This window comes from Triturus cristatus, chromosome 3_2 (genome assembly GCF_964204655.1).
Source record: "Triturus cristatus chromosome 3_2, aTriCri1.1, whole genome shotgun sequence".
Taxonomy (NCBI): domain Eukaryota; kingdom Metazoa; phylum Chordata; class Amphibia; order Caudata; family Salamandridae; genus Triturus; species Triturus cristatus.
Genome location: NC_140584.1, coordinates 141,470,027 through 141,542,115, shown reverse-complemented (window position 1 = coordinate 141,542,115; position 72,089 = coordinate 141,470,027).

Sequence of the window (72,089 nt, the reverse complement as noted above, 5' to 3'; positions counted from 1 at the left end):
GAGGGAACTAGAAAATTTGGGCTCAGTGCATGAATGATTGCTCTAAGTTCCCTAAACGATGATTCAGTGGTCACCGAGTGAAAGTTCAGTGCAATATGTTCCACAGCTCGGTGGTTTGAACTTTGAACTTTGAAACCCTACCATCCGATCTTCAGGAATCTAGACTATTCTTGGTTCTAGACTGAAGGGCAGGAATTGTCAAAAGTCATAACCCTTTATACATGTTGTAGCTTAGGAATGTGCCGTATTTATTAAAATATAGTGCATTTCTGTCCTTTCCCCAGCGCTGACGCACAATGGGCTCCGTTGTCCCATGGTGTAAGGGTGCCTGCGTTGCATGCAGGATTGTTTTTGTGCAGGAAGGGGCACCTTCTTTCACAAAAACAATCCTGGAAAGCAAATTTCCTCTTTCTATGTGTCTTGCAGAATGCAGCACACATAGAAAAAAATATATTGCCCCTCACTATGTCTTCCCTGAGAAGGAGTAACATTTTGGTGCATTCCCAGATCTGTCACTAATGGTAAATCTGGGAATGCGTCAACATTTATGTGAGCTGGGTGAGAACACCCAAGCAACGCCCATGAAACTCCCTACCAGGGCAGGCATAAAACAACACAATGATTTGCTCTGCATTTAAATTTAATAGTCAGCGGTATAGTTATAGGTTATACGGTGCCTTAGGAACAATCGCACACATATCAGTTCAAGTTGGTATTGAGTTACGGGGCTGTAAGGTGAGGAGAACCACCAACGTCCCCCAAAGTTGTGGCCAAAGCCAAGATAGAAATTCACAAAATCCTCAGCACTGATCTGAAGAGTAATATTAAATTTCAATGCAAGTATACACAAATTATAAACACAGTTTCAGAAATCTTCTCTTTCTTTTATTCTTTTCTTTCTGATCAGCGATCACGTGTTTTGTCGCACAAACTGGGAAATCGTCCAGCGAGTTTCTCAAGGCTTCAATGTCATTGGTAGCAACTTTCCATGTGGTGATAATTCCATCCAACACGCTTTAGACTGGGGGTGAGTCTAGTATCCTTGCTTCGAAGTGAGTAAATCCATAATTATCATTAAAAGCACCCCGCTACGCGCCGTAGTGCAGCCGCAACTAGATCAGTCTGTCTGGTCCTCGAGTACAAGCTGGGTGAGAAAACACACGCAACGCCCATGGGGCGCCCTTCCAGGGCAAGCATAAAACAACGCAATGATTTGCGCTGCGTTGCCTTACTCCTGATTTATAAAGCCATACAAGGTAATGCAAAGCGTGCTTGTCTGGCTTGATAAATGAAATTTTAGGTTTTGCATCACACATGCACCATGTTCCGTGGTGCAAACGCGATGCAAACCTTTGATACACAGAGCCCTAAAGACCTCTTTAAAGTGGCCTTCTCTCGCCTTAGGGAACGTGTGGGTTGAGTTCAGGAGCTAATCTGAGCAAAGGGATTGAATGCAAGGATGACAAAACATAAAGTCAAACACCAGTTGTTGAAGATAGGAACTGATTAACTCTGAAAGTTCAATAAAAGTCCAAAATGGCAGAAAGGAAAATTATAACTTTAAAGTGTAAGGTCACACGACTGACTTTTTTACACTGGCCGTAAACCTAGACTTTGATTAAGTACCTCTCTACTAAAATTTACAAAACCCTGCCCCTAAAGGCACTATCAAGTATGTATTGCAAAATATTCTAATGCTGGAAGTGAGAATGACTAGTCTTGGGAATTAAATTCAAAACATGCTTTGTAACAAGTTTTGAATATTGGTGTCGACTAAAAGTGAGGGGGTCGATTAGAAGACTGGATTATGCCCTTTTGCTATTTTTGCACCATTGGCTCTTCATGCACTCTATGTACTCTAATTGGTCTAGTTTTATTTGAAGCTATTTTCTGGCCTCGATTTTAATCTTATGCGGAGTTTTAGGTATTTCTATCTTTTTAACTGATCCTGGATGTACTTTGTTAAGAAATGTGCACTTATTAATGTAGGTATTGTTGGTGCTTGAATAATGTTTTCTTTTTTAGAATTGATGTATCTATATTGCATATTTTTGGATCTCAATCATTTTTCTTTAAAGTTCTTGATATTGCCATTGTATATTGTGGAGGCCATGTTTTCACAAAACATGTCTTGCAGTCTGCGTTTTCACATGAAATTAATGACGTGCCAAGGGCGTTCCATTTAAAGTTCAAATATATCTCAGGCTTTTAAATGTGCCCTATAGGTCAATAGGAAGGAGGCATTTTACAAGGGCGATGCCAGCTCAGAGTATACGATGTTTGACCGTATCGGGGCGCACTACATTTACTTTCTTTCCAGCTGCAGGCAGGGTTTGAAAGTCTAATACAGAGCGACAACGCCGAAAGAGTGGCGATTACACTACTTGCCAACTGACAAAAGATAAATGACTCTTTCCACACCCTGGGGGTCAAAATAATTGTTTTTCCTGCAGGGGCACGCAGCAGAGAATGTTATTTGTCACTGCACTTTTATCCCAGGGCATATGTACTGACATGTCGAGTTAGCAGCAGCACAATTGTACTCTATGACTCTACGCAAAATGCATGTGATCATCATAATGTATTATTTTAGACAAGACAGGAGGCTCTTATTTTTGTTGAGCAGTCCCTTTGCCTGTTATTTATACATGTAGCACGTTCAAAGTACACTACATTTCCCATAATCCTGCTACCCTAGAAAGCATCAAGAAAGAGAGAGGGGAGAGGGTGTGTTCTCACGGCTAGACTGCCTACTTTGGAGCTGGGAAACCAAGGTTCGACCCTCAGGGTCCCGTCCACATCCTGTAATTCTGGGCAAATCACTTAATCTCCTGTGTCTACCAAAACAATGAATGTGTCCTTGTGTAAAGTAACTGGTGCTCATGTAAAGGCCTCCAATACCTTCGGGTCTTGTTCGCGCTATATAAATCAGGGACAACAAATAAAAAGAAGAAATCTTCCCAATGTTTTCAAACGTGCAGCCCATAGCCAACATCCTTGCATAAGTCAAGAACCTGTGGAACGCTGCACCAAATAGTTAAGGCTTAAAGTACAAGGGAAGCATTTTAATTATATTTAATATTTATGTGCAAGCAGGAGAGCCACAAGTTAATGTATAACATCTAGCGCTAGGGTGCCTTTTTAGATAGCAATTTTGCGCTTTACAAGTATTGTTAATATTAATTGGAAGGGGCATTTTAGGGGCATCCCATTCAAATATATCTCCTTTATGGTATGTATTAATGTTTTAGGGTTAAAATCTGGTTGCAAAACATTAATATTCTACTGAGATCCAAAAGGCGTTGGTAATCCATTCCCAAATATTTTTAGGAGCATTCAGTGGTCCATTAGACCACTGAATACTCTAAAAAAAAGTCTGTAAAACTTAATTTGTTTAAAAATGCAACCTATTTTGTTTTGAAGAACCATGACTGCATTTTAAACAAAAAATATTGCTTTATTTAAAAGTAATTACAGACATGGTGGTCTGCTGACCCCAGAAGGCCACATCCCTGTGACAGCAAGAAATCGTATTGGGTCTCAATTTGTGACTTACTTCAATATTCATGAGATAGGTTACATTGTAACCCACTTAGATTGATTATTGGGTGAACCAACCTATTAGTACATAGATTGGTTCACAAAATACCAATGCATTTGGTAAGGCTCAGAGTGCAACTTGCAACCACTTTTACGGAATGGATTTTTAAATGTGAGGCTTTGTCATGTTATCAGCTCTCTTCTATTTAAAGAGTTTGTGTTTCTTTAGCTCTGGCTGCCTCCAAGCAGGTCACCTGTATAATCTTCTTGTAGACTGGGGTCCTGAAGATTAAGTGTTAGTCCTGGCACGTGTCTACTTTAAGATTGTTTACAGAGTATTTCCATGTGCAACAAATATATCTGTCATCTTTTTCATTTGCTTCAAAAGCATGCGCTGGGAAACCCTCTTATTTCAATACTTCTCTAAATTATGAGTGTGGCAAGAAAACTGAAGCCATTGCTTATGGCCTAGGTTTTATTGTATGTCAAACTTTACCATGCAAGTTTAATTGAATATTGTGATTGCCATATAAAGGAAACCATTGATTAACATTTAAAATGTGGTTGCGTAAATTAAATACCCTATTTTGCAAAATATTGGGAGAATATTAAGGAAGACAGTGGTATTAATAGTAAGGAACATAGGATCGTTAGCTACTTAAAAAAGAACATCTGTGATTGTGGACACTTCTATGGTCAACTCTATCCATAAAGCAGTCTAATCATCTCCTAAAACGTGGTTTCCAATAGGAGTAACTCTGTGGCGACTGCAAGCCTCGGTACCTACTCTAACCAGGAACACACTAGGCAACTCTGGGCATTAAGCTTGCCTCATCTCTACAACGGCCCCCCACAGACGCTGGGGATGCCTGGTTTCACCTTGGAGATACCCAGAAAGGGACCATCTCACAGGGATAGCCAGGACGGGTTCCCCAGTGGTCTATAGCGCCAGGACACCTCCTCGTGAGGTAGCTGTTCGCGCTTTACAAATATCAGTATTATTATTAATATTATTATAATGTGCACTTTGTTTATCCTACATAAAGAATTCTCATGGGACTAAGCATTATGTGAATGGTAGTAGTTCATTTCTGCGATTCTGAAAAGGACTTTAAGTGGCTGTGCAGAATCCAAATATGAATGCAGTTGGTGCTCCAAATAAAAGGTCATTTGATGATCCGAATAATCAATACTCTGATGACTTATGTGGTAATGATGCATGTTTGTGGGTTGCTACAAGTGGAAGAATGCACTTCATCTCCCTCCGCACAGCTGTGCACATTGCTTTTTACATTTCTAAATTAAATTCAACATTTACAAATATACTTTTCAACCAAAATATGCCAATACAAAAGCATACAATTCTGTTTATTTTATTGCAAACAATGTGTGCGCCGTATTTTCCACTACTGTTGCATCTTTTGAATTTCAATAACAATTTACAAAATAGTCATGACATGTGTCCATGCGATGCTCAAACATATGAAAATTCTCACAAAAACGGTTCCTAATGCATTTCGGGATTACATTTCCCTTCTTTAGGAGAGCTGTCAAAATGAGAAAAGTTCAAACTGTTTAAACATCAAACAGGCAGGAAATCCAATTTGTTTTACTACATGCCTGCAGTGCCCACCACTTATCCTTTTACTTGTCCTGTAGAAAAGGCACCATAGAACTGTGATTTTAGGGCTCTTCATGCATGCCATTACTTCGTGCAATCAGTATTGATGTGAGACCTCCTCGTGTGTGTCTATTCCATTCATGTCTTTGTTCACACGCACCTTACGATGAGAATGAAATGTTAACTCCACACTATACTTGAACACCCAGTGTAACAGGAACTAGGCACAATAATTTACTGAGAGCAAACTCCAATATTCACGAATGCTTAACGTGTGTCTCAAACTGGCTTAGTTCTTCCCACGTAAAATCTGAGCAAACAAAGATCCCAGGTTTGCACATGAGCGTTTAAAACCCCGAATCGCCTTCATCTCTAATGCTGTCACGATGCACCTACCTGAATGGTTCCCACATGTTTAACCAGTTTATTCCGCGTTTTAAGAATCAAAGCCTTCAGAGTCAAAATTACTGTTAAACAAAGGGAAGAAAACTCCATCAAGACCCTGTAATACAATGTTTTATTGCCCCTATGTCCAATTCACTGAGCCTCACCTGTTCAAATAAACGTGATCCATGAAATGTTCCGCATTCGATGAAGCCAGAATGTACTATCACTAGTGTAACACCTATGCTCAAGTACTATCAAGAATTAAACACAAATAAAGGACTCAGGGACATATTCACTATGAACACCGATGCAGCCATCTTGAAATGTACTTTGATTCTTAGATGCATGTAACAAACTATTGGTATGCCCGAAACTCACATAAAATGTAAACATATCATACCACAAAGTTATATATTTTTAACAAATTGCGATGTATTTACCAACTTTGGCGTACTACCAACGCTATTTATATTTTATGAAAAGTCGGGCATTTGTCAAAACCCTGTAAACCTTCAACAAACCTCACCTTACACTACTACCATAAATATTCAACTTGCCCTATCGTTTGTATTCCTCAAGTGACCAGTATCAAACAAGTCTCTGCTTAAACGGCGATCTGTGACATTAACGGCGATGAAAATTGCTGTGTGTTCCCGAACTTGTGCCATCCTCTAACCACACGATAGGTGAAAAGAGTTTACGACGTGCATTATTCAGTTCATAGGTTAGTTAGGTGCTATTAGTTGAAGCATGATGACTACCTGTCGCACAGCTTTTGCTGTTCCTTGCATTCTTAAACAAATTCATGGTATTCAGTGCTAATCTGTATCGATTGACTCTGTCATCTTAAAATGTGCAATCTGTGTAGTATAATAGGAGAAGAATCTAAGGTGGTAAGGCTTTAACATGTGTGATGTGACGCTGGCAATGTGTGCCATATATTGCTGAATAATTCAAGATATTATGTTATAGATAGCAACTCAGGCCCAATTTATAATTCAATCCTAGTCAAGCCGCGGCCCGTGGAGGGAGTTCCGTGGGGCGGTAAGGCGGGGCGGGGGAGGGGCAGGGTGGGGGGTTTCTAAAAACCGGAATATGGATAATTACAGGTTAGCAAAGAAATAAATAAATAAAACGAATTTCGTAGCGCGCGCTGCATCGCCGGTTAAATGTCTTGATCCACCATATCTTTCTTTGAGATAAGATTTTGAATTGTAAAGCTAAATTGGAATTGGGATTTTTATTGCGAATTAAACTCTTGTGTTATGTAATTCTTACTTTTATTTTTCTCTCTGTCTTCCCAATGTGCATCAAGTCACAAGTGCATTTGATGACGTAAATAACAAAGGATGAGTTACAGTCCGAGATGTGTCTTAATTTAAAAGATTCTCCTGTTTGAGGGTGTGTGATGGTGTCACCTGTAATGATATTGTTGCTATGAACGCAATAGAACATTTTCTCATACCAGTCACTGCGTGGCTAGCTTTTTGATAATAGTTATTTCAGATTACGACTGCGAGTGTAAGCAAATAAAGGCTTTTGTGCAAACAAATCTTTGAAATCTGGCTCCTGCTGTAGAAGCTCTCAACGTTGTAAGGTCACTTTTTCAAAAGTCATAGATCTGGTAGAATATTTAGATTTTTTGTGTCTTTCTTCCTGGTTTTGAGTAAACCTCGTCTTGGAATGGCTTTCGCTCTGGTGATGGGGTTGTTGATGATGTGTTCTGGATATCCTCTTTGTTGAAATTTATTCACTTGTTCTTGTAATGCTGTTGTGAATTCGTTTGGTGCTGATAATATTCATTTGAGCCTCAAGATTTGTGAAAAAGGTAAATTTCGTATTAAATTCGGAGAATGAAAGCTGTCGTATAATAAATTATTTCGATCTGTTGTTTTGTGATAAACAGATGTGTTCAAAGTGTCAAGGAGGAGACCAGTGTTCCTACCAGGAATTTGCACAGGAACAGAAGTTGCTTTTTCCCAACACCCCCTCAGAGATATCTCGGACCCCAATATTAATCAAGCCTCCTACAGACCACCAAGGGGGAGGGGAAATTGGATAAAATAACAAATAAGAAGAGACTGTCCTGGAATCCCGGCTTCTGTTCTTTCTCCCTCTATGTTCCCAACTCGTTCTTAGTGGAATTGTGTAGAAGGAAACCTAGGAAACTAAAAACACTAGCGTTATTGTCACTCCTATTTTACTCTACTTAACTTTCCTAACAACACTATTTTTCTTTTCCAAATCTTACCTACCCAAACTTCCTGTTTTCTGAGCCTCTCTTCTATTCTTTTCTTTGTTGCACTGTTGCACAATATTCTTTTCTCTGTGTGGCTTATGAGTGAGATCTCTAAAAGAGACTAATACACAATAGTTATCTTTTCCTCTTCCCTTCTCTATCTGGTTTACTTCTGACTTTATTTTTTGCTGTTTAATAACCTATTTATTTTATTTCATTTATTTATTTATTTATTGAGTTTTATATAGCGCTGGCTAGACCCAGAGGTATCAGAGTGCTTTACATGAGGAAGAAACATTGTTTCACAACATGGTTACAGAGTTACATCAGTTACTGGAGCGTAGTAACAGGAATTACATGATTACAAAAGCATAGCATAAACATGAGTGTCCGACATCCGGCTGGGTAGGTGACGGCGAGGGTTGAACCAGAGCCAAACTCTTCTATAGCTGCATGGGACAGATCCACCGGTCATTGGCCAAAGTTTGCTCGGGCACTGCAGTAAATACAGAAAGGTTATAGTTTCTGCCAAGGGGGGGCATAGTCCAAAAGTTCCATCAAGCGTCACGGTGTATGGTGCTGTGCTCCCAGCGGTAATGGGATAAAAACCCAGGCCTCCTCTGTGTGAGACTCCCTTGTCACTGTGGACTCTCTCAGAGGGGTCTCCGAGACTACAGGGCTTAAATGCTGGATCCTTCCCCAACAAGGGGAGAAGGAGTGCTTTGGAAAGGGGACCACTCATGATGGCCATTTTAGGCGGTAAGGCGGGGCGGGGGAGGGGCAGGGTGGGGGGTTCTAAAAACCGGAATATGGATAATTACAGGTTAGTAAACAAGTAAATAAATAAAACGAATTTCGTACCGCGCGCTGCATCGCCGGTTAAATGTCTTGATCCACCATATCTTTCTTTGAGATAAGATTTTGAATTGTAAAGCTAAATTGGAATTGAGATTTTTATTGCGAATTAAACTCTTGTGTTATGTAATTCTTACTTTTATTTTTCTCTCTGTCTTCCCAATGTGCATCAAGTCACAAGTGCATTTGATGACGTAAATAACAAAGGATGAGTTACAGTCCGAGATGTGTCTTAATTTGAAAGATTCTCCTGTTTGAGGGTGTGTGATGGTGTCACCTGTAATTATATTGTTGCTATGAACGCAATAGAACATTTTCTCATACCAGTCACTGCGTGGCTAGCTTTTTGATAATAGTTATTTCAGATTACGACTGCGAGTGTAAGCAAATAAAGGCTTTTGTGCAAACAAATCTTTGAAATCTGGCTCCTGCTGTAGAAGCTCTCAACGTTGTAAGGTCACTTTTTCAAAAGTCATAGATCTGGTAGAATATTTAGATTTTTTGTGTCTTTCTTCCTGGTTTTGAGTAAACCTCGTCTTGGAATGGCTTTCGCTCTGGTGATGGGGTTGTTGATGATGTGTTCTGGATATCCTCTTTGTTGAAATTTATTCACTTGTTCTTGTAATGCTGTTGTGAATTCGTTTGGTGCTGATAATATTCTTTTGAGCCTCAAATTTGTGAAAAAGGTAAATTTCGTATTAAATTCGGAGAATGAAAGCTGTCGTATAATAAATTATTTCGATCTGTTGTTTTGTGATAAACAGATGTGTTCAAAGTGTCAAGGAGGAGACCAGTGTTCCTACCAGGAATTTGCAAAGGAACAGAAGTTGCTTTTTCCCAACACCCCCTCAGAGATATCTCGGACACCAATATTAATCAAGCCTCCTACAGACCACCAAGGGGGAGGGGAAATTGGATAAAATAACAAATAAGAAGAGACTGTCCTGGAATCCCGGCTTCTGTTCTTTCTCCCTCTATGTTCCCAACTCGTTCTTAGTGGAATTGCGTAGAAGGAAACCTAGGAAACTAAAAACACTAGCGTTATTGTCACTCCTATTTTACTCTACTTAACTTTCCTAACAACACTATTTTTCTTTTCCAAATCTTACCTACCCAAACTTCCTGTTTTCTGAGCCTCTCTTCTATTCGTTTCTTTGTTGCACTGTTGCACAATATTCTTTTCTCTGTGTGGCTTATGAGTGAGATCTCTAAAAGAGACTAATACACAATAGTTATCTTTTCCTCTTCCCTTCTCTATCTGGTTTACTTCTGACTTTATTTTTTGCTGTTTAATAACCTATTTATTTTATTTCATTTATTTATTTATTTATTGAGTTTTATATAGCGCTGGCTAGACCCAGAGGTATCAGAGTGCTTTACATGAGGAAGAAACATTGTTTCACAACATGGTTACAGAGTTACATCAGTTACTGGAGCGTAGTAACAGGAATTACATGATTACAAAAGCATAGCATAAACATGAGTGTCCGACATCCGGCTGGGTAGGTGACGGCGAGGGTTGAACCAGAGCCAAACTCTTCTATAGCTGCATGGGACAGCTCCACCGGTTATTGGCCAAAGGTTGCTCGGGCACTGCAGTAAATACAGAAAGGTTATAGTTTCTGCCAAGGGGGGGCATAGTCCAAAAGTTCCATCAAGCGTCACGGTGTATGGTGCTGTGCTCCCAGCGGTAATGGGATAAAAACCCAGGCCTCCTCTGTGTGAGACTCCCTTGTCACTGTGGACTCTCTCAGAGGGGTCTCCGAGACTACAGGGCTTAAATGCTGGATCCTTCTCCAACAAGGGGAGAAGGAGTGCTTTGGAAAGGGGACCACTCATGATGGCCATTATTAGAAAATTGTAGTCCGGGTAAAATGCACCTAGGTCGATAACGCCTCAATTTCAAAGCTCTCCTGTCCTCATGCGCGCAGTTATGCCAGAGTAGTGTTATCTGTTTTGTTTCCTTGATCAATCAGGCTCTCCCTCAGCCATATGTGGGTTATTACTTGTGGCCTACCCAGTGGGTCTCGGCCCCGATGCGGAGGCCGCCTCCTCTTTGCTGATTTACACTCATGCCTAAATGTCCTCAGCAATCAGGGCCTCAACGCACCATGGGTTATGGGCTCTATTCGTGGTGTTCACTCCCCTTAATCCTTGTGAATTCTGCTCAGTCAGGGAGGATAAGAGCCCCTCGGGCTGGCTGCTGCACCCCCAGCATGCAGCCCAGTCTCTTCACTCACTCTTACCAGTGCTCACAGGCCGCAGCGGCGCATGGTCTAGGTGCTCACGGTAGCCACTCCGTCTCTCTGCTTTTGTGCTGCGTTTCTTTTTAGGCCTTTGCAGCGGTGATTTCGATTCTCTGTCCGGCGTCCCCTCCGACTCTGCCGCAGCTATAATCGCGGCCTCACTCGTATCGCGGCTGCCATTTCTGTTACGTGTGTGGCTGGAGGGCCACACACGGGCTTGCAGTTGTGTAAAGAGGTGCCTGGATGGCACCATTTTGAGGTCGGGCATTGCGGGCTGGGGGCTCAGCGTTACACCCTTCAGCCCCGGGGCCCCCCCAAACGTCCAGCAACAGCATTCCGTGAGTGGAGGCCCCACAGCTCTGCTTCTTTGTTCAGCGATCCCCAGCTCCTCACCTGGAGGTCAATGCACCCGCCCTGTGCCACTGCACACGAATCCAAAGGCAGTGGGGCGAACTCAGAAGACGGCGAGCACGGATCTCGGTGCACCTCTTTAGGTGCATCTTCGCACCCCCGTTTGCCAGCAGCTTACCTCTAACTCTTTTTATTGATCTCCTATTTCTTTTCTCCTCTGAGTAAATCTTTCTTTGATTCACTGAAACTGTTATGAACTTATGTTATGTTATGTTATTTTATATTTATAAAGCGCACAGATGCCACAGCCAAGCGGCGTCCCGGCGCTACAAAGGACAAGCAACACAACAACAGATGTATCGTACCAGCCATGACCGCTAAGCTAAAGGAAACAAGAATGTTTTCACCGCTTTCCTGAAAGGAAGCAAGTCCGGGATAGATCGAATACTGACAGGCAATGTGTTCCAAAGGCTGGCTGCCAAAACACTAAATGAGCGTCCGCCCATTCTGGCTTTTTTAAAACGGGGAACTTTAGCCAGGAATTGACCCGTTGAACGAAGTGTTCTAGCAGGAGTGTAGAAAGAAATGGTCTGAGCTAAAATAGGAGGGGAAGCAAACTTCAGAATTTTAAAAACCAGGCACAGTACTTTGAATTTTATCCTCTGCCTAACGGGCAACCAGTGAAGATCAGAAATGGAGCTCCTGACTGAGCAAAATTTAGGCAAACCAATCAGCATACGAGCGGCCGCGTTTTGCACACGCTGAAGGCGTGTGAGCTCTGCTTGATTGGTGCCCAATAAGAGTGCACTGGCATAATCCAATCTGGAAAGAATCATGGCCTGCACTATAAGTTGCCTAGTAGAGGCATCGAAGAATTTAAAAATAGGCCTGAGACTCTGAAGAACGCCAAAACAGGTGCCCGCTACTTTCTTTGTGTGGGGGGTAAATGATAAATTGGAGTCAAGCAGAATCCCAAGATTCTTCACCTGAGTGACTGGTATAGGAGTTTGGCCAAGCTCTAAAGGCCACCAGTCGTCTCCCCAGAGATAAATTTCTTTGCCCAGCACTAAGACTTCGGTTTTTGTGGCATTAAGTTGGAGACGATTGTCGGTCATCCAGCTTGCCACCTCTCTAAGAGCTTTTTGAAAATTAGAGGAATTCAACGTAGTATTCCCATTAAGTGCGACCGCTAATTGAGTGTCGTCAGCGTATGATACCATAGTGAGACCCCATTTATTGGCAACTTCCGTCAGCGGTCTCACATACAAGTTAAACAGGGTCGGACTGAGTGCCGAGCCCTGCGGAACTCCTTGGGAAATAGAGCGGGGAGAAGACTCGTAGGGGGGAGTACATACTTTAAAGGTACGCTCGGCCAGAAATGAGCGAAACCAATCCAAAGCAGTGCCGTCCACTCCGGCTTCTCTCAGTCTCTGGAGCAGAATCGGGTGGGAAACAGTGTCGAAGGCGGCACTGAGATCCAAAAGGATCAGTGCCGCCGTCTGTCCAGAGTCTAACAAACTGCGAAGATGCTCAACCATAGCCACCAAGGCTGTCTCAGTACTATGGCCTGCTCTAAAGCCATTCTGGGAAGAATGAAGGATACCTATATTTAAAAGGTGGCCAGATAGGATGTTATTAACATGAGCCTCAGCAATCTTAGAGATCCATGGAAGCAAAGAAATGGGCCGGTAGTGCTCTGGCTTTGCTGGATCTAATGTAGCCTTTTTCAGTATCGGCATAACCATAGCTTGCTTTCATTTTATAGGTACCATCCCAGTACTGAGAGATAGCTTAATGAGACTGAGAAGAAACGGAAGACAGATCTCTGACAGGTCCCTGAATTGTGCAGGTCTCAGAGGGTCCATCGGAGAACCCGATTTGACCTTCACCACCAGGGAGTCAAATTCTTCCTGAGAAGGCACATGAAGCACCAATAATGGACTAGAGATGTCATTCATAGATTTTACAATGTTAATAGATGTGGCAGGGGGGGGGAAAGATCTGTAAATCGCATCCACATTTTCAACAAAAAATGATGCTAGTTCATCACAATGAGCCTGAGAACCATTCCCCAACACAGCGGTTTTCCTGTTGGTTAAATCTTTAAGAACCTTAAAGATTAGCTTAGTTGGATTTGCACTATTCCTGAATTCTAAGGAATAGAAGGAAGCACGTGCTTTGCAGATGGCTCGATGGTATAACTTAGTACTGGCTTGATAAACCTGTTTAAGAGTAGCGTCATATGTCTTACGCCAGGCTCTTTCTGCCCTTTTACAGGCAACCTTAAGGAGCCTGAGAGATTCATCATACCATGGGCTAGAATGGCCAGGCCTAGTCTTACTCCAACCTGCTGGTATTAAAGTGTCGAGGGCCTGGGTCAACCAATTACAAAAATAGTCATATCCAGAGGTAGCGTCAGTAAGAGGTTCTGGTAGGTGTTGTGACAGCAGCTGCTGAAAAACCTCCAGGTTCAGGTTCCTCCAAGGTCGTTTAAAAATGACAGGTGTAGTATTTCTGAGAGGAGAAACAGTCGAAGTAATCCAAATGTCAATCAGATAATGATCTGTCCAGATAATCGGTTTAGGTGGCAGTGCTTTCGCGTTATCCAAATTCGTCAGGAAGGGGTCCAAAGTATGACCCCCAGCATGAGTAGGACCGCAAATTAACTGATGTAATCTAAGTGCCTCAAGATCTGTGAGAAAACTGCACACCACAGGGGATAGGGGAGCATCCATATGAATATTAAGATCACCAATTACGCTGAAATTAGCTGATCTAAGGGCTAAGGCAGAGACTACCTCTGGAAGAGCTGACCGAAAGGCGTCGTCAGGACCAGGGGGTCTATAAATAACCAAGCCAGAAAAAGTGAACTGGGAGGTCAACGAGATAGCGAAGTGGGCACTTTCACAGCCCACTATACTCACAGCATTCCATAGACAAGGATAGCACGTCCTTACTACAACCGCAATCCCTCCACCTCTCGAATTACAGTGTAAGGTGTGCATAGTGTAATCTATAGGCAAGGCAAGGTTAATCGCCGCCGTGGCATTGTCGTGTAGCCAAGTTTCTGTTAGAAACATTATGTCCGGTTTTTCATCAGTGAGCAAAGTAAATACATCTAGATGATGACACACTAGGGACCTCACATTTAGGTGAAGTATTTTGAATGTAGATGAACAGCGAGAGACCAGAGGACGAGTAGCAATATTAGTAGCGTTTGGTGGGGGCTGTAAAGCCCTAATGGGCATGGGCGTAGGGAGTTCAAACCTGCACCCAATGCATTGCACAGGGCCCGAAAGGGGGTCAAGTGGCCCATGCACACATCCACTCACCCTGTTTCTGTAGCTACGTAGATTATTTGCCGTAAGCATGGTCAGCCCTCTGCGCGGCCTGCCTAGCCCTGCCGAAGCGCGGACGAGCGCAGACCGGCAGGACTCTGGCGCGACTCCGGCGCAGGGAAGGCGCCCACCACTGTGCGTCACCGCTGCGCGTGCGAATGGCTGATTTAAATGCGCCGACCTTGCCTAGATTGCCCGCCTACTCCTCCAATATGGCGCCCAACAATGACCTGGCAGTTCCCCCAGCCAAAATGGCGTCTGCAGGTCACCCACACTTCCCCAATGACGGGACCCGCCAAACAGCGGTGCTGATACACTTTTATGGTGCGAGTAAGAGGATCGTGATGCAAGTAAGATCCGGGAATAAGAAATAATGACCAAATCAAATATGAGAACGGGAGTTTTTAAAAGCGAGATAGCGCTGGCGTTGTAGGCAGGTAGAAGTACAGTCACCTAGTCCAGCTGACGCGAGCGACTGCCCGGTTTAAATGCGCCGACCTTGCCTAGATTGCCCGCCTACTCCTCCAATATGGCGCCCAACAATGACCTGGCAGTTCCCCAAGCCAAAATGGCGTCTGCAGGTCACCCACACTTCCCCAATGACGGGACCCGCCAAACAGCGGTGCTGATACACTTTTATGGTGCGAGTAAGAGGATCGTGATGCAAGTAAGATCAGGACATAAGAAATAATGACCAAATCAAATATGAAAACGGGAGTTTTTAAAAGCGAGATAGCGCTGGCGTTGTGGGAAGGTAGAAGTACAGTCACCTAGTCCAGCTGACGCGAGCGACTGCCCGGTTTAAATGCGCCGACCTTGCCTAGATTGCCCGCCTACTCCTCCAATATGGCGCCCAACAATGACCTGCTTCAAGCTTCCGAATGGTGATACGACTGCTGCATATGCTATCACGACTATGCACACGATTGTTGAGACTGCACGCATACCACATAATTCGGCTCAAGCAGCAGAATTAATTGCCCTTACAAGAGCATGCATGTACCACAAGTTGCCCAGCAAGATGAGGACTTCTCAATGTTATTTTTATAACGTGTCGTCTTTTCATTCTTTTACAGCAAATTCAGCAGGTTGCGCTCAAGGTAAGTCTTAGTTTTATCTTTTTATATTTTTATATGCAAGTATTCACAACAGTCTTAATTGTTTGTATCTAGCAAATTACACGTTGTATTTCTTGCTATCTATAATGTTGCAATCACTTAGCTGCGATAGAATTTCCTTCTCCTCTGAAGATTTTGCCGATGGCAGACTCGCTCTCTCTTCTTTCTTGGAGACTGTTTCTATGGACTCCGAAATGTAGGTAGGAGGAGTCCTGACTAGAAATACACTCCCACCGGTCTCGTTGGAATTGAAATTATTGTGCAGGCTCGAGGTCAAGAGGGATAGGAAATACCTAGACCCGACGGGTACCAGGAAGGGAACCGAATGCGAGCTAAAACTGATGTTTCTTCTTGGAAAATCCAAAGGTTCTCTATGGAGCACTAGGACAGAGAACCGCTGAGGAAAATTGCTTCAGTGAAGTGCGCAGTTCAAAGGAACCGCACACTTCACCTAGATTCCAATTGCTCTTGAGACCTTAACAACTATACTGCGCATCTGTGTAAGATGCAACAGTCACCTTGGAATTTCTCCGTTGCCAACACTCGTTCCGGGTACACTTCCCCAGTTGACTTTTACTTCTCTTAAAGATTCTATGAGCTAGCATTGTGCAAACCATTTCCACTGCTTGATCTGGATCTCTGACAGTACCCCCCAACAAAGGAGGTCCTTCCGGTGGTGGTTTTGTTGGAAAGCGCTGGTGAACATCTGATTCCAACTCCCAGGAACGCTCCTCTGGCCCATAGCTCTTCCAGTCCACTAAATAGTAAAGTTTCTTCTTTACTCTTTTGGAATCTAAAATCCTTTTCACTTCAAATTCCAGACCAGATTGAAGCTGAATGGGTTTTGGAGGTGAATTTTTTCTCAAATCAGGTGATGTCTTTTTTAACAAGGAGACATGAAATCTTGGGTGAATCTTAAGTTTAATAGGTAATTTTAGCCGGTTGGCCTCTGAATTTATTCTTTTTCTATCCGGTATGGACCGATATATTTAGGCTGAAATTTCAGATTTCCTTTCAATCTAAGGTTCTTAGTACTTAACCAGACTCTATCCCCAACTTCTAATAAAGGACCTACTCTTCTCTTTCTGTCTGCATACTTTTTATATTTCTCTTTTGCCTGCTCTAGATTCTTTGACACAGTTTGGTGGACTTGTTTTAGGTGTGAAACTAAATCTTTGACTGCAGGAACAGAGAGTTCAGACTGGCTTACTGTAGAGTCTGGATGTCTGCCATAATTTAGATAAAATAGGGAAAAGCCTGTGGACACATTTTTAGTGTTGTTATGTGCAAACTCTGCTGCCCACAAATAATCCAGCCAGTATCCATCCTGATTCAGAAGAAACAGCCTTAAATACTGCTCTAAGTCTTGATTCACTCTCTCGGTCTGTCCGTATGTCTCGGGATGGTAAATGGGTGAATATCTTATTTCAATCCCTAAACTTTCTACAAAGGCTCTCCAAAAACAAGACAAGAATTGTGAACCTCGATTTGAAACTATTACCTTTGGAATTCTGTGTATTCTCCCTATCTGTATACTGAAATGGGTGGCTAGTTGTTTAGCAGTCCGGACCTCTATTAATGCCATGAAATGTACCATCTTTGTAAATGCATCTATGAATACTAAGATTGTGTTAAACCCTTGGCTGGAAGGTAAATCTACTATCAAATCAAGGGTGATGGTATGCCAGGGAAAGGGAGGGGTTGGCATTGGTTGTAATAGGCCCTTGGGAGCTTGTCATTCAGGTTTCCCCTGAGTGAAAATGTCACAGGTTTTGACATATTTCTCAATATCCTTATTCATTTGTTGCCACCAATAATTCCTTTTCACTAGGTCTTCAGTTTTTTTTATGTCCTGCCAGAAGATGGTCATGACACTCATGCATTGCTTGAGCTTGTAGTTCTTTAGTTGGTAAATACAGGGCTCCCTTGTAGTAAGGTAATTGGTGTACAACTTCTCTTTCCAACTCCTCTTTGGACCATTCCTGTATCTCTTTTGTACTTAGGGCTTGAGTAACTTGCTCCAGCATATCATTGTATGTGGTAGTACATATTATCTTGGATTCTGGGATTATCGTTTGAATTTCCTTCTGCTCTTTCTGATTTTCTGTATCCATCTCGGACAAGGCATCTGCCTTTCCATTTTGAGTTCCAGGCCGATAAGTAATTACAAAATCTTAGTCTGCAAAATAAAGCGACCATCTGAGTTGCCGCGAGGTTAGTGTTTTTGCTGATTTTAAAAAACTGTAAGTTTCGGTGGTCTGTAAAGACTGTGACAGTATGTCTGGCTCCAATGAGGTAGTGCCACCATTCTTTAAAGGCATCCTTAATGGCTAGTAACTACTTTCAAGTTATTTTGTAGTTCGTTTCTGTAGAGGTCAGCTTTCTTGAACGATAGGCTACCAGAGGGAGCTGGCCCATTTCCTTATGTCTTTAGGACAGAACTCCTCCTACAGCCTGATCTGAGGCATCTGTCTCCACACAAAATGGTTCTGAAGGATCCACATGTAACAGGATGTGAGCTGAAGTAAAGATTTTTTTTAATGCCATGAAGGCTTCCTCTGCTTCTTCTGTCCATTGGAATGCAACTCCTTTCTTGAGCAACCGTGTGAGAGGAAATATTTTCCGTGAAAATTCACAAATAAAACTTCGGTACAAGTTCGCAAAGCCTATAAAGCTTTGAACCTCTTTCACAAACAATCTGTTCTCTCTAAGTTTTTGCAACACCTTTCTCACCTGTTGTTGATGTTCATCTTTGTTTACTGAATAAATCAATATTTAATTGATATATACAATTACACTTTGATCAATTAATTAACTGAGGACATCATTGATAAAATATTGCAAGGCGACCGGTGCATTACAAAGCCTGTACGGCATCACCTGGTACCCATACATTCCGAATGTAGTTCTGAAGGCCGTCTTCCATTCGTCACCTTCACTAACTCTAATTAGATGGTAAGCTCCTCGTAAATCAAGTTTTATGCAAATTTGTGCTCCCTTGACCTGGTCCAATAAGACTGAGATGAGGGGCAAAGAGTATTTATTTTATTTTGTTATTCTGTTGATTGCGAGATAATCGATACAGGTTTGTCAAATCTCCTTCTTTTTTTGGCACGAAGAACAAAGGCAAGGATACGGCCGAATAAACCCATTAGCTAAGTATTTGTCCAAGTGCTCTTTCAAATGTAGATGTTCTTTTTCAGTCAGTGCATAAACCCGACTGCAGGGTAGATTGGGATGTGGTTCAAACTCAATCTTGCAATCATAAACACGATGAGGGGGGGTTGTTCCGCTTCTTTTTTGTTGAATACATCTTCAAATTCCTGGTATTTGAGATGTATTTCTTTAGAATTGACTACACACACAGAAACTCCTGTAGTACACAAGGAACTTGCAGGGTTACTTCCCTTTATCCCCCTCAATCCTCCAAAATAATTTCTCTTGCAATAGTCTGATTCCATCACTATGGTCCAGGCACTCCAATTGATGGTGGGATTGTGCTCGGTGAGCCACGGTAATCCCAGAATAAACCGGAACTGGGGTGCATCAATTAAGTAAAATTGCATCACTTCTCTGTGTCCTTCCAGGCAAATCATTTCCACTGGTTCTGTATGGCTTACAATGGGCCCAGATGAAAGACTCGTTCCATCGACTGCTCGTACTGGTTCGCTTTTGAATTCGGGGATAGCTCTCAATCCCACTTTAGCTGCAAATTAAAGATCGAAAGATTTTCCGGTGGCCCCCAAGTCTATCATCACAGAACCTTCAGTTAGGGTTACTTGTCGAAATTTTATTATCATAGACAGAATCATTTGTGGTGAAGATGACTGCAAAGTATTTGCCACTCGATGTTCATTTGGAGTTGTATCTCGATACACATCCACCGGTCCAACTCCTCCTACTGGTGGTGCAGCGAGTTTTCCTTTGGCTTTAACAAAATCTTCGTCCTTTTTGGACAACCTCCCACAAAATGACCATTAGACCCACAGTACAAACATAAGTTGTTGATTCTTATTTTGTCCTTCTCTTCTTTCGTTAATGGGCCTCTTATTGTTCCAATTTGCATGGGTTGCGTGCCTGATGGCCCTTCTGTAGCTTTACTGTTTTCTGTTCTGACTCTATCGAATCTTGGGATGATTGGTTTGAATTCTCTTCTCCGTTCTCCTTTCCTTTCTCCTTGACGAAAATCAATCTCCAAGACCAGGTCGACCAGGGCAGAGATTTCAGTGGGACGATTAGGAATCTGGGTGAAAACATCTTTCAGCTCATCTTTTAGTTCTCTATAAAACACTGCTGCTCTTTTGCTCTCTGGCCAATTTGTCTCCACCACAAGTTTATTAAATTGAGCTGAATAAGCTACAAGGTCTCGGTTTACTTTGCCGTAACTCCAATAGTTCTTTATCTACTGCGTGCAAAATTCTTTGTCGATCAAATATATGAAGAAACTCCTGTTTGAATTATGCAAGTTTGTGTCATCTCCGGCAACTAATGGCATTGACCACGATGCCGCATCACTGCTTAGGTATGATAGGATAAACATCACTCTAGATGTCAACGGTATTACTGGAGACAATGAATGTGCCACTTGCGTAGTTAGCCTATTTGAACTCTCGTGGGAAGACCCTAAAGTTTCTCTTCCAGGACTTGCTTGTTGTCCAACCCTCAGGGCTAACTCAACCGTTTCCTTTCTAGAACTTATTACTTCCTGTCTGAGACTTTGGTTTTCTTCTCTAACAGCAAGTAGCTCTTTTTGAATTGCTTCTAGGACCCATCCTAGTGTTTGTAAACTAATTCCTTCGGCCATTCTGTTTGGGTCCAAGTATAGAACGTGGGCATTTCACTCTGTGAAGGAGGACACCGGTGTTCTTAACCCCTTTACTACCTACTCTCTGCAGTGTCTCTACTCTCTGTGACGAGGCAGTAACCTGTTCCGTTATTTTAAAATATGACTTAAGGGCTGGGGAAGGCTTAGGGGGTAATCGCCCTTCCTTTGGCCCACACCTTTTAATTTTCGCTGCCCCACTAGTCGCTTTATTAACAGGAGATACAGCCTGTTGTTCTCTAGTTGAATCGTCCTTAACCCTTCCCGGTACACTTTTCCTCTCAGGGAGGGTACGCAGATGGTATCTATTTTTTACATGAGAGGTTTTAACCTCTTTTTCAGGGAGAAAGACCGGCGAGAGAATTAACGACTTTCTCTCTGCTGGCCGACTGTGCCAACACACCTTCCAACACTGCTTCCAGAAAGTCAGTCCCCACCTCCTCATCCACCGCACTCATATGGAGAAAAGGTGCCTGTTGGTGGAGGTCGTTTTCCGTCCACCCCCGTTTTACTACAGTCTCCCTCACAGTATCCTGCTGCTGCTTCAGCTGTATTATCCTCTCACAAGCTTCTATAGGGCTCAAGCCGACACCACGTTCCTCTTGGCTATGTGAGTTCGTACTGCAGTGCGTGCTTCCAGGAGTCAGACTTGTTCTGACTCTGCCACTGCCAACTCAGAAGTTTACCAGAGCCGCTGCAGCTCGGGACATCCTTAGCAGAGCCACCGCCCAACCCCATCTTAATGCTTTGAGGTCAGTGGGCTCCGTTTCTGCACCCATTCGGAGCTCCGGTAAGCTTTATTTGCCGCACAACCCTGCGCTGCTGGATTCCCTAATTCTCCGCTTGGGAGCTCCCGCGACCGGCGGTTAGCCTGCCGCCATGTTCCAAGTAGAACTTCCTTTGTCTTCTTGAGGACCATGGAATCTGAAGTCAGGGTCTCGGGGAGCCACCTAAATACTACATTTGGGGACCTTGAGTGGAACCGATATTATCCAATGGGCAATGGTGACCACACCCTCTATATGCTTACCCCAGGTGGGGGGTGAGCATATCCATGGCCCTGATATTTTCCCCATCTTCAAGATGCTAGAAAGTGAAAAGTGGGGTCCACCTAACCTGCCCTGTCTTAGGGGTGGTGATGGTTGAAGTTGGGCACACCTTCTAGTATCACTAGTTTTCCCGCCTTTTCCTCCCTGCAAAAGTGGAGCAGAAAAGAGGGTTTTGGCCTCCTCCACTATCAGGACGTTCCTGGGTTGAATTTCAAAGGTGGCATGTCCAATGAAGCTTCCTGTCCTGGAGGAGGTGTGCAATTCCTCCACCCAGAGCAGGCTTTGTCTCCGTCCTCTCGAGAACGTGGGCTCTTACCCAATGAGGTCATAAACATATGTGGTGGTGGTGGCAGACTGAAGAAAACCAGTCAGGAACTACACCAGGGCTCAGTAGGTTTTCAGAACACCCTCTAAAAGGGTCTCCTGTATGAATTTCTTCATACATTTATCACTGGCATCAGTAAGGATTTATTAAGGCAAGATGTTTGGTACCAAATGCCTTAGAAATCAGTGAAGCCATCATGGAGCTAGGAAACACATGCTGAAGAGTATACAGCCCATGAACTCTTTATGGCTTTCCTATTCATTTAGAGCATCACAAAATAGACTGGATATTGTAGAGGCGTATCTGCTCATGCAGATATGCCCGCACATAGGACATAGTGCACCCTGCCTTAGGGCAGATGCCCTACAGTAGGGGTTGCTTACCTATATCTTACTTAGGGGTATCAAGGTGTGCCAATCTGGAACTGGGAACGTGGTTATCAGGAACCCAGTACACTTACAGTTCAAAATCACATCATGCATCAGGCAAAGGTTGGGGGCTAACCATGCAAAATGAGGCACTTTCCTACAAATTGTATAGAGATTCTTGCTGGCACAATTGAGGGTCAAAGCTTTGTATTAACAGGGGAGAATGAAGTAGAAGCCCCTAGGTAAATTGGCCAGGGCCCTGTGGGATTTCTGTCTCCATCAGAGAATATCTATAGTGGTGGAATAGCTTCTGGGTCCTTGCACCATGGTGATGAACTGATAACCAAGAAGCCTGTGTGAAAGCAGCGGGTGGTTCCTACATTGTCATGTTTTCAGAACTCTGATCAAGGTTTGGGGAGCATTCACTATGCACCTGTATGCTTCCTGGTTGATAGCTCAGTTGCAAAGGTACTACAGTTGGACTACCAAACTCTCTGCAAATCAGCTTGTGCTGAATATGTCACTTCAACTATTTCTAGTGCGCTGAATTGTTCTAAGACCCTTTTGAAAATGGTTAAAGAGCTCTTGGGCTGTGAACTCCAAGCCATGCCTCCTGCTCTAAATAATCGACAATGTGAAGACTTGGCTAAATATTTTCTCCATAAAGTAGAAAAAATATATTCTGAAATGAAGGACAGGAAACTGGATAACCTCCTTCAGCAAACATCCTCATTTCCTCCTATAGCCAGGACCATCTCTTACCAAGACAAAGAGGCATCAGAATCTAGGGTTACACTTGAATCCTGGTCCCTCTAGATATGAACTCCTTCAAAACGGATTTTAGATAGCATTAAATCTGGTTCACCTCGTGATTCTCTTCCTATCTCGGTGCTTCAACAGCTTGAGACGCCTTCACTCCTGATAATCATGGAACTTCTGAATGCTTCCCTAGAGGAAGCAACAGTTCTTCCAGAGTGGAAGCACGGTATGGTGCTTGCTCTCTTAAAGAAGGCCAATGCTGATCCAGACCAGCCTTCCAACTACCGGCCTATTTCATTGCTTCCGTCCTTTTAAAAAAGCCTTGAAAAGCACATAAACTCTCAACTAGCCCAATTTGTCGAATCACAAAAATGCCTACATCCATCACAGTCAGTCTTTAGAGATAGTTTTTCGACGAAAACGACACTCCTTGGAGTCACGGAAAGGCTGCGACACCATCTAGATTCAGGAGCTATGGTAGCCCTCATACTACTGGACTTTAGCACAGTGTTCAACACAGTCTCCAAACCGTGCTATTGGAGCCCTACGATCCTTGGGTATTACTGAAATAGAACTTCATTGGCTTATTTCTTTTCTCACAGATCGTACGTTCCAGGTCTTTTCTCCAGCTGCCTGTTCTAATAAGCATGTTTCCCCCTATGGGGTACCACAGTGCTCCATTTTAAGCCATTTATTGTTCAATGTCTATGTCAGACCTTTAGACAACATTGCAGAAGAGGCTGGGTTGTTCTTATTCTCCTATGCAGATGACACCTAGATAATCTATTCCCTCTCTGCTGAGAAAGCATCTGTGACATCTGCTTTGCAGCTAGGTCTGCGTAATATTGCATCTTGGATGCAGGCTAATTTGCCTAAACTTAATGGGGATAAAACGGAGGTCTTGATCCTGAGGAAGAATAAAGAGCTTTGGGGCCCCCAACATTGGCCCATTGAAATGGGTGCTGTCCCTCAACCTTCTCGCCATATTCACAATCTTGGCTTCATCATAGACGACTCACTATCTATGAAAAACCAAGCAACATAGGTGGCTGCAACTTGTTACCATATCGAAATGTCTCAAAAAGATTATCTGGATGCTGCCCGGCACTACCCAGAGAATCGTGGTTCAAGCTCTTGTCACCTGAAGACTGGACTACGGCAACATCCTCTATTTGGGGGCAAATAAGGAGGTAACGCGCAAGCTACAGGTAGTCCAGAACTCTTCCGCCAGACTGATTTGTAAGGTTCCCAGAATTGCCTAAATCTCAGGCTTTCTGCGTGACCTTCATTGGCTCAGGGTGGAGAGCAAAATTTAGTTCTAAGCTCTGAGCTACATGTTCAAAATCAGATCTGGAGCGTCCCTTTAATACATGCAGGCTCAGGTTTACCCCTACTTGCTCTCATGTGCGCTCCGCTCTGCCACTCAGGCAAAGTTCTCTGTAACTAGAATCAGACGGTCATGCATGGGGCAGATATTATTGTTTTGCATATGTATGCCGCTTGGGGAATAGTATCTTGTAAAACCATTTCAAAAGATGATAGCAGGTAGAGGTATTGGTAAAGCAGGCCTTATCTGATATTTGGAAAAGAAACACTAGAGGGAAAAGACAATCAGTCCATATTCTTTAACAAAACAGTCAGGAAACTGATAATGTACGTTTAAGGACTCAAAGGAAACAATAGAATTATTTTCCACAAATTGATGAAAAAACACGATATCCTTCTCCCTCCAATGCTTAAAAGTAAAAAGAATTATCATGCAATTTAAGAAATGTATTGTACCAAATAGAGGAGTGTATGAAACCCTGTTGGAAGTTTAGGTTAGCAAAGAGTACCTTGAAAAGTTAATATTGTAAAGAATTAAAAATAGGGTTTTTAGATATGAAAGTACAGTTTGACATATGAATAACATTTATAAGAAAAGTTGTTTAATAGAAAATGTTCAAAATTAATCCACACTTATAAAGGTTGGTCTTGAAATGTGTAGATCATAGAATAAAATTGTTGAATCAAAAAATAGGAATAGTAAAGCATAAATTGTGGAAATCAAACACCCTCTTCACACTTTTGATCGTTTGCATATATAACCGTTACTACTGGAACACTTTTTTTTCACTCTCAAAATGTACATAAAAGATAAGAAAATGTAAACAGTTTTAATATCCTAAATAAAGTTAACTTTTTAGAACTGGCTTTTCTGGTCCAAATATAGAAAATATAATGGTGTTTGTCAAATGTGTCTCGTTATGTTAGGATATCTTACTAGTTTGCCATAGCAGTCTACATTTCATAGTAAAAGGTAAGTCTATTGTAATACGTATAAGTAGAAAGCAAACACTTATATATAACAATAGATCTATTGTATGGAATAAACACTTTTTGATTATATTTTTTGTGTATTTAACCATTACTGCTGGAGTACCACATGACCAATCTAGCATTCTACCTGAACATCCCCCTCTAAAGGACATGTGAGAATGGCTAAAAAAAATGCAAAGGGAGGATTTCTCACCTAAAGGGACTTCAGTGACCTTTATTCAGCTTCAGTGTCTCAAGAGACAGGCCTGTCCATAAGGGATTATTATAGAGATCAACTAGCTGCGAAGGGTTCAGTACATGCAAACACTGTACGTAGTCGAGGCTTAGTCTCCTATGGGAACTTGGATGTCTGGAGTGAGAAGGCTCTCAGTAAACAGTTTTGCCTGGGTTGAAGGCAGTGCATAATAGGGGCCTGGCCACCGTAGTGGGCTTGAGTGTAAGGTGAGAATGGAGTCTCCATGAACAGTGTACAAGACTATACATATTAGGTAGTTGGTCACTAAGGGTGCTTTAAATCTTGAGGGAGTGGGCATTCCCGAAAGAGATCTGCACAGGGCAAAAGCTGTGTACAGTAGGGGCTTCAACACCTAAGGTGGTTTTGGTGTCTAGAAGGAGAGCGCTCCCTGTAAAGATTTCTTGTTAGTGATTTTCTGGATGATGTCATTTGAGATGTCATCAGTGATGTCACTGACCATGTCATGAGTGATGTAATATGTGAGGTCATAAGCAGGAGAATTTCCAAGGTTTTTTTAAGTGCTAATTCTTAACTATAATTTCTCTGTAACCTTTGCTTTTTTTTCAGTGAATTTCAATTGTTTTTTAATTAGTAGTCGTGTTTACAGAGTGGTGGAGAAAGAGGGCTGGGCCTCCAACCAGCTCTCCGAGATCCCACTGTGCTGGACTTACAGGAGGTACCAGGAGGGCTTCTTGGCCCCCAAGGTCCCTCAGGAGTGAAGTGGACTTAATCTCCCAACCAGCTGTGCACCTTGAGCTGCAGTTGCAGAGTGGTGGAGAACGGGGCCGTGGCTTCTAAAGACCTCCTAGCAATCCTGCTGTGTGGGACTTATTAGAGCTAACAGGAGGGGTAGTTGGCCCCCAAAGACATCCTTGAGGGCCAACTACACCTCCTGTTACCTCCAGTAAGTCACACACAGCAGGGTAGCTGAGAGGTTATCGGAGGCCATGCCCCCTTTCGCCACCACTCTGAAAATGCACTTCTTTGCACACTACAAGTAAGGGGATGAAGTCACCTTGACTATTGAGGGTCCTTGAGGGCCAACTAGCCCTACTGTTACCTCCAATAAGACTCACACAGCTGGATTGCTGAGAGGTCGTCAGAGGCCATGCCCCCTTTCTCCACCACTGTGCAAACACACTTCCCATTGCCCTATTGATTGGGGAAGAAATCTACTTTAGTCCTGAGGCCCGCAGGAGTAAAGTGGAATTCATTATCCAACCGGTAGTGCACCAGGAGGCGCATTTGCAGAGTGACGAAGAAAAGGGGGTGGCATCCAAGTCCTCTCAGCAATACCGCTGTCTGGGAGCAAGTGGAGGTAACAGAAGGGGTTCCTTGACCCTATGGGCCCTCTAGATTATAGGGGACTTCATCCCCCAGCCACCACCGCACCAGGAGGTGCATTTGCAGAGTGGTGGTGAAGGGGACATTGCCCCTGACAACATTCAATCCTCAGGGCCGGGTCTTTTTTTAATTCACAGTGTCCCCCATCCCGTGCCATTTTTGGCCCTGAGGACCCCAACCCCCAGGGCCTGCCCTATATATGTGTGTGTACATATATATATATATATATATATACATACATATATATATATATATATATATATATATATATATATATATATATATACTTATACATATATACATACATATATATAAATATATATATACATATACATATATATATGCACTTAAAAAACCATAGGTTTCATGCACGTTATAGTTAGAAATTAGCATTTAAAAAACCTTAGAAGTTCTCTGAAAAAAACATAGGTTTCAGGGGCGTTATAGTTAGCTGGACATTTCCCTCGTACAAAACCCTAGAAATTCCCCCGTTATAGTTAGTTCAGCTAACTATAACTCGCGCCCCCGCAATGCACTGCTGACGACGTCACATATTACATCACTCATGACATGGTCAGTGACATTACTGATGACATCACTGATGACATCTCAAATGACATCACTGATGTAATAAATTAGTGCATCTTCTCACACCCTAATATAACCTTTGATACACTGACTCAAAATTTCAGACGGCAATTCTCAAAACCATAGATACTAATGCTAATTCCTATCTATAATTTATCTCTAAAGCTATGAAGTTTAATGATTTTCATTGAATTTCTACATTTTTCTATTTCAGTGTGTCAATTTCTTTAATTATGTTTTTTTAAATACTTTTTTTTCACCATTTTTGTAACTTATTTTTTCAATTAATTCTTTTAAAAATTAAAAAATATATTTTTTTATTGTTTTTTAAAAAACAATTGTAAATTTGTAAAAATATTTTTTTATGTTTTTTAAAATATGTTTTAAACTATATTTTCAAAACTTTAGTTATTTATTTATATATTTTCCGTTTTTTTGGGGATCCGCGCACCCTATGCACACCGTTCTCGATCCCTATGTGAAAGCATCCGCGCACCCAATGCGTTAGGAACCGCGCAACCAATGCGAGAGAAATTGTGCACCCAACGTGTTAGGATGCGCGACTCCTAATTTTACCGTTTGGGAGATGTCATCGTTTTATATATACTTATATATTTTTTCTATGTCCATTGGCCTATGGGTCATGTGTTTAACTGCACTGGCACTTTAAATTCTTTGGCTTCCGCCCTAAGCGTCATGTGATCAAGGCCTCCGTGTTGAGGCCGAAACGCGTCATGGTGGTTCGAGGTGCACGTATGAAATAAAAATAACACCTGCACTTTATTTCTCTGGGTCCGTGGTCGTCTTTCCTCATGGATGGGAGTTCGAAGACGAAGTTCTCTGCATATATATATATATATATATATATATATACATATATATATATAAATATATATATACATATACATATATATATGCACTTAAAAAACCATAGGTTTCATGCACGTTATAGTTAGAAATTAGCATTTAAAAAACCTTAGAATTTCTCTGAAAAAAACATAGGTTTCAGGGGCGTTATAGTTAGCTGGACATTTCCCTCGTACAAAACCCTAGAAATTCCCCCGTTATAGTCAGTTCAGCTAACTATAACTCGCGCCCCCGCAATGCACTGCTGACGACGTCACATATTACATCACTCATGACATGGTCAGTGACATTACTGATGACATCACTGATGACATCTCAAATGACATCACTGATGTAATAAATTAGTGCATCTTCTCACACCCTAATATAACCTTTGATACACTGACTCAAAATTTCAGACGGCCATTCTCAAAACCATAGATACTAATGCTAAATCCTATCTATAATTTATCTCTAAAGCTATGAAGTTTAATGTTTTTCATTGAATTTCTACATTTTTCTATTTCAGTGTGTCAATTTCTTTAATTATGTTTTTTTTAAATACTTTTTTTTCACCATTTTTGTAACTTATTTTTTCAATTAATTCTTTTAAAAATTAAAAAATATATTTTTTTATTGCTTTTTTAAAAAACAATTGTAAATTTGCAAAAATATTTTTTTATGTTTTTTAAAATATGTTTTAAACTATATTTTCAAAACTTTAGTTATTTATTTATTTATTTTCCATTTTTTTGGGGGATCCGCGCACCCTATGCACACCGTTCTCGATCCCTACGTGAAAGCATCCGCGCACCCAACGCGTTAGGAACCGCGCAACCAACGCGAGAGAAATTGTGCACCCAACGTGTTAGGATGCGCGACTCCTAATTTTACCGTAAAAAAAAAATATAGCCCCTATCACAAATTTTTATTATCCCCGGGGACCCCATCCCCTGGGGCTTATAAAAAAACGTTGGAGACTGTGGAGGGAGCCCCAATGCCCCCACGGTCCCAGCCGGCTCTCCGCGTCCTTCGGGAGCCGGCATTGCTTTTCCACATGGGGAGCTGCTGACATGCAGCTCCCCGTGTGGAAAAGTAATATCGTTTGGATTTTGAAAGAGAGAGCAAGTTTCCCTGCTCTCTCTTTCAAAATCCTAACGAAGTTTGCTATGGGAGGGCGGGAGACTCCCGCCCTCTCATAGCAAACACCAGTGTCCTGTGGGTGGGCACCCCAGGACACTGTAGGAGCCGGCCCTGGGGGGTGGCGGTCCCCAGGGCCCTCGAGGCCTCTAGGCGGGGGGCCACGCAGCCCCCCTCCCCCTATTAATTTATAAACATTTTGCCCACGGGATTTGGCCCACCCGGGGGCTAATTATTAATGAAGCGCGGAAGCCCGCGCTTCATGTTTTTTTTTTTCCTGACGGATCCGCGCACCCTGCGCGCATTTCGGCATTTTAAAACAAAAAAAGGGGGCCCCAGGAGGTCCTTCTGGGAACACCTAATTAACACTAGAGGGTCAGAGTATTTCTACCCTGCCCCCTTTACATCTTTCACACACTTATTTCCCTTACTTAATCAGCCTCGCTTCTACGGAGGCACAAAATGGCTGCCAACAGTTCCTGGTTTCGAATGTAGAATGACAGCCAATTAGCATTCAGCGCGTGATCGGGAGGGTGCGTGCTCGGTTCGCAGAGGGTGCGCTTAGGGTGCGCATAGGGTGCGCGGATCCTCCGAGGCCATAGATATATCTATCTTTTTTACTCTCATTTTCTCAGGAACTACTGAACAGATCTACACCATTTATGCAAAAGGCATGAGTCTGAACTGAGGACTACCTCTTTGCCAAATTTGGTGTAATTCCGTTCAGCAGTTCGGGCTGTAGCTGCGTCAACAGGTCCTAGGAGAAATTGCATGGGGAAAATGTGTCTTGGGACCCCCCTTTTTTCTCAGCCCCTGCTTGACGAATCACCACAATACTTTCAGGATAAGAGTGGACCGGAGCTGGCCAAAAGTTTGGAAAATTTTGCGAAGATTCGTCAACCGGCGCCAGACTTATTGGGAATAGAATGTTGCGGAATTCCTATGGAAAATAGGTCCTAACTATAACTACCTACTGGCGACCGCCAGTAGGTAATATATATATATATATACATACACACATATATATTATATATATATATATATATATATATATATATATATATATATATATATATATATATATATATATATATATATATATATATATATATATATATATATATATATATATATATATATATATATATATATTACCTACTGGCAGTCGCCAGTAGGTAGTTATAGTTAGGACCTATTATCCATTGGAAATCTGCAACCTTCTATTTGGAATAACTTTGGTGCCGGATAACGATTTTTGGCGAATTTTTCAAAACTCGTGGCCTGCTCCGGTCCGCTCCTATCCAAAAAGTCTTGGGGTGATTCATCAAGCGGGGGCCGAGAAAAAAGGGGGGTCCCAAAACATGTTTTCCCCATGCAATTTTCCATAGGGACCGTTAGTCGCAGCTACAGCCCGAACTGCTGAACAGAATTACACCAGATTTGGCAGAAAGCTAGACCTTGGTTCAGAGTCGTGCCTTTTGCTTAAATGGTGTAAACCCATTTAGTAGTTCCAGAGAAAATCAAAATCAGATATTTATCTATGGCCGCGCTGGATCCGCGCACCCTGCCGAGCACGAGCTGAATGCTAATTGGCTGTTGACACTCCAAACCCGGAAGTGTTGGCAGCCATCTTGTGCCTCAGTAGAACCGGGGCACAAGAAAAGATAAGAAAAAACCCGCAGAATGCAAAAACGGGGCAGGGTAGAAACACCCTGAACCCCTAGGCCTGCTTAGGGGGTCCCACAAGGACCCCCTGGGCCCACAATTGCTAAATTGCCCCGGGGGGGCCAAATCCTGGGGGCTATGCTTGTATTGGGTTGGGGGGCCCAAAGGGGACCGCCACCCCCAGGGCTTTATGGAAATTTGTGGGGGGGCTCACAGCCCCCCCAGCCCCGGGGACCGCCACCCCAGGGGCTTCAAAAATGAATGGCTGGGGGGCCCGGGGGCCGCCACCCCCCAGGGCTTTGTGAAAATATTTGCAGGGTGCTCACGGCCCCCCGCAGCCCTGGGGACTGCCACCCACCGGGACTTTTGTATAAAAAAAAGAACTACCCTGTGTGGCTCAAGCCCCCCACACGCCCCGGGGATCGCCACCTCCCTGGGGCTCTAAATATGTAAATTGGGGGGTCCGTGATGGACCCCGCAGCCCCGGGGTCCACCACCCCCCGGGGCTTTGTAAATTGGTGGGAGGGGGCCACGCGGCCCCCCGGAGTCAATGATGGCCCTGGGGACTGCCATCTCCCAGGGCCAGCTCCTGCAGTGTCCCGGGGTGCCCACCCCCGGGACACTGCTGTTTGCTATGGCATGGCGGTTTGAAACTGCTCTCTCTTTCAAAATTCAAACCAAATTGCTTTTCCACACAGGGAGCTGCATGTTAGCAGCTCCTCTTGTGGAAAATCAATGCCAGCTCCCGCAGGAGGCGGGGAGCCGGCGGGACCGTGGGGGGATTGGGGACCCCCGACAGCCCCCAACGGAGAGGGCCAGCCCTGGGGGATGGGGTCCCCGGGGCTACTGGTGGCCCGGGAGGGGGGCCACATGACCCCTCTCCCCCCAAAAATATAGATATAAATAATTAAATTAGAAAGGCCGGCCCCGGGGGGTGGGGTCCCCAGGGCCTTTAGTGGCCAGAGGAGGGGGGAAACACAGTCCCCTCCCAATTTTTTTTTTACAAAAAAGGCCATGCTCCAGGGGATGGGGTCCCTGGGGCTGCTTAAGGCCTCGGGAGGGGGGCCATACGGCCCCCTTCCCAAATGTTACATTTTTTTTAAAATTCCCCTTGAATACTGGGTGTCTCTGGGGGCCAACTAGCCCACCAGGAACCTCCAGGGACCCTCAGGATTGAGGAGGAATTAATTCCCCAACTTAAACCACGCCACAGGGTGTGTTTGCAGACATGTCACTTCAGGTCATGCCTCCTTCCTTCACCACTGTGCAAACGCGCCCCGTGGGGCATTTTAAGTTGGGGGATTAACTCTCTTTTAATACTGAAGATCCCTGAGGGCCAACTAGCCCAACAGGTATCTCCAGTATGCGCCAGGGAGCTGCATTGCAGACAGGTGTTCAGAGGCCACGCCCCTTTTTACACCTCTCTGGAACGCAGCTCTGTGGCACTTACTGGAGGTACCTAGTGGGGTAGTTTGATCCTAGGGACCCTTAGGATTCAAGGGGACTTAATCTCTCAACTTAGAACAGCCACAGGGTGGGTTTACACAGTGGTGAAGGGAGGGGACGGGGCCTGAGGGGACGTGTGCAAATACGCCCTATGGCCTGTTTTAAGTTGGGGAAATAATTCCCCTTCAATCCTGAGGGCCCATGAGGGCCAACTAGTCCACCAGGTGCTTTCAGTAAGCACCACTGTGCTGCGTTGCAGAGAGGTGGCCCCGGCCGTGCCCATTTTCTCTGCAACGCAGCTCTGTGGTGCTAACTAGAGATACCTGATGGGCTAGTTGTACCCAAGGGACACTCAGGATTCAAGGGGACTTTATCCCCCAAATTACACATGTCAGCTCAGCCCCCTCCTCCCTTCACCAGTGTGCAAACGCGCCCTGTGGCACGTTTTAAGAGGTAGTTTTAATAACCCTGCCCTATTATATACTAGGGGCTTACAGAGGAGGTCATGCTAATAACAGGGGTATCCTAATGCATAGTTTTCCCTAGTGTATGTAGGTGTTTTAACTGTATCCTAAGTGTCTTTTAGCATAGCACTGGCTCTAGGACTGGTTAGTCAGAGTCAGTTACCACCAGTACTCATCTGAAAAAGTTGAGGGTATAGGATACGTTTGCTACAAAGACTCTTTCTCCTCCTCTGTTTGTTCTTTCTGCACGTCTTCCTTCTTCCTGCACTTTTCTTTGTCTTTGAGGAGTTCTGTAGCTTCTTTCTGCATTTCTTTTTCTTCTTTCTGTGTGTCTTCTTCTTTTTTCACATGTCCTACTTCTGTAGGCATAGTTAGAAACTAGCATTTAAAAAAGCTTTGAAATTCACTTAAAAAACCATAGGTTTCAGTTACGTTAAAGTTAGAAATTAGCATTTAAAAAACCTTTGAAATTCACTTAAAAACCATAGGTTTCAGGCACGTTATAGTTAGGAATTAGCATTTAAAAAACCTTAGAAATTCACAGAAAAAAACATAGGTTTCAGGGGTGTTATAGTTAGCTGGACATTTCACTCGTACAAAACCATTGAAATTCCCTCATTTTAGTTAGTGCAGTTAACTATAACTCGCACCCCCGCAATATACTGCTGATGACGTCACATATTACTTCACTCATGACATGGTCAGTGACATCACTGATGACATCACTGATGACATCTGAAATGACATCACTGATGACATCATCCATGTGATAATTTGATGCATCTTCTCACACCCTAATATAACCTTTGATACACTCACTCTAAATTACAGACTGCCATTCTCAAAACCATAGACACTCCAACACCAATAACTACATACATACTTACTGATTCTTAGGTCTACACACCCATCCACTCACTCACCCATACAGTCACTCATACTTATGGTCACTCAGTACATGACTATCATATGCACTCATACACCTATATAGACACTGACACCCCACGACTCATCCATAGAGGTACTCACACACCTACTCAGTCATGCAAATAATTAATCACACTGCCATTTACTCACCTATACAGTTAACGCACATCAGCTCAATTACTCAAATACTAGCACATTCTTATGCTCTTATACAATCAATGATACAAGCACACACTCATCCATACAGCCACTCTCACAATCACACACTCTCACTTATAGCCATTTATGTACTCCAACACACATATATACAGCCTTTCACAGATGTAGCTACTCACACATGTACCACTGAAATTTACATTCACTCACTAACACAACCATACACACACTCACCCACCCATACACATACAGTGCATCACAGATGCACTCTTGAAACCATGCACCCAGTGAATCACCCACTCACACATCTATGTACAGAGTCATGCACACCCAACCCACACAAACATTCAGGCACCCATACAGATTCTCAGACAACCAATCTATAACCCATATAGACACTCCTGTAGCTATTTGCAAACCCATGCAGCCGCTTACACACCAACAGACAGATACAGACATTCACACAGTTTAGTCACTAACCCATGCATTCAGTAAGATACGTTTAATCACTCACTTATAGAGTCAGTCACACACCTACAAAATCATCCATTCACACACTTATGCACCCACTCATTCTTCAATATGCCTTTCCCAATATATAATAAACATATTTAAACTTTACAGAAACACACAGACACTGGATGATGTCATAAGTGATGTCATCAGTGATGTCATGAGTGATGTCACTGACCATATCATGAGTGATGTAATATGTGACATCATCAGCAGTGCATTGCGGGGGTGTGAGTTATAGTTAGAGCAGCTAACTAGAATGGCTGATTTTCTCTGGTTTTATATGAGTGGAATGGCAGCCTAACTATAACATCCCTGAAACCTATGGTTTTTTCAGTGAATTTGCAAGGTTTTTTAAATGCTAATTCCTAACTATAACGTGTGTGAAACCTATGGTTTTTTCAGAGAATTTCAAAGGTTTTTTAAATTTCTTTTACAACAAGTTACCTATGTATATATTTATAGATTATCTGTATCCTTTAATTTGGAATGGCTCAACATTTTTTTGTATTTTGATAAAGTTAAACAGCATAGTTAATATCTTCTAATAACTTATATACATTTTAATTCATTTTTTTTTTTTTTTTACCGTGCGCGCTCGGTGCGCGCACCCAGTACGCATGCGTACGTTTTTCGTGTACGCATGCGTACGTTATCTACGTACGCATGCGTACGTCATAGTGCGCGCTCGCTGCGTGCACTAAGTACGCATGCGTACGTAGATAACGTACGTATGCGTACGTTGTCCACGTACGCATGCATTCGTCGTGTGTGCTCTGCGCGGTACGTTCGTGCATGCGCGCGTAGTACATTCGTACATGCGCGCGTGCTTCTTACGCGCGCAACATACGCGCGTAATGCATACGCGCATGCGCGCGTAGTACGTTTGCGCATGCGCGCGTGCTATGTATACACGCTATGTATGCGCATAATACATACGCGCATGCGCGCGCGCTTTGTATGCGCGCTACGTACGCGCGTAATACGTTCGCGCATGCGTATTTGCTCCGCCGTGCACGCACCGAGCGCGCACCTCAAGTCATGTGATTAAAAAACAACACTTTTTATTGGTTCATACTAGTTTCAGTTTTAGATTCTTCCAACACCACACCCACTCCCCTCATGGCAAGTCATGTGATCAAGAAACAACACTTTTCATTGGTTCAAAGTAGTTTCAGTTCCAGATTCTTCCAACACCACACCCACTCCCCTCATTATTACTTCTGATTCACTTGGAGAAGGAACTAATCTGTTTTTGGGATACAATGGCAGAGCAGCAGCCATATTCTGAGACTGAACAGGATACTCTTGTGAGACAGAGTCAGAGGAAGCAGAAAGACTCCTTCATATGGCAGTTTTTCACTTTTCCAGAAGGCCAAAAGAAGGTGAATGCACCAAAAGTCACCTGCATTCTTTGTCAACGGACCTTGTCACGTGGAAATGCTAATAAGAAATACTCTTTTAGTATTCACACAATGTTAAGGCACGTTGAAAAAGTGCATCCAGCGACTTTTTCTCGAGCTGTTAGTGAAAACCCACTAGCAGCTCAGCCGAGCACATCCGCAACAGCTCAGCCGAGCACACCATTGGCAGCTCAGCCGAGCACTTCTTTTGCGGTGGTGCCTTCTCCTACTTCTACACCTCTGGATATACGCCCTTCTTTTGCAAGGCTGCATACACGGTGCTTGGACTGTCATGCTGTCATTTCTATTGGTGAGACCCGTATTGATCTCATTGAGAGGAAATTAGAGCAGCGCTCATGCACCAGGCTATAGTTTTTTTCATTTTTTCGTTTTTCTCTTCCTCTGTCCCTACATTAACACAAGGGCTCTTTTTAGAGCCACCTAAAATCTAAACACAAAAACTTGTTTTTTAAATCTATTTGTCGATTTTTTTTTTAGGGTTTGCGCACGGTGCGCGCACCCTGTGATTTTCTTTAAAAAAATATTCGTTTTTTTCACCCTTTGTGATCATTCAGGGACTCCTTGACAAAGACTAGGGGGTCAGGAAGTCTCTACCATGCCCCCTTTCCATGTTCACCACCGTTGTTTTAAATTTAAACACATTTTTAAATGTTTTTTTTTAATTGCAAGTAAAATGGATTACATTTCCTAAATTTTCTTTCAAGATCTGAAAAAAAGAAAAAAAGTATTAATATTCAACAATACATTTTCTTAAGCAGTACATATTTTTCCAGATTTATCAAAGCAATTTTTTGCCCTTTTTTTGCTGTTTTCAGAATGTATTGAATTTCACTGAAAAAGGTGAAATCAATTGTTTTCATCATTTAACAGCGAGCAAAAAAAAAACTATCTGAAAGATTGTTTAAAAAAAGCCCTGCATCTCTTCTCACTAAAACAGACCTTGATAGAAATGTCACAAATATATTAAAAATACCTTCTAAGAACAATAACTATTTGCAATAAATAACATCTGTAAATCTTGCCGCTTAAGCACGTACACCAAAATAATATCTGTCAAACAAGTCCACAATTGTTACCTTTACCTTTCCTTGAGGCCAAATGGTAATTTTAAAATCCTTTGTAAGTGAAATATCCAATGTTAATCCTATATAATTGAAATAATGGTTTCTTCAGATGCTGGAATTTGTATCTAAAATTTTGGTTTCAGAAAAATTAAGTAACAATTTGGTAAATCATAAGGCAAACGTTGCTTGAAAATCAATTGAGAATCATTACACAGTGTCCATCCTTTTTCACATTTAAGATAAACTGTGTAATGACCAGAAGTTATAGAAGGACCATCATGAAAAATTATTGCAACTGCAACAAAAGTTTTACCTGATATTGATAATTGATTTCCTACAAACTTCTTTAGTAAAGTTTACATTTTAGTTCCATCTGCTCTACAACGTTGCATCATTAAAATTACATACTGTCCATATTTATGTAAAAATAACGTTGATAACATGTCTGATTTACATTGAGAACATTCCATGTTTTGATTTGCATCTTTAACTAATTTACTAAAAGTCACTGTTTTACTCTCTGGTAACGTTAAATAGATGAACCTTTCAGAATCAACATTACTGCTGCATGTGTTCATACAGTTTTCACAACAATGTTCCCATTTATATGAGACACCTAATATATTTTCTATTTCTTCCCCTTCATCTTCCAGTACCATAAGCATATACATCAAGAATTCCTATGCATCTTGCTGGACATCTTGTGTAAACTGTGTACATCCTGAACATTCATCTAAAAGATTTCTAACATCAGAAGCACTTTCTATTTTAGTTTTATCATTACTCAGCTTCTCATAAAGGAGACTCAGCAGAGAACAGAATCATTTTTCATGATTTACTATTATCTGCTCTTGCAAAATTTGAAGATAAAATACAACATTGAGCACTACATTTGCGTAGCAGTTGACCCCAGAGCTATTTTCAAAATGCCAACCAACAACCTCTTCAACACTTTTTCTTTTTGCTTGCAGTCACATCACTCTCTTTTTGTTTTCTCTCCTGTACATCCTCATTACAGATATTCTCAAATCTCCTTTTCCGACAAACAACATGTTTTTCAAACACAGGATACTGACCTAAATGAGGAGCATAGCTTCTTCTTAATCTATTATACTCCTTTACACAGTTTGCATCAGCACTTACTTTTGAGTCATCAAAGTCTATCATGAATAAACCAGATATTTTTTTCACGCGTGACAAAGCAACACATGCCATACCTTCTTTAAACACAGTAGATCCAATGTTTACAAATGCACTATCTACAGTTAATACTTGAGATTTGTGAATAGTTACTGCATATGCTAGAGAAAACGGAAACTGCTTCCTACGTACATATAAGTCTTTCACAAGCAAGAAACGAACTGAACAACGACAAATGTCTTTAACCTCTTCAATCTGATCAAAATTTATTTTTAAAAATTCAATTCCAACTTTTTTCTGGTAATTAACAAAACCCACAACTTTACCCATAGCTCCGTTCACTAAACCTTTATCTACATCCAAATTACGTCTTAAAATTACTCAACAGTTCATACATACATAAAGATTCTTTTCTAAACCGGCTGTTTTCGAGATGTTTTTCTCTAGAGAATCCAATTTTCTTGTCAATTTGTTTGTCAATATAATAGTTATTCCTTCATGTTGTATTTTATCCACAGCTTCCAGTTTGACAATCTCTTCATTTTCCAATTTTAAAAGTTCTTGATTGAATATAGAGCATTCATGTAGTGTTGGCATTAAGCAGATTACAGTATTTTTTCCAGCAATGTTCTTGTATATTTTCTCTGGAACTGTTTGTTCTGTTGGAAACACATTACATAGCAATCGACTCTGTAAAGCTTTTCTGCCATGTTCTGTGAGTAGTCCAATTCTGATATCTTTGAGAATACTTGCATAATCCTCATCATTGGCTTGCCGCATATTGGTAATGAGTTCTTTATACTCAAAGTATGTCCAAATATTCACATTACCTATACTTCCTAATGACTTTTTTGTGTCTTCATGTGTAAGGGTTTGAAATACTGGTTGTCCTTTAACTGGAGTAAGCTGCAGAAGATCTCCAAAAACTATAACATGTTTTCCTCCAAATAGCACGTCATAGTTTGTCTTTAGAATTTGCTGCATTCCTAAATGCACAAAGGCAAGCATTAAGTTTGATACCATGCTTACCTCATCAATGATGAGAACTTTAATTTTTTTCAATACTCTTGCAACTTCAAAACATGCTTCTCCTGTTAGCTTGTGGTATTGTATTTTGTTCTCGTGCTCTACTGGTAACATTAGCAAACGATGGAGGGTAATTCCTTTTATGTGATATGCTGCTAACCCAGTTGGAGCAGTAACAACACAAGACAAAGTTGAATCTGTTTTTTGCTGTAGGTAGCTTCTAATTACATTAATCAAGAAACTTTTTCCAGTTCCGGCTTGTCCACTCACATACATTCTGATTGGTTGAAACGATGTGCATGAGCACTCTTTATTTTCATGTAGTAATCCGTGATCAATTTTTTTTCTGACTTCCTCATAAATTTGTTGTTGTTCATCATTCAGTTGTTGTTCCATATTTGGAAAGTTTATTAAATCTTCCTGAGCTTGATTCATAGCTGTTTCGACTTCAGTCATGGCTATTGCAGCTTCATTTCCTACGATTGGTTGTCCTAGAGGATCTTGACTGAACGTCCCAGAACTTTGACTGTCTTGAGAACTGTCTCTAGCTACTTCAGCTGCAATTGTTGCTTCTTGTTCAATTTCTTCATTTAACATTTGAACATAAGTTGAGAAAGTACTGCATTCTATGCTTCTTTGCAAGCATTAAAGGAATCTTCATAGCTCTGAAAATCTCCAAGTAGTTCGTCCTCTGAACGCCATGGTTTAAACAGCTGTAAAAGTGCCAAGTAGTAAAATTCCTTTTTTCAGTAGTGTCACAACTCAGCTTCCGGTGATTAATCAAACTTCCTTTTGTTTGTTTTACCAAACATCCTTCCTCACCAGTGACTTTATATTTTCCATTGTTGATGTCTTCTGTGGTATTCCATTTATAAATGTAGTTCTGCAGCACTTCATATAGACACATGTTCTCAAGATGATTACTTCTTTGTGGGTAATATGTATCCAACATGTTTGTTCTTAAAATGTCTGTACTTTCAGGTTCGTTCTCTGCTAAATATTCAATTTCTCGAACAGATTTCAGTACCCGATTTCTCATTCCTGCAAGGCCTAAACTTACCCAAATTATTCTTCTGGATTTGGAGTACAGACTTGCAGATGATAACCTATCTGAGCATTCGTAGGATCCAATTTCTCGATGCGATAACATCTTTAAACTGAAACTGTATAGCTTTTTACTGACAGTCTTCTCGTGAGAAATCTCTTCCCACATTTCTTTCAATTCTGTTTTCTCAGATTTAGCGATGTAAGATGTGACATATCGAGCAACAGCAATAGAATTGTCAGCTACATACTGTATATCCATGTTAGCATTCCACATGGATAAAATGACTGGGTTGTAGTCATTTATATATTTTGACTCTTCTTTTCTTCTTAGGTTGTAGGTATTCTTATGCGATTTTCTTGTAATAGTATGTCGCACAGCTGACATAAAACTGTTTACTCTTCCTTTTGAAAGAACAGGTCGTGGAAATCCAAATTGACATTTTGTGTAGAATTTATCTTTACTCTTGTACTTTTGTCGACAGTATTTTCCACACCGATGTCTTTGGAAACGTAAAACTTGCTCTTTTAAGTTTTTTTCTTCTGTGCTTTTAGGTATACCACATGTTGCATATTCTTCAATGAATGATAAAACTGCATCATCAGAATCTGTTCCAAATTTTGGGGCATCCTTGATCCACAACAGCATATGAATATGAGGAGCACCTCTTGCTTGGTACTCTTTTCTCCAAAAGAAATCCACAACTTCTCCAAGAGGTGGATTTTTTTTATTGCAGATGAAGGACATCATAGCCTCAAATCTATGATTGAAATATCTGCAAACATTAACCGGATCCAATGAGCACAATTCTCCTGCTGTCTTGTATTGGATGTTTTCAATATTTGAATTTGCCTCTCGAAGAAAATCCAGTAAATCATCCCAAGCGTACTCAGCACAGCTTAGGGTAAGGAACCATGTAGGAGTTCCTAAATACCGTAACATACATTTCAATTCTCCATGGCGTCGGTACCAATATTCATTAGTTCCTCACTGACAAGCCATCAAATTTGTCAATTGAGATTCCAAATGATCATCTCGCTGTTGCACTTTGTTCATAAAATCCTTTGCAGACACATTATGTAGATGTACTCCAGTTTTTAAAATGTGATTTACTGCATAAGATAGTGCAGACAAGTCGCTTTCAAATAAAAGATGGAACAAATATGGAATACTTTGACGAAATCTTGGATCTTCTGCATATAATCTTGTAGTCCGATATTCAGAAGCAGGAATCTGTACTGGACATTCATCATATCGTCCACCTTTTCCTGTAGGAAACAGCTGGGGAAATCAACGAGCTTCCAAGCTCTCCTCCCATACACTCACGGGACTTCCTTGTGCTTTTTTCATCTGAAACAGATCAATAGTGTTTCCCATAACTTCTTTAGAATGAAGAGGATGTATGCTGAAATGTTCATAAATTTCTTCTTCTTTTGACTTATCCACTTTTTCAATTTGCCCAGCTGGTATTCCTGAGTCTGCTAGTTAAACTTCTTCATCTTCATCCATATAAATTGTTTCATACCATTTATTATTTCTTTTCAAATATAAATTTGCTCTTTGTACTTTTCGTACATCTACCTGCCAAATTTTCTTATTCTTTGTTGGTACTCCATTAACCAGAATAACTAATGGTTCAGTTTACAATCTATCTGCATCAATTGTTTCCATATTTTTTTTCAAATCCAATGGCAAATAGACAACTCTTCCTTTTAAACCTTTTTGTAAATCCGATGTTTTTGGCTCCATACGCACTATGGTCTGAAACGGATGGACACATTGAATGAGTATAGACTCATACGTATTTAAATCAGAAAGTTCTGCAGGAATATCAACCAATTCTAAATTATTATGTACAGCTCTGGCTGGCATTCTATTTTCTTCTAACTTGTTATAACAGTATTTACAAATACGCTGATCTTCACCCAAATCATAACTATTTTCCAGAATTTTAAATGTTGCAAAATCCTTCCACTTATAATTATCTTCATTTTCACTTTTTTTATACAGATCAACATTCCTTGTTTGAATTTTGTAATGGCTTCTCCGGCAACAAATACAAGTAATATTTGGTATTTCATTAGAGATGATAGCAAATTTTGTCATTTCATCTTCAAAATTTTTACTAACAGTGATTTCTACATTCTCTTCCACATTTTCCTCAATAACTGTGTCATTTCCTGCACTTTCTTCCTCTGGACCAAAGTAACAAAACTGAATATCATCAGTAACCTTCACTACATCTGATACAGATCCATGGAACAGAGCACTATTCAACTCATTTAACTTTAGTGCTGGACTTTTAGCAAACTACAATGCTCTCACAAACTTTCTCATTTCAGTATGATGAACAGCCAGCATCCTAACATGTTGAAAAACACTTTGGCAAACTTTCCTAGATAGACAAGCAAGAGAATGCCCTTGCAAACCAGTATTCTCTCTCACTCTGCATGGGTCTAGTCTTTGAAGCACCTTAATCTTCTGTTTAACACTCTTTTTACTATATTCTCTTAGGAAGTCACGTAATTTATCAATAGATTCCTGTCGCACAGTGCAAATACTACTACAATTCCAAGTGTACACTGGGGCTTTAGGACGTCTCCCCATAACCTCATCAGCTAACACTTCTTCCTCATTTCTTGGAACCATTTTCTCCTTTTCCATTGCACAACCATCTTTAACTTCATAAGCTCGACCATTGGTGTCAACTGCATGCAGCAAACTATTACTTTGAAGATAACTCTCTTCATTAAAAAATGGCTCATTACTTGAACTATGCTTCCATTCTCCTAAGAACACTTTACAAAAGTTCTTTTTTTTCACTACTCTTTTCCTTTTGCTTTGTGACTTCATTGCTTTTACTAATTTTTCTAATCTACGCATCCTGTTCAAAATTAAAATGAATAGTTTTCGTTTTATTTCCAAAGCCTTAGCAACAATTTTTTCAATATATTTCTTTTTTTTTTTAATATGGTTTTCTTCTTATATTATATTTTTTCACATCCTTTAGCAAATTTAACATCACTCTTCTCTGAAACATTTTTCTACGAATGTTTTTAAAATCTATTTTTCGTGTTAAGTCACTCTTTCTTACTTCTCATTCAACATTGGCTTTTCGTATTTTCTGTCGACTCTGTTGTTGTTTTGTACTTGAAACACTATTTGCAGTGCATATTTTCTTAACATTTATTCTTTGTTTGAAGATATTTTTTTTAAAAATCCTTAGTCTGCTTACCAGAAGTCTTTTTCTTTTTTCCAACATGAGGTTCTTCAACTATTTTTTTTGGTCCAGTTTTCTTCAAATATACATGTTGTTGCTGTTCTTTTCTCTTTCTTGACTTTATAGGCATCTTTAATTAATTTCACTGTTGTTCAGCAATACCTGAAAGAAACTAAAAAAAAAATACCTTTATGTAATTTTAATACATTACCATTTTTTTTCAGAGCTTTTCAAATCCTATCACATGACCTGTCCCTTTCCTACAACTGCAAGTCTGACAGAACAAGAGCAACACGTATTAAATCTGTAACATCAATTCCCGAGTACACACAGACTCATGGTGTGATTCTAGGCAAAAAACGATTTTAGTTTGGCAATTTCAAAGCACATTTACTACTGTGGAAGAGTAAGTGATAATTACTATGGCAGCCTGACACATTTTCCTTATATTTTAAAGAGGCAGAAAAGAGTACAGGTCCTAACAGCTACTTGAGACCATCAGCATGTGTTACAGGGTAAGTGATTAGAGTAGAGCAAAGGAAATGAGCCTTGGTGACGTTGAATGTGTTAGCATTACACACTGCTATCTGAAATACCACACAGAGCCGAATAGTAAGCATGAGAGTGCAGAAGAAGCATCCGTCTGTGTGCTAAGGGCGTGCTTCTGGAGACCATGTATTGTCAGATGCAACACAGATCTGCATGGACGCTTGCACAACTGCATGAAGACTGCAGAGATGTATGTAAGAGTACATGTGTGGTAAAGGTTAATTGGAGTTTTGAACATGTAGGATCTACCTCACCCATTGCGGGAGTGGAAGGAAAATGTACCATGCTAATTTCAAATGTGTTAGCATTTGCCTCTCATTTGTTAGAAAGTGATTTCTGGTAAATGCTAACCATCACAGTTCTAGAAAACAAGCTCCCCCTTTCCTGCGAGTGCAAGTCTAACAGAGCTAGAGCAACACAAATTAAATCTCCGAGAAGAATTCCTGTGTGCACATAGACTCATGGTGTGATTCTAGGCACAAAACAGTATTCCTGGGTGATACCAGTACACCTTAACTTATGGTGAAGACATACTCCATAAAATCTGACATGTTCAACGCAGTTAAATATCTTCCTTAACATAAAATGTAAAACACAACTTTTAAAGTGGTAGGAAAATGTACCATGCTAATTTCAAATGTGTTAGCATTTGCCTCTCATTTGTGACAAAGTGATTTCTGCTCAATGCTAACCATCACAGTTCTTGAAAACAAGCTGCCCCTTTCCTGCGAGTGCAAGTCTAACAGAGCAAGAGCAACACAAACTAAATCTCTGTGAAAAATTCCTGTGTACAGACAGACTCATGGTGTGATTCTAGGCACAAAACAGTATTTCTGGGTGATACCACTACACCTTAACTTATGGTGAAGACATACTCCATAATATCTGTCATGTTCAAGGCAGTTAAATATCTTCCTTAACATAAAATGTAAAACACAACTTTTAAAATGGTAGGAAAATGTACCATGCTCTTTTCAAATGTGTTTGCATTTGCCTCTCATTTGTGAGAAAGTGATTTCTGCTGAATGCTAACCATCACAGTTCTTGAAAACAAGCTGCCCCTTTCCCGCGAGTGCAAGTCAGACAGAGCAACAGCAACACAAATTAAATCTCTGTGAAGAATTCCTGTGTGCACACAGAATCATGGTGTGAGTATAGGCACAAAACAGTATTCCTGGGTGATACCAGTACACCTTAACTTATGGTGAAGACATACTCCATAATATCTGACATGTTCAAGGCAGTTAAATATCTTTCTTAACATAAAATGTAAAACACAACTTTTAAAGTGGTAGGAAAATGTACCATGCTATTTTCAAATGTGTTTGCATTTGCCTCTCATTTGTGAGAAAGTGATTTCTACTGAATGCTAACCATCACAGTTCTTGAAAACAACCTGCCCCTTTCCTGCTAGTGCAAGTCAAACAGAGCAACAGCAACACAAATTAAATCTCTGTGAAAAATTCCTGTGGACAGACAGACTCATGGTGTGAGTCTAGGCACAAAACAGTTTTTTGGTTGATACCAGTACACCTTAACTTATGGTGAAGACATACTCCATATTATCTGACATGTTCAAGGCAGTTAAATATCTTCCTTTACATAAAATGTAAAACACAACTTTTAAAGTTGTAGGAAAATGTACCATGCTATTTTCAAATGTGTTTTCATTTGCCTCTCATTTTGAGAAAGTGATTTCTGCTGAATGCTAACCATCACAGTTCTTGAAAACAACCTGCCCCTTTCCTGCGACTGCAAGTCTAACAGAGCAAGAGCAACACAAATTAAATCTCTGTGAAAAATTCCTCTGTACAGACAGACTCATGGTGTGATTCTAGGCACAAAACAGTATTTCTGGGTGATACCAGTACACCTTAACTTATGGTGAAGACATACTCCATAATATCTTTCAAGTTCAAGGCACTTAAATATCTTCCTTAACATAAAATGTAAAACACAACTTTTAAAGTGGTAGGAAAATGTACCATGCTATTTTCAAATGTGTTTGCATTTGCCTCTCATTTCTGAGAAAGTGATTTCTGCTGAAAGCTAACCATCACAGTTCTTGAAAACAACCTGACCCTTTCCTGCAACTACAAGTCTAACAGAGCAAGAGCAACACAAATTAAATCTCTGAGAAGAATTCCTGTGTGCACACAGACTCATGGTGTGATTCAAGGCACAAAACAGTATTCCTTGGTGATACCAGTACACCTTAACTTATGGCGAAGACATACTCCATAATATCTGTCATGTTCAAGGCAGTTAAATATCTTCCTTAACATAAAATGTAAAACACAACTTTTAAAGTGGTAGGAAAATGTACCATGCTATTTTCAAATGTGTTTGCATTTGCCTCTCATTTCTGAGAAAGTGATTTCTGCTGAATGCTAACCATCACAGTTCTTGAAAACAACCTGCCCCTTTCCTGCGACTGCAAGTCTAACAGAGCAAGAGCAACACAAATTAAATCTCTGTGAAAAATTCCTGTGTACAGACAGACTCATGGTGTGAGTCTAGGCACAAAACAGTTTTTTTGGTTGATACCAGTACACCTTAACTTATGGTGAAGACATACTCCATAATATCTGACATGTTCAAGGCAGTTAAATATCTTCCTTAACATAAAATGTAAAACACAACTTTATAAGAAGAATCACATTTCTATTATTTATATCCAACTACACCACATACATCCCCTCTCAAATTCATAACTCACCTTTAAAAGTAATTAGTTGAGAAAGAAATGTGCCACTCACACAGCAGATTATCAGAGCCAGAATCTCTGAACTGTACACCTCTCAGCAGAACCAGTAAATGGCAATGTTTCCCTCTCTTTTTTCACACATATACATGTTAACTTCAAATCACAGTGTTTCACACATTTTTTCAAATGGAATCACACATTTCTATTGGTTGCAAATTTCAACCCTTTTCCAAATGATCCCTTCCCCCAACATGACTTCTGCCTGCTACCATAGCAAAAGCTCATGGAACACTGGTGTGAGCAGAGAGGTCAGAAGTTCAGCACACAATGTTTCAAATCCAAAGAGCAAGAGTGCTTGACTTTTCAAACCTAACAGCAAATCCAAACTAACGTTCTGTGGGAACACATTTTTCTGAACCAATACAAAACATGTTTTTAAAAATTTAAACATACAGCCTAGTTTTTAGTGTTGTATGGTCTGAAACAGCCAATGATTTCTTTTTATTTTGAAAAAAGTATGTAAGCATCCATTTTACAACTATCTTTCTTTTCATATTGCCATTCTACTGAAAGACACCTTCTCAGTGCATCCAGATCTCCTTGGAAGATGTTTACAGTGTGGATTATAGGTCACAGCAATGTCTTCTGGAGTGAAAAGTTTGCAGAAAAAAGAGGTATTGTGAAAGATCTTGCTTTGCCAAATGTAGACATTAAATGGATTGGTCAGAGAGGGTTAAAGTGGCACCAATTAATGCCTTTGGTGAAAACCTTTCTACATCTCCCACAGCCTAACCTTATTATTGTGCACTGTGGTGGTAATGACCTAGGCACTTTAACTGGGGTAGTCTGGAAATGCTTATTAAGGACACCTTTGTGCAATTAATGTCACTTTTTCCACAAACTGCCTTTGTATATTCTAATATATGCCAAAGGCAAAAGTGGAACTGGTCCTACCAACATTGTCCGCAGATTGACAAAGCAAGAAAGCACGTCAATAAGTCTGTTTCTGCTTTCCTCAGAGACTATGGTATGGGTTCTATATACCACAACAACTTGCGTTACAACATGCAAGGCATTTATAGAGGAGACGGTGTACATTTCAATGATGAAGGGAACAGAATCTTCCTCTTGAACTTTAGACTCTGCATCGGTACTTACTTGTAGGTACCAAAAAACACTCAATAAACACAACGGCTCTTTTTAGAGCCAACCAACATCCAAACACTTAATCTTCTTTTTTTTGCCCTTCGGAGTCCCACTGTGACCCCCTGACAAACGCTAGGGGGTCAGGAACTCCCTACCCTGTCCCCTTTTCACGTTCTCCACCTTTCCTGTTCAGTGTGACAGACAAAATGGCGGCCGACACTTCCTTATTTCGACCGATTCGAATGTTTACAGACATATAACAACCAATCAGAATTTCGCTCGCGCACGTTAGGGTGCGCGCACCGTACGCTTACGGTGCGCGCACGGTGCACGCTTATAGATATTTATATGCTTTTAAATGCTATTTTCTCAGGAACTACTGAACAGATTGACACCAGACCTGCAAAAGGCACTTCCCTGACCTGAGGACTACTTCTCTGCCAAATTTCAAGTAATTCTGTTCAGCATTTCGGCCTGTACCTTTGACTAAAGGTCCTATGGAAAAATGCATGGGGAAAACGCGTTTTGGGACCCCCCTTTTTTCTCGGCCCCCGCTTGATGAATCACCCCGAGACTTTCAGGGTAGGAGCTGAGCGGAGCGCCCCATTAATTTCAAAATTTTCGCGAAGATTCGTCAACCGGCGCCAAAGTTATTCAAAATAGAATTTTGAGATTTCCTATGGAAACACGGTCCTAACTATAACTATCTACTGGCGACCGCCAGTAGATAATTTATATATCTATCTATATCTATCTATCTATCTATATATATATATATATATATATATATATATATATATACCTATGATGCCAAGAGACGCCATTGACATATTTCATGATCAAGTAACAGATTATTTGAAAAAAGGGTATTTCAAAACTAGACATGATGTGAAAAAACAAAAATATCAAAATAAACAATATGAGAAATGAATGAAAAAAATGAAGGAAAACAATGATATTATCATCAATAAATCTGATAAAGGTGGGGATTTTGTGCTGTGGCCGACGCAATGATATCTAACAGAGGCATACATGCAGTTGGATGATACATCATGCTACGAGTGTTCTGACATCAAGCAGTTTAAAGGAGATATTGATAAAAGATCAACAAAACCCACACTATCCTGGACTGGATGAAACACCTAACAGCGCTCAATGGACAACCAATCATAGTCGACTCAGCAAAATCTCTGGGGATAACGCTAGATAGTAACCTAAAGATGCAGAAACACATCAGCACCTCAATTAAAGGAGCTAACTTCCAACTAACGACCCTGCGTAAACTGAAACCCTATCTGCCTGCACACGATTTCAAACAAGCAGTTCAAGCCCTAGTAATCCCCCGAGTGGAATTTGGAGCAGTTACCCTATGCGGCCTCCCAAGATCTTCAACAGCACCGTTAAGAGCCATGATCAATTCAGCTGCTAGACTCATCACAGCGTCTAAAAGAAATGCTCACATTTCCCCTGACCTGAGAGCCATCAACTGGCTCCCGTTTGAAGCCAGAATTCACCTAAAAATCGCCTGCATGATGCACAAGGGCCTCTACCACAATACCCCACAAAACCTAGCACAGAAACTGGTTTTCTTAGCGGGCAACAGAGCCTCTAGGAGCGCCAAAACCCTTCTCCTACAACCTCAACGATTTGCCAAGAAAAAACTTATAACTGCTCCTTCTCTGGTATGGCTCCGAAGATATGGAACGCTTTGCCCAGTGAAACAAGAATGAACCCCTCCACTTCCTCCTTCAAAAGAGAAGTGAAAGCTATCCTCATGGCTAAATTCACTTGAACTATATGTCTACTCATTGTATTTCGTTTATTGTCTGTTGTCTATGTATACCACACTTTGCCTTCTTTTACCTGTAAAGCGCTCTGATACTCGCGAGAGTCTTGTTCGCGCGATATAAAACCTTCAAAATAAAATAAATAAATAAATAAATCTGATGCAATGGAAAAGAGATGGGTTGATCACCAATGAGGAATTTGCATTTTTACACAATGAATATTCAGTTTTACCAACAATCTATTTTATACTGAAAATACATAAATGAATTTCCCCAACGCCTGGAAGACCAATCATTTCAGCATAGAACAGATTATTTTAAAGAATATCTCAATATGTAGATTTCTTTCTGCAGGAACATGTCCATCAGCTGCCATCCTTTATAAAAGATACTGAAGACGTTTTAACCAAATTGAAGGAAGTACATTCAATGGATGAATATATCCTTATTACGTTAGACATAACATTACTATACACTAGTATAGATCACAAAGTGGGTATGGAGGGAAACTTTTCTTAAAGAAGAGACCTATCAGCATGTATAAATGCAAAAACAACAGTTGATGGACAGAATGCAGAAAAATGTCATACATTCACCCCAGTACAGAGATCTGGACCTAAAGCCATCATTTTTTTGCTCACCATGCCATTCCAGTTTGAACTGCAAATCAGTTGTGACCCTGTGCCTCATGGGAACAGTACAGCCCAAACTGCCAAGCCAGGTCCTCCCTGGACTGGAAACAAGCATCCTAGGACTGGTTTCGGGGTTTCACCCCTCTTCAGCCAGGATAGCTTGATTCCAGTGGCATGGAGAGCACAGGAGCCACGTCTGGGCATGCCTGTCCCACTCGGGGTGACAAATGCAAAAACAACAGTTGATGGACAGAATGCAGAAAAATGCCATACATTCACCCCAGTACAGAGATAGATTGAACCCAGCCATATGCAAATAAGTCTTGATCCTGTGCCTCATGGGAATAGTCCTGGGCTTACTGTGCCACTGGAATCAAGCTAATCTTTCTGAAGAGGGGTGAAACCCTGAAACCGGTCCTAGGATGCTTGTTTCCGGTCTAGGGAAGACATGGCTTGGCAGTTCGGGCTGGACTGTTCCCATGAGGCACAGGTTCAAGACTGATTTGCATATGGCCAGGTTAAACTGGGGTAGCATGGTGAGCAATAGAATGATGGATTTAACTAGGCCTGGGCAAAAATTTCGTTCCGTTCGCGGAAATTGCGATATTTTGACATTTTTGCGTTCCGCGGAGAGCGCGAAAATGTCAAAAATTCCGGTTTCCGCAGCTTGGCGATAATTTGTTTCTTGCTCGCGCTGTAAAATGATACATTCTCGCGCGCGCGCGATCGCCTTACCTGAATCCCTGCGTTCGCCGACAAGTTTTCTTGATCCGGTCGCGTTCTCCATGAGATGTTGTATTGTTTTTAGCCATTTGCGCTGTCTCGCGACAGTTCGCGCCCGCAGTGACGTCATGCGTCGCGCGATCACGTCTTTCTTCTCGCGATCATGCACCGCGAGAACAACTCAAAACAAGATGGCCGCGCCCGCAAGCAGCCACATGGGTAAGTTGGCGACCCGCAACCATGCAGAAAATCGCGCGAACATGCCGGAAAAAAACTTCCGCATCTTCGCGATATTTCTGCTTGTTTGCGATAATTTTAAACATTCTCGCGATAATTTGCGAAGGTTAATTCCGCAAATTCCGCCCACCCCTAGATTTAACCCGATCTCTTGACTGGGGGTGAATGTTTTGATTTGTTCTGCATTCTGTCCATCAATTATGTGTCGTTTTCTTTCTCGCCCTGAGTGCGCCAGGTATGCCCAGACGTGGGTCCGGGGTTCACTGTGCCATTGGAATCAAGCTATCCTGGCTGAAGAGGGGTGAAACCCAGAAACTGGTCCAAGGATGCTTGTTTCCTGTCCAGGGAAGACTTTGCTTGGCAGTTTGGGCTGGACTGTTCCCATGAGGCACAGGGTCGAGACTGATTTGCATATTACCAGGTCTAAACTGGGGTGGCATGGGGAGCAAAATAATGATGGATTTAACCCAGATCACTTGACTCGGGTGAATGTTTTGATTTGTTCTGCATTCTGTCCATCAATTGTGTGTCATTTGCTTTCTCGCCCTAAGTGCACCAGGTATGCCCAGATGTGGGTCCTGGGCTCAGTGTGCCACTGGAATCAAGCTATCCTGGCTGAAGAGGGGTGAAACCCCGAAACCAGTCCTGGGATGCTTGTTTCCGGTCCAGGGAAGACTTGGCTTGGCAGTTCGGGCTGGACTGTTCCCATGAGGCACAGGGTCAAGACTAATTTGCATATGGCCAGGTCTAAACTGGGGTGGCATGGTGAGCAAAAGAATGATGGATTTAACCCAGATCTCTTGACTGGGGGTGAATGTTTTGATTTGTTCTGCATTCCGTATATCAATTGTGTGTCTTTTGCTATCAGCTTGTATAGTCATAACAAAATTCCGCTAGAACTAATCAGATGGTGCCTCTACATTAACTTGTTTCTATTTGGAAAGGAAATATTTCACCAGGGGAGTGGTGATGGGGGCCTGCTTCTCCCCCAGCTATGCAAGTCTTCATGTAGGCTGCTGAGAGGAGCAGGTCCTCAGAAAGGAACACTCCGTGATGTATCAAACACATGTCAATAATTGGATGAGGTTTATCGATGATATGTTCATAGTGTGGCAAGGCATGAAGGAGAGTGCAGAGAGCTTAATCTAAAGTATCAACAATAACCAATACAATTTGGAATTCACCACACACATTGATAAACACTCCATAGATTTCCTTGATGTCAAAATGTATACAACAGAGAATAAGTTAGAAACTACATTACACCGAAAAGGGACCGAAGGCAATTCAACTTTACATGCCAATAGCTTCTACCTAAGGCAGCTCATTAATAGCATTCCCTATGGAGAATTTGTATGACTCAAGAGGATATGTAGTTCTGAATGTGGCCTAGAAAAATGGCAACAAGAATCCAAGGTTAGATTTCTTAGGAGAGGATATAGTGATAGGATATTAAATCAAGCAATCGCCAAAGTCAATACAGTATCAAGAGAAGATATACTGGTGAAGAACAATAGCAGTCCAAAGGCAACGCAATACGACACCAAGGAAAGGACAATGAAGGCCCAAAGATTAGGCTAATAACAACATATAGTCGCCAGGAGAACAAGCTAAGGGTTCATAACCGATGCAGTTATGAGCCAAAAAATGCCAAACAAACCTACCATCATATTCTGGCGAGCGGCCTCCATGAGGAACCAATTGGGAAAGAGCAGTCCAGAGATAAGCCCAACTACTACCTGGTTAGCTCCCAGAAAGGGTTTCTATAGGTGCAACTCTTGCAGGGCATGCAAATTTGGTGTCAACACCACTCATTACACTACACCATTTAGCTCAGAATGTGAGCCTATACGGGAGATTTACAACTACTGCACAGAATTTGCAGTGTACGTGCTTGAGTGCACCTGTGGATTATGATATGTGGGGAGCACAAAGCTACAGGTGCATATGAGAATACTCCAACATTTAGGGGCTATTGTTGACTCAGACCCTTCATACCCTGGAGATAGACACTTCAAAGCTGAACACAATAATGACCTTAAATGTCTCACTTATTTTGTCATAGGAGCGATACCACCGCTCAGAAGGGGTGTTAACTGAGAAAAATTACTTAAGAGATTAGAGTTAGAAAGGATTTTAGAACTGGACTCCCAATTCTCATCAAGGTTGAATAACAGCTAAGATTTGCAAAAACATTTATAAGCATATTTGTACTGTATAATCTGTATAGAAATTTGTATAAAAGTTTTTTTTGATAACTTTTTATATATTTTTTATGTGTGTGCTATATTTTGAACATTAGCAGCTTCAACCCAACAATCTGTAACTGAGCATATTTATTTGCAAAAGTGCAACACTGGTTCAAGGAAGGCACAAAATGACAGTAAGTGTGCAATAATACATGCAAATGTTGGAGAATTACGATGTACACAACATATGGTCGACTACATAAATTGATGAATTTGTATTCTAAGAGAGGCAATATGGTACATTGCAATCTATATACCCCTAGCAACTCTATAAGACGATTTCCCTTGGGCCATTTCAATGTTGCACCTAATTGTTTTAAATCTTTGCACTTTATTGAACTAAGTACTTAGCACTTTTGGGCAGCACTAACAACTTTATTGAATGTACACATATTTTTGCACAGCACTTTAATACAAAAAGACAATGCGATCAATGTATTAGCCTATTGTTGTCTTCAGTATATGCATTTAAGCAGAGATGTAAGACGAATAATAGGCTCTAATGAAATAAATAAAATAAAATAAAAAATTTTAAAAGTAAAAGAAAGAGAAAATGAAATGACCAATATGATATAAAATAATGACACGCCGTTGCCAATAACATCTCAAAGAATTTGTGTGAGCAGAAACATAAAATATGTATTATGTGGAAAGGTTGAAGAATTGCATGCTGCACAAACGAGCAGTTTAAAAAATACAAAACCACGCAATATGCAGACTGAGTTAAATATTTGCATTATGCAGACAATGATATTGGTACCATCTTGGATATTTATTTACTATAGACAATTGAAAGGCGACTATTGATGTGAACTGTGTAATTTATGTCGTCAAGGTCTGTTTTAATGTCCATTAAGTACATGTCATGTGACACTAGGGTTGGTTAAAACACGGATACGGAGAGCGTAATTCATGTGATCAAGGTCACGTATGTTGACCAAAACACGTAATGACTTGTTGCGAGTAATAAAGAAAATTGCACAAGAAACTTTGGAGTCCGTGCACATCTTTATCCATGGAAAGTAGATTGATGTTAAGAAATATTGTTGAATATATATATATATATATATATATATATATATATATATATATATATATATATATATATATATATATATATATATATATATATATATATATATATATATATATATTTATTTTTTAATAACCTACAAACGTTGCCAATCTTTAAGGGATCATCTAAGACGCAGCCATTTTAATCCCAGTACAACAACTAAATATATAGTCTTAATATCTCAGGGTTTTTTCCATGCCTACACTGCAAGGCTTGTAAATTTAGCAAGAAAACCACGACCTATACTGTTAGATCAGGGGACCCTAGACCAGTAAGAGTTATAAAAAAACTCCTTAATTGTAATTCGGATCATGTAATATACTGTCTAGAATGCTCATGTCAGAAACGCTACATTGGTAGTACAATTAATCCAGCCAAAAACGCATTTTAGAACATATGCGTGCCATAACAAATAAAGATGCTAGCTACGCAGTGGCACGTCACTTCAAACAATTTCATCACAGCGATCGAGATCTCCTAAAATACTTTTGTATAGACCAGGTGGAGAGAGGAGACAGAGGGGGTGACAGGATTAAAAAGCTACGCATTTTGGAGTCTAGATATATTATAGATCTCCAAACAAAGGCCCCAATAGGGCTCAACAATGATGAAGAGCTCTGGGTACATTTAGAAGCGTAGGATACCAACTGCAGACTTAGAATACTATAGGATTGATTTTCTTGCAAAGAAAGAAGTTGGCATATGATTAATTAATGAATTTAAATATAACATCGTGCCCATATAAGTAAACGAAAACGTGGATAATTGAAAAGCTTTATGAAATGAAGTTACCGCCTGTTGATTTGCCCATCATGGGCACAATTAAGAATTAATAGGTACATGCATATTTTTCAAAATAATAGTCAATGGCAGTTTTCTTAAATTGCCATCAGTTCAGATATTGCACATTGAATTTAACATAGATGCAACCGGGTAAATCAAAGAACTGAGAACCTACATGACCTAAAATTGACCTCAACATATTTTAAAGTATGATTAATTAATTAATTAATTGTTTTGTAATAATAAACATTTTTTTATATTCTGTATGTATATAGAGAATTTGTCTTACACTCACGCACTTTTATATAAAAAGGGACAGTATAGAATTCACATGCAAAACACTACATTACAAGATGGCCACCAATTGCAGTAGTGGAACATAATGAAAGGCTAGTGCAATATTTATGTTAGTGATAAGTCATGTGATGCATTTGTTCTATGTGAAATACTGCCGAAATGACACGGGGAAACTGACATTGAAAAAGCCGTGAGGCGAAACGCGCCTGTCAGAGAAGGGGGGTCTGCACTAATAAAGTATTTATACTTTAAATCTTCGTTCCCGAGTGTGCTTTCCATCTGGTATCGACGATCATCGGGTACCTGTTGTTCACATATATATTCATGTGAACAAGGCTCAGGTGGAGCCGAAACGTTATGGCGACTAGCACGCAAGATTTTTAAATAAAGAAATTGCACCAAGATTGAGGTCCGTGTCTGTACGGTTGGGGGCCGGTGCCAGAAGAGGGCAGACTCGACGGAGTAACGGAAAGCAGTGGATATATATATATATATATATATATATTACCTACTGGCGGTCGCCAGTAGGTAGTTATAGTTAGGAACACGTTTCCATAGGAAATCCGCAACATTCTATTTTGAATAACTTTGGCGCCGGTCGACGAATCCTCGCGAATTTTTCAAAATAGGTGGGGCGCTACGCTCCGCTCCTTCCCTGTAAGTCTCGGGGGGATTCGTCAAGCGGGGGCTGAGATAAAAGGGGGGTCCCAAAACGCTTTTTCCCATGCATTTTTCCATAGGACCTTTAGACAGGGCTACAGCCCGAACGGCTGAACAGAATTACTAGAAATTTGGCAGAGAGGTAGTCCTCAGGTCAAGGAAGTGCCTTTTGTAGGTTTGGTGTAAATCTGTTCAGTAGATTCTGAGAAAATAGCCTTTAAATTAATATATATATCTGAGCCAGCTTACGGTGCGCTTACGGTACGCTTACCGTACGCGTACGGTGGGGTGCGCGAGCACGATTCTGATTGGCTCTTAGATCTTAGTAAACATTCGAATCGGCCGAAACCAGGAAGCGGCGGCCGCCATTTCGTGTGTTTCACTCAGAAAAAAAAGAGTGATAACAAGAAAAGGGGGCAAGGAGGAGAGTTACAGACCCCCTAACATTTGTAAGGGGGTCAAAGAAGGACAGAAAAGTACAAAGAAAACATTTATTGATTTTAAAAAAAATCGCGGGGTACGCGTACGGTAAGCGTACGGTAAAAAAAAAAAAAAAAAAGAAATGAAATGCAGATTTAAGTGTTTAGATATTAGGGGGCTCTAAAAAGAGCCGTTGTGTTTATGAAGTGATTTTTAAGTGGTACCTACAAGTAAGTACCGATGCAGAGTCTAAGGTTCAAGAGGAAGACTCTGTTCCCTTCATCATTGAAGTGCACACCATCTCCTCTATAAATGTGTTGCATGTCGTAACGCAAGTTGTTGTGGTAAATGGAACCCATACCATAGTCACGGAGGAAAGCAGAAACAGATTTGTTGACGTGCTTTCTTGCTTTGTCAATCTGTGGACAGAAATGATTGGACCAGTTCCATTTTTGCCTTTGGCATATGTTAGAAAACACAAAAGCAGTTTTAGGGAAAAGTGAAAACAGTTGTGCAAAGGTGTCCTTCATAAGCATTTCCAGACCTACCCCAGTCAAAGTGCCTAGGTCATTGCCACCACAGTGCACTATTATGAGGTCAGGGTGTTGGATGTGCATGAAGGATTTCACCAATGGCATCAATTGGTGCCACTTTAACCCTCTCTGACCAATCCATTTAATGTCTACATTTGGCAAAGCAAGGTCTCTCACCATACCTGTTTTCTCTGCATACTTTTCACTCCAGAAGACATAGCTGTGCCCTACAATCCACACTGTGAACATCTTCAAAGGAGAACTGGATGCACTCAGGAGGTGTAATTTAGTAGAATGGTAAAAAGAAATGAAAGACAGTTTGGAAATGGAGGCATACATATTTTTTTTTTTAAAAAAGAACTGATTGGCTGTTTCATACCATTCTACACTAAAAACTAGGCTGTATGTGTAAATTTATAGAAGCATGTTTTGTATTGGTACAGAAAAATGTGTTACCAAAGAACAGTACTATGGATTTGCTGTTAGGTTTGAAAAGTCAAGCACTCTTGCTCTGTGGAATTGAAACATTGTTTGGCGAACTTCTGACCTAACTCCACACAGCAGTGTTCCATGAGCTGTTGCTATGGTAGCAGGCAGAAGTCAAGTTGGGGGAAGGGTACTAGGCTGAAGTCAAGTTGGGGGAAGGGTACTTTTGGAAAAGGGTTGGTTTTCAACCAATAGAAATGTGTGATTACATTTGAAAAAAGGGGGAAGCACTGAGATTTGAAATTAACATGTATATATGTGGAAAAAGAGAGGGAAAGTTTGCCATTACCTGGTTCTGCTGAGAGGAGAGAGGTGTAAAGAACAGAGATCCTGGCTCTGATAATCTGCTGTTTGAGTGCCACATTTCTTTCACAACTAACTAATTTTAAAGGTGAGTTTAGAGTTTGAGAGGGGATGTATATGGTAAATTAAGAAATGAATAATAGAAATGCAATTCTTTTTGTTGAAGTTGTGTTTATTATTTTCTGTTTTGGGAGAAATTTAAATGTGAGGAACAAGTAAAATAATATGGACTATGTTTTCACAATAAATTAAGGTGTACTGGTATAAAAAAAGAATAGTTTAAGGGTTTGAGGTTGGACTCAGTAATGCAAATACATTCAGCATCACTAAGGCTGGTTGCCCTTGCTGGAGTGTAGGCAGTCACCCAGGTTACAAATGGTGCTGGTCTGAAAAAGCAGTTTGGACATGTGCTTTTTAAAAAATCTGAAAAGTGGATTCATAATGTGTCAGTCTGTAAAAGTGATTATCACTTGCCAAAAAAAAGAGCAGTAAGTGTGCTTTCAAATTGGCAAAGAAATTTCGTTTTGTGACTAATGTGAAAACATGACTCTGTGTGCAAAGAGGAATTATAGGCAGAGATTTATTGCGTATTGCTCTGGTGATTTCACAGTTGCATTAGATGGAAAGGGGGAGCCATTTTTTGGTGCAGAAGCAGACTCTTAGCACACACCCAGCTGCTTACCATGTGGAATCATGCACAGTATTCACAAGCGAGTGGGGTTTGAGGTTTCAGTCAGTAATGCAAATACATTCAGCATCACTAAGGCTGGTTGCCCTTGCTGGAGTGTAGGCAGTCACCCAGGTTACAAATGGTGCTGGTCTGAAAAAGCAGTTTGGACATTTGCTTTTTAAAAAATCTGAAAAGTGGATTCATAATGTGTCAGTCTGTAAAAGTGTTTATCACTTGCCAAAAAAAAGAGCAGTAAGTGTGCTTTCAAATTGGCAAAGAAATTTCGTTTTGTGACTAATGTGAAAACATGACTCTGTGTGCAAATAGGAATTACAGGCAGAGATTTATTGCGTATTGCTCTGGTGATTTCACAGTTGCATTAGATGGAAAGGGGGAGCCATTTTTTGGTGCAGAAGCAGACTCTTAGCACACACCCAGCTGCTTACCATGTGGAATCATGCACAGTATTCACAAGCGAGTGGGGTTTGAGGTTTCAGTCAGTTATGCAAATACATTCAGCATCAATAAGGCTGGTTGCCCTTGCTGGAGTGTAGGCAGTCACCCAGGTTACAAATGGTGCTGGTCTGAAAAAGCAGTTTGGACATGTGCTTTTTAAAAAATCTGAAAAGTGGATTCATAATGTGTCAGTCTGTAAAAGTGTTTATCACTTGCCAAAAAAAAGAGTAGTAAGTGTGCTTTCAAATTGGCTAATAAATTTTGTTTAAGGGCCTAATGTGAAAACATGACTCTGTGTGCAAATAGGAATTACAGGCAGAGATTTATTGCGTATTGCTCTGGTGATTTCACAGTTGCATTAGATGGAAAGGGGGAGCCATTTTTTGGTGCAGAAGCAGACTCTTAGCACACACCCAGCTGCTTACCATGTGGAATCATGCACAGTATTCACAAGCGAGTGGGGTTTGAGGTTTCAGTCAGTAATGCAAATACATTCAGCATCACTAAGGCTGGTTGCCCTTGCTGGAGTGTAGGCAGTCATCCAGGTTACAAATGGTGCTGGTCTGAAAAAGCAGTTTGGACATGTGCTTTTTTAAGAATCTGAAAAGTGGATTCATAATGTGTCAGTCTGTAAAAGTGTTTATCACTTGCCAAAAAAAAGAGCAGTAAGTGTGCTTTCAAATTGGCAAAGAAATTTCGTTTTGTGACTAATGTGAAAACATGACTCTGTGTGCAAATAGGAATTAGAGGCAGAGATTTATTGCGTATTGCTCTGGTGATTTCACAGTTGCATTAGATGGAAAGGGGGAGCCATTTTTTGGTGCAGAAGCAGACTCTTAGCACACACCCAGCTGCTTACCATGTGGAATCATGCACAGTATTCACAAGCGAGTGGGGTTTGAGGTTTCAGTCAGTAATGCAAATACATTCAGCATCACTAAGGCTGGTTGCCCTTGCTGGAGTGTAGGCAGTCACCCAGGTTACAAATGGTGCTGGTTTGAAAAAGCAGTTTGGACATGTGCTTTTTAAAAAATCTGAAAAGTGGATTCATAATGTGTCAGTCTGTAAAAGTGATTATCACTTGCCAAAAAAAAGAGTAGTAAGTGTGCTTTCAAATTGGCAAAGAAATTTCGTTTTGTGACTAATGTGAAAACATGACTCTGTGTGCAAAGAGAAATTACAGGCAGAGATTTATTGCGTATTGCTCTGGTGATTTCACAGTTGCATTAGATGGAAAGGGGGAGCCATTTTTTGGTGCAGAAGCAGACTCTTAGCACACACCCAGCTGCTTACCATGTGGAATCATGCACAGTATTCACAAGCGAGTGGGGTTTGAGGTTTCAGTCAGTAATGCAAATACATTCAGCATCACTAAGGCTGGTTGCCCTTGCTGGAGTGTAGGCAGTCACCCAGGTTACAAATGGTGCTGGTCTGAAAAAGCAGTTTGGACATTTGCTTTTTAAAAAATCTGAAAAGTGGATTCATAATGTGTCAGTCTGTAAAAGTGTTTATCACTTGCCAAAAAAAAGAGCAGTAAGTGTGCTTTCAAATTGGCAAAGAAATTTCGTTTTGTGACTAATGTGAAAACATGACTCTGTGTGCAAATAGGAATTACAGGCAGAGATTTATTGCGTATTGCTCTGGTGATTTCACAGTTGCATTAGATGGAAAGGGGGAGCCATTTTTTGGTGCAGAAGCAGACTCTTAGCACACACCCAGCTGCTTACCATGTGGAATCATGCACAGTATTCACAAGCGAGTGGGGTTTGAGGTTTCAGTCAGTTATGCAAATACATTCAGCATCAATAAGGCTGGTTGCCCTTGCTGGAGTGTAGGCAGTCACCCAGGTTACAAATGGTGCTGGTCTGAAAAAGCAGTTTGGACATGTGCTTTTTAAAAAATCTGAAAAGTGGATTCATAATGTGTCAGTCTGTAAAAGTGTTTATCACTTGCCAAAAAAAAGAGTAGTAAGTGTGCTTTCAAATTGGCTAATAAATTTTGTTTAAGGGCCTAATGTGAAAACATGACTCTGTGTGCAAATAGGAATTACAGGCAGAGATTTATTGCGTATTGCTCTGGTGATTTCACAGTTGCATTAGATGGAAAGGGGGAGCCATTTTTTGGTGCAGAAGCAGACTCTTAGCACACACCCAGCTGCTTACCATGTGGAATCATGCACAGTATTCACAAGCGAGTGGGGTTTGAGGTTTCAGTCAGTAATGCAAATACATTCAGCATCACTAAGGCTGGTTGCCCTTGCTGGAGTGTAGGCAGTCATCCAGGTTACAAATGGTGCTGGTCTGAAAAAGCAGTTTGGACATGTGCTTTTTTAAGAATCTGAAAAGTGGATTCATAATGTGTCAGTCTGTAAAAGTGTTTATCACTTGCCAAAAAAAAGAGCAGTAAGTGTGCTTTCAAATTGGCAAAGAAATTTCGTTTTGTGACTAATGTGAAAACATGACTCTGTGTGCAAATAGGAATTAGAGGCAGAGATTTATTGCGTATTGCTCTGGTGATTTCACAGTTGCATTAGATGGAAAGGGGGAGCCATTTTTTGGTGCAGAAGCAGACTCTTAGCACACACCCAGCTGCTTACCATGTGGAATCATGCACAGTATTCACAAGCGAGTGGGGTTTGAGGTTTCAGTCAGTAATGCAAATACATTCAGCATCACTAAGGCTGGTTGCCCTTGCTGGAGTGTAGGCAGTCACCCAGGTTACAAATGGTGCTGGTTTGAAAAAGCAGTTTGGACATGTGCTTTTTAAAAAATCTGAAAAGTGGATTCATAATGTGTCAGTCTGTAAAAGTGATTATCACTTGCCAAAAAAAAGAGTAGTAAGTGTGCTTTCAAATTGGCAAAGAAATTTCGTTTTGTGACTAATGTGAAAACATGACTCTGTGTGCAAAGAGAAATTACAGGCAGAGATTTATTGCGTATTGCTCTGGTGATTTCACAGTTGCATTAGATGGAAAGGGGGAGCCATTTTTTGGTGCAGAAGCAGACTCTTAGCACACACCCAGCTGCTTACCATGTGGAATCATGCACAGTATTCACAAGCGAGTGGGGTTTGAGGTTTCAGTCAGTAATGCAAATACATTCAGCATCACTAAGGCTGGTTGCCCTTGCTGGAGTGTAGGCAGTCACCCAGGTTACAAATGGTGCTGGTCTGAAAAAGCAGTTTGGACATGTGCTTTTTAAAAAATCTGAAAAGTGGATTCATAATGTGTCAGTCTGTAAAAGTGTTTATCACTTGCCAAAAAAAAGAGCAGTAAGTGTGCTTTCAAATTGGCAAAGAAATTTCGTTTTGTGACTTATGTGAAAACATGACTCTGTGTGCAAATAGGAATTAGAGGCAGAGATTTATTGCGTATTGCTCTGGTGATTTCACAGTTGCATTAGATGGAAAGGGGGAGCCATTTTTTGGTGCAGAAGCAGACTCTTAGCACACACCCAGCTGCTTACCATGTGGAATCATGCACAGTATTCACAAGCGAGTGGGGTTTGAGGTTTCAGTCAGTAATGCAAATACATTCAGCATCACTAAGGCTGGTTGCCCTTGCTGGAGTGTAGGCAGTCACCCAGGTTACAAATGGTGCTGGTCTGAAAAAGCAGTTTGGACATGTGCTTTTTAAAAAATCTGAAAAGTGGATTCATAATGTGTCAGTCTGTAAAAGTGATTATCACTTGCCAAAAAAAAGAGTAGTAAGTGTGCTTTCAAATTGGCAAAGAAATTTCGTTTTGTGACTAATGTGAAAACATGACTCTGTGTGCAAAGAGAAATTACAGGCAGAGATTTATTGCGTATTGCTCTGGTGATTTCACAGTTGCATTAGAAGGAAAGGGGGAGCCATTTTTTGGTGCAGAAGCAGACTCTTAGCACACACCCAGCTGCTTACCATGTGGAATCATGCACAGTATTCACAAGCGAGTGGGGTTTGAGGTTTCAGTCAGTAATGCAAATACATTCAGCATCACTAAGGCTGGTTGCCCTTGCTGGAGTGTAGGCAGTCACCCAGGTTACAAATGGTGCTGGTCTGAAAAAGCAGTTTGGACATGTGCTTTTTAACCCCTTCAGTGCCCATGATGAGCTGGACTCGTCATGGAGCACAGTCGCGCTGTGCCCATGACGAGTCCAGCTCGTCATGGGACCCACCCTTGGGGGAAGCGCTAGCGCTCCCCCCGTGATTCCGCGATCTTTTTTTTTTTGCTGGGGAGGCAGGGGAAGACCTTCCCCTGCTTCCCCCCGCCCCCCCGCCCGCGTCATCAATGACGTCAGCGCGGGAGCCGCGCTGACGTCACCGGAGGCTTCCCCTTTGCTCTCCGAGACGCTGGAAGCCATTTGCTTCCTGCGCGTCGGAGAGTAAAGGTCAGTTTTGGGGCTGGGGAGGGGGTATTAGTGGATCTGTGCGGTAGGTAGGGTGGGGGCACAATGTTGGGGGGGTGGAAATGGGTTTTTGAAAACTCTGCTTTGTTCCTGCGCTTGGATCGTCCAAGCGCAGGCGATTTTATGTGAATTTTGAAAAAAAAAAAAATGCTCGTTTTCGTTTCTTTGTCGTGTTTCACCTGGGGGGGTGCTGCTAGCGTGGGATGGGGGTGGGGGGCGTAATAAAGTCAGTCCTATGGGTTCCAAAGTGGCCAGATTGATTTTATTTGCTTACAAAAACACCAGCATCAGAGTTTGCCAGTGCAGTGTGACTTTCGTTTTCTCGTGTAACTTCGAACTGCATTGTTGTACCAAGGGGGGGCGAAAGAAAGTAAGACAGAGGGCTTGCAAAGTGGCCAGATTGATTTTATTTGCTTCCAAGTACACCAGCATCAGAGTTTGCCAGTGATGTGCTTTTTTCGTTTTTTTGAATTCCTTTGAACTGTATTGTTGTTCCCAGGGGGCAAAGTAAAGTTAGACAGAGGGATTGCAAAGTGGCCAGATTGATTTCATTCGCATCCAAGCACACCAGCATCAGAGTTTGCCAGTGCAGTGCGACTTTCGTTTTCTCAGCCTAACTTTGAACAGTATTGTTGTTCCCAGGGGGGGCGTAATAAAGTAAGACAGAGGGGTTGCCAAGTGGCCAGATTGTTTTTATTTGGATCCAAGTACACCAGCATCAGAGTTTGTCAGTGTATTGCTACTTTCGTTTTCTCATCTAACTTTGAACAGCATTGTTGTTCCCAGGGGGGGTGAAATAAAGTAAGACAGAGGGGTTGCAAAGTAGCCAGATTGATTTTATTTGCATCCAAGTACACCAGCATCAGAGTTTGCCAGTGATGTGCTTCTTTCGTTTTTTTGTCTTCCTTTGAACAGTGTTGTTGTTCCCAGGGGGGGGCGAAATAAAGTTAGACAGAGGGATTGCAAAGTGGCCAGATTGATTTTATTTGCATCCAAGCACACCAGCATCAGAGTTTGCCAGTGCAATGCGTCTTTAGTTTTTTCGCCTAACTTTGAACAGTATTGTTGTTCCCAGGGGGGGCGAAATAAAGTTAGACAGAGGGATTGCAAAGTGGCCAGATTGATTTTATTTGCATCCATGCACACCAGCATCAGCGTTTGCCAGTGCAGTGCGTCTTTAGTTTTTTCGCCTAACTTTGAACAGTATTGTTGTTCCCAGGGGGGGCGAAATAAAGTTAGACAGAGGGATTGCAAAGTGGCCAGATTGATTTTATTTGCATCCAAGCACACCAGCATCTGAGTTTGCCAGTGCAGTGCGTCTTTAGTTTTCTCGCCTAACTTTGAACAGTATTGTTGTTCCCATGGGGGGCGAAATAAAGTTAGACAGAGGGATTGCAAAGTGGCCAGATTGATTTTATTTGCATCCAAGCACACCAGCATCAGAGTTTGCCAGTGCAGTGCGTCTTTAGTTTTCTCGCCTAACTTTGAACAGTATTGTTGTTCCCAGGGGGGGGCGAAATAAAGTAAGACAGAGGGGTTGCAAAGTAGCCAGATTGATTTTATTTGCATCCAAGTACACCAGCATCAGAGTTTGCCAGTGATGTGCTTCTTTCGTTTTTTTGTCTTCCTTTGAACAGTGTTGTTGTTCCCAGGGGGGGGCGAAATAAAGTTAGACAGAGGGATTGCAAAGTGGCCAGATTGATTTTATTTGCATCCAAGCACACCAGCATCAGAGTTTGCCAGTGCAATGCGTCTTTAGTTTTTTCGCCTAACTTTGAACAGTATTGTTGTTCCCAGGGGGGGCGAAATAAAGTTAGACAGAGGGATTGCAAAGTGGCCAGATTGATTTTATTTGCATCCATGCACACCAGCATCAGAGTTTGCCAGTGCAGTGCGTCTTTAGTTTTTTCGCCTAACTTTGAACAGTATTGTTGTTCCCAGGGGGGGCGAAATAAAGTTAGACAGAGGGATTGCAAAGTGGCCAGATTGATTTTATTTGCATCCAAGCACACCAGCATCAGAGTTTGCCAGTGCAGTGCGTCTTTAGTTTTCTCGCCTAACTTTGAACAGTATTGTTGTTCCCAGGGGGGGCGAAATAAAGTTAGACAGAGGGATTGCAAAGTGGCCAGATTGATTTTATTTGCATCCAAGCACACCAGCATCTGAGTTTGCCAGTGCAGTGCGTCTTTAGTTTTCTCGCCTAACTTTGAACAGTATTGTTGTTCCCATGGGGGGCGAAATAAAGTTAGACAGAGGGATTGCAAAGTGGCCAGATTGATTTTATTTGCATCCAAGCACACCAGCATCAGAGTTTGCTAGTGCAGTGCGTCTTTAGTTTTCTCGCCTAACTTTGAACAGTATTGTTGTTCCCAGGGGGGGCGAAATAAAGTTAGACAGAGGGATTGCAAAGTGGCCAGATTGATTTTATTTGCATCCAAGCACACCAGCATCAGAGTTTGCCAGTGCAGTGCGTCTTTAGTTTTCTCGCCTAACTTTGAACAGTATTGTTGTTCCCAGGGGGGGCGAAATAAAGTTAGACAGAGGGATTGCAAAGTGGCCAGATTGATTTTATTTGCATCCAAGCACACCAGCATTAGAGTTTGCCAGTGCAGTGTGTCTTTAGTTTTCTCGCCTAACTTTGAACAGTATTGTTGTTCCCAGGGGGGGCGAAATAAAGTTAGACAGAGGGATTGCAAAGTGGCCAGATTGATTTTATTTGCATCCAAGCACACCAGCATCAGAGTTTGCCAGTGCAGTGCGTCTTTAGTTTTCTCGCCCAGCTTTGAACAGTATTGTTGTTCCCAGGGGGGCGAAATAAAGTTAGACAGAGGGATTGCAAAGTGGCCAGATTGATTTTATTTGCTTCCAAGTACACCAGCATCAGAGTTTGCCAGTGATGTGCTTTTTTCGTTTTTTTGAATTCCTTTGAACTGTATTGTTGTTCCCAGGGGGCAAAGTAAAGTTAGACAGAGGGATTGCAAAGTGGCCAGATTGATTTCATTCGCATCCAAGCACACAAGCATCAGAGTGTGCCAGTGCAGTGCGACTTTCGTTTTCTCAGCCTAACTTTGAACAGTATTTTTGTTCCCTTGGGGGCGTAATAAAGTAAGACAGAGGGGTTGCCAAGTGGCCAGATTGTTTTTATTTGGATCCAAGTACACCAGCATCAGAGTTTGTCAGTGTATTGCTACTTTCGTTTTCTCATCTAACTTTGAACAGCATTGTTGTTCCCAGGGGGGGTGAAATAAAGTAAGACAGAGGGGTTGCAAAGTAGCCAGATTGATTTTATTTGCATCCAAGCACACCAGCATCAGAGTTTGCCAGTGCAGTGCGTCTTTAGTTTTTTCGCCTAACTTTGAACAGTGTTGTTGTTCCCAGGGGGGGGCGAAATAAAGTTAGACAGAGGGATTGCAAAGTGGCCAGATTGATTTTATTTGCATCCAAGCACACCAGCATCGGAGTTTGCCAGTGCAGTGCGTCTTTAGTTTTTTCGCCTAACTTTGAACAGTATTGTTGTTCCCAGGGGGGGCGAAATAAAGTTAGACAGAGGGATTGCAAAGTGGCCAGATTGATTTTATTTGCATCAAAGCACACCAGCATCAGAGTTTGCCAGTGCAGTGCGTCTTTAGTTTTCTCGCCTAACTTTGAACAGTTTTGTTGTTCCCAGGGGGGGCGAAATAAAGTTAGACAGAGGGATTGCAAAGTGGCCAGATTGATTTTATTTGCATCCAAGCACACCAGCATCTGAGTTTGCCAGTGCAGTGCGTCTTTAGTTTTCTCGCCTAACTTTGAACAGTATTGTTGTTCCCATGGGGGGCGAAATAAAGTTAGACAGAGGGATTGCAAAGTGGCCAGATTGATTTTATTTGCATCCAAGCACACCAGCATCAGAGTTTGCCAGTGCAGTGCGTCTTTAGTTTTCTCGCCTAACTTTGAACAGTATTGTTGTTCCCAGGGGGGGGCGAAATAAAGTTAGACAGAGGGATTGCAAAGTAGCCAGATTGATTTTATTTGCATCCAAGCACACCAGCATCAGAGTTTGCCAGTGCAGTGCGTCTTTAGTTTTCTCGCCCAGCTTTGAACAGTATTGTTGTTCCCAGGAGGGGCGAAATAAAGTTAGACAGAGGGATTGCAAAGTGGCCAGATTGCTTTTATTTGCATCCAAGCACACCAGCATCAGAGTTTGCCAGTGCAGTGCGTCTTTAGTTTTCTCGCCTAACTTTGAACAGTATTGTTGTTCCCAGGGGGGGCGAAATAAAGTTAGACAGAGGGATTGCAAAGTGGCCAGATTGATTTTATTTGCATCCAAGCACACCAGCATCAGAGTTTGCCAGTGCAGTGCGTCTTTAGTTTTCTCGCCTAACTTTGAACAGTATTGTTGTTCCAAGGGGGGGCGAAATAAAGTTAGACAGAGGGATTGCAAAGTGGCCAGATTGATTTTATTTGCATCCAAGCACACCAGCATCAGAGTTTGCCAGTGCAGTGCGTCTTTAGTTTTTTCGCCTAACTTTAAACAGTATTGTTGTTCCCAGGGGGGGCGAAATAAAGTTAGACAGAGGGATTGCAAAGTGGCCAGATTGATTTTATTTGCATCCAAGCACACCAGCATCAGAGTTTGCCAGTGCAGTGCGTCTTTAGTTTTCTCGCCTAACTTTGAACAGTATTGTTGTTCCCAGGGGGGGTGAAATAAAGTTAGACAGAGGGATTGCAAAGTGGCCAGATTGATTTTATTTGCATCCAAGCACACCAGCATCAGAGTTTGCCAGTGCAGTGCGTCTTTAGTTTTTTCGCCTAACTTTGAACAGTATTGTTGTTCCCAGGGGGGGCGAAATAAAGTTAGACAGAGGGATTGCAAAGTGGCCAGATTGATTTTATTTGCATCCATGCACACCAGCATCAGAGTTTGCCAGTGCAGTGCGTCTTTAGTTTTTTCGCCTAACTTTGAACAGTATTGTTGTTCCCAGGGGGGGCGAAATAAAGTTAGACAGAGGGATTGCAAAGTGGCCAGATTGATTTTATTTGCATCCAAGCACACCAGCATCAGAGTTTGCCAGTGCAGTGCGTCTTTAGTTTTCTCGCCTAACTTTGAACAGTATTGTTGTTCCCAGGGGGGGCAAAATAAAGTTAGACAGAGGGATTGCAAAGTGGCCAGATTGATTTTATTTGCATCCAAGCACACCAGCATCTGAGTTTGCCAGTGCAGTGCGTCTTTAGTTTTCTCGCCTAACTTTGAACATTATTGTTGTTCCCATGGGGGGCGAAATAAAGTTAGACAGAGGGATTGCAAAGTGGCCAGATTGATTTTATTTGCATCCAAGCACACCAGCATCAGAGTTTGCCAGTGCAGTGCGTCTTTAGTTTTCTCGCCTAACTTTGAACAGTATTGTTGTTCCCAGGGGGGGCGAAATAAAGTTAGACAGAGGGATTGCAAAGTGGCCAGATTGATTTTATTTGCATCCAAGCACACCAGCATCAGAGTTTGCCAGTGCAGTGCGTCTTTAGTTTTCTCGCCTAACTTTGAACAGTATTGTTGTTCCCAGGGGGGGGCGAAATAAAGTTAGACAGAGGGATTGCAAAGTGGCCAGATTGATTTTATTTGCATCCAAGCACACCAGCATCAGAGTTTGCCAGTGCAGTGTGTCTTTAGTTTTCTCGCCTAACTTTGAACAGTATTGTTGTTCCCAGGGGGGGCGAAATAAAGTTAGACAGAGGGATTGCAAAGTGGCCAGATTGATTTTATTTGCATCCAAGCACACCAGCATCAGAGTTTGCCAGTGCAGTGCGTCTTTAGTTTTCTTGCCCAGCTTTGAACAGTATTGTTGTTCCCAGGGGGGGCGAAATAAAGTTAGACAGAGGGATTGCAAAGTGGCCAGATTGATTTTATTTGCTTCCAAGTACACCAGCATCTGAGTTTGCCAGTGATGTGCTTTTTTCGTTTTTTTGAATTCCTTTGAACTGTATTGTTGTTCCCAGGGGGCAAAGTAAAGTTAGACAGAGGGATTGCAAAGTGGCCGGATTGATTTCATTCGCATCCAAGCACACCAGCATCAGAGTTTGCCAGTGCAGTGCGTCTTTAGTTTTCTCGCCTAACTTTGAACAGTATTGTTGTTCCCAGGGGGGGCGAAATAAAGTTAGACAGAGGGATTGCAAAGTGGCCAGATTGATTTTATTTGCATCCAAGCACACCAGCATCTGAGTTTGCCAGTGCAGTGCGTCTTTAGTTTTCTCGCCTAACTTTGAACAGTATTGTTGTTCCCATGGGGGGCGAAATAAAGTTAGACAGAGGGATTGCAAAGTGGCCAGATTGATTTTATTTGCATCCAAGCACACCAGCATCAGAGTTTGCCAGTGCAGTGCGTCTTTAGTTTTCTCGCCTAACTTTGAACAGTATTGTTGTTCCCAGGGGGGGCGAAATAAAGTTAGACAGAGGGATTGCAAAGTGGCCAGATTGATTTTATTTGCATCCAAGCACACCAGCATCAGAGTTTGCCAGTGCAGTGCGTCTTTAGTTTTCTCGCCTAACTTTGAACAGTATTGTTGTTCCCAGGGGGGGGCGAAATAAAGTTAGACAGAGGGATTGCAAAGTGGCCAGATTGATTTTATTTGCATCCAAGCACACCAGCATCAGAGTTTGCCAGTGCAGTGTGTCTTTAGTTTTCTCGCCTAACTTTGAACAGTATTGTTGTTCCCAGGGGGGGCGAAATAAAGTTAGACAGAGGGATTGCAAAGTGGCCAGATTGATTTTATTTGCATCCAAGCACACCAGCATCAGAGTTTGCCAGTGCAGTGCGTCTTTAGTTTTCTCGCCCAGCTTTGAACAGTATTGTTGTTCCCAGGGGGGGCGAAATAAAGTTAGACAGAGGGATTGCAAAGTGGCCAGATTGATTTTATTTGCTTCCAAGTACACCAGCATCAGAGTTTGCCAGTGATGTGCTTTTTTCGTTTTTTTGAATTCCTTTGAACTGTATTGTTGTTCCCAGGGGGCAAAGTTAAGTTAGACAGAGGGATTGCAAAGTGGCCAGATTGATTTCATTCGCATCCAAGCACACCAGCATCAGAGTTTGCCAGTGCAGTGCGACTTTCGTTTTCTCAGCCTAACTTTGAACAGTATTGTTGTTCCCGGGGGGGCGTAATAAAGTAAGACAGAGGGGTTGCCAAGTGGCCAGATTGTTTTTATTTGGATCCAAGTACACCAGCATCAGAGTTTGTCAGTGTATTGTTACTTTCGTTTTCTCATCTAACTTTGAACAGCATTGTTGTTCCCAGGGGGGGTGAAATAAAGTAAGACAGAGGGGTTGCAAAGTAGCCAGATTGGTTTTATTTGCATCCAAGTACACCAGCATCAGAGTTTGCCAGTGATGTGCTTCTTTCGTTTTTTTGTCTTCCTTTGAACAGTGTTGTTGTTCCCAGGGGGGGGCGAAATAAAGTTAGACAGAGGGATTGCAAAGTGGCCAGAATGATTTTATTTGCATCCAAGCACACCAGCATCAGAGTTTGCCAGTGCAGTGCGTCTTTAGTTTTTTCGCCTAACTTTGAACAGTATTGTTGTTCCCAGGGGGGGCGAAATAAAGTTAGACAGAGGGATTGCAAAGTGGCCAGATTGATTTTATTTGCATCCAAGCACACCAGCATCAGAGTTTGCCAGTGCAGTGCGTCTTTAGTTTTCTCGCCTAACTTTGAACAGTTTTGTTGTTCCCAGGGGGGGCGAAATAAAGTTAGACAGAGGGATTGCAAAGTGGCCAGATTGATTTTATTTGCATCCAAGCACACCAGCATCTGAGTTTGCCAGTGCAGTGCGTCTTTAGTTTTCTCGCCTAACTTTGAACAGTATTGTTGTTCCCAGGGGGGGCGAAATAAAGTTAGACAGAGGGATTGCAAAGTGGCCAGATTGATTTTATTTGCATCCAAGCACACCAGCATCAGAGTTTGCCAGTGCAGTGCGTCTTTAGTTTTCTCGCCTAACTTTGAACAGTATTGTTGTTCCCAGGGGGGGCGAAATAAAGTTAGACAGAGGGATTGCAAAGTGGCCAGATTGATTTTATTTGCATCCAAGCACACCAGCATCAGAGTTTGCCAGTGCAGTGCGTCTTTAGTTTTCTCGCCTAACTTTGAACAGTATTGTTGTTCCCAGGGGGGGCGAAATAAAGTTAGACAGAGGGATTGCAAAGTGGCCAGATTGATTTTATTTGCATCCAAGCACACCAGCATCAGAGTTTGCCAGTGCAGTGTGTCTTTAGTTTTCTCGCCTAACTTTGAACAGTATTGTTGTTCCCAGGGGGGGCGAAATAAAGTTAGACAGAGGGATTGCAAAGTGGCCAGATTGCTTTTATTTGCATCCAAGCACACCAGCATCAGAGTTTGCCAGTGCAGTGCGTCTTTAGTTTTCTCGCCCAGGTTTGAACAGTATTGT